This window comes from Coenobita brevimanus, chromosome 92, assembly GCF_032717465.1.
Source record: "Coenobita brevimanus isolate Jiangsu-jjx chromosome 92, ASM3271746v2, whole genome shotgun sequence".
In the NCBI taxonomy this organism is placed as follows: Eukaryota; Metazoa; Arthropoda; class Malacostraca; order Decapoda; family Coenobitidae; genus Coenobita; species Coenobita brevimanus.
In genome coordinates this window covers 7855716-7927804 of record NC_137045.1, presented here as the reverse complement: position 1 = coordinate 7927804, position 72089 = coordinate 7855716, and the positions used below count along the sequence as shown (strand labels likewise).

Here is a 72089-nt window from a genome sequence, read left to right as displayed (position 1 = left end):
GTGGTGGTGGTAAGGTGGGTTACAGGGTGGTGGTGGTGGGGGTAGGATGGGTTGCAGGGTGGTGGTGGTGGGGGTAGGGTGGGTTGCAGGGTGGTGGTGGTGTTGGTGGTGGTAGGGTGGGCTGCAGGGTAGTGGTGGTGGTGGTGGTGGTAGTAGTAGGGTGGGTTGCAGGGTGGTGGTGGTGGTGTGGTGGTAGGGTGGGTTGCAGGGTGGTGGTGGTGGTGGTGGTGGTGGTGGTAGGGTGGGTTGCAGGGTGGTGGTGGTGGTGGTAGTGGTGGTGGTAGGGTGGGTTGCAGGGTGGTGGTTGTGGTGGTGGTGGTAGGGTGGGTTGCAGGGTGGTGGTGGTGGTGGTGGTGGTAGGGTGGGTTGCAGGGTGGTGGTGGTGGTGGTGGTAGGGTGGGTTGCAGGGTGGTGGTGGTGGTGGTGGTAGGGTGGGTTGCAGGGTGGTGGTGGTGGTGGTGGTAGGGTGGGTTGCAGGGTGGTGGTGGTGGTGGTGGTGGTGGTAGGGTGGGTTGCAGGGTGGTGGTGGTGGTGGTGGTGGTGGTAGGGTGGGTTGCAGGGTGGTGGTGGTGGTGGTGGTGGTGGTGGTAGGGTGGGTTGCAGGGTGGTGGTGGTGGTGGTGGTGGTGGTGGTAGGGTGGGTTGCAGGGTGGTGGTGGTGGTGGTGGTGGTGGTAGGGTGGGTTGCAGGGTGGTGGTGGTGGTGGTGGTGGTAGGGTGGGTTGCAGGGTGGTGGTGGTGGTGGTGGTGGTGGTAGGGTGGGTTGCAGGGTGGTGGTGGTGGTGGTGGTGGTGGGGTGGGTTGCAGGGTGGTGGTGGTAGGGTGGGTTGCAGGGTGGTGGTGGTGGTGGTGGTGGTGGTAGGGTGGGTTGCAGGGTGGTGGTGGTGGTGGTAGGTGGGTTGCAGGGTGGTGGTGGTGGTGGTGGTGGTAGGGTGGGTTGCAGGGTGGTGGTGGTGGTGGTGGTAGGGTGGGTTGCAGGGTGGTGGTGGTGGTGGTAGGGTGGGTTGCAGGGTGGTGGTGGTGGTGGTGGTGGTAGGGTGGGTTGCAGGGTGGTGGTGGTGGTGGTGGTGGTAGGGTGGGTTGCAGGGTGGTGGTGGTGGTGGTAGGGTGGGTTGCAGGGTGGTGGTGGTGGTGGTAGGGTGGGTTGCAGGGTGGTGGTGGTGGTGGTGGTGGTAGGGTGGGTTGCAGGGTGGTGGTGGTGGTGGTGGTGGTAGGGTGGGTTGCAGGGTGGTGGTGGTGGTGGTGGTGGTAGGGTGGGTTGCAGGGTGGTGGTGGTGGTGGTAGGGTGGGTTGCAGGGTGGTGGTGGTGGTGGTGGTGGTAGGGTGGGTTGCAGGGTGGTGGTGGTGGTGGTAGGGTGGGTTGCAGGGTGGTGGTGGTGGTGGTGGTGGTAGGGTGGGTTGCAGGGTGGTGGTGGTGGTGGTGGTGGTAGGGTGGGTTGCAGGGTGGTGGTGGTGGTGGTGGTGGTGGTGGTAGGGTGGGTTGCAGGGTGGTGGTGGTGGTGGTGGTAGGGTGGGTTGCAGGGTAGTGGTGGTGGTGGTAGGGTGGGTTGCAGGGTAGTGGTGGTGGTGGTAGGGTGGGTTGCAGGGTAGTGGTAGTGGTGGTGGTGGTAGGGTGGGTTGCAGGGTAGTGGTAGTGGTGGTGGTGGTAGGGTGGGTTGCAGGGTGGTGGTGGTGGTGGTGGTAGGGTGGGTTGCAGGGTGGTGGTGGTGGTGGTGGTAGGGTGGGTTGCAGGGTGGTGGTGGTGGTGGTGGTGGTAGGGTGGGTTGCAGGGTGGTGGTGGTGGTGGTGGTAGGGTGGGTTGCAGGGTGGTGGTGGTAGGGTGGGTTGCAGGGTGGTGGTGGGTGGTAGTGGTGGTGGTGGTAGGGTGGGTTGCAGGGTGGTGGGGGTGGTAGTGGTGGTGGTGGTAGGGTGGGTTGCAGGGTGGTGGGGGTGGTAGTGGTGGTGGTGGTAGGGTGGGTTGCAGGGTGGTGGTCGTGGGAAGGTAAGGGGGAGGAGAAAGAGGAGGAGGAAAGAAGAGGAAGGAAGAAAAGGAGGAGATGATGATGAAAGGAGGGTGCTTAATACAATACTTAACTATATGAAATACTAAAACCAAGACACAATAAACACTGAAATCTGTTTTCACTTGTAGTAAAAATGCCAACAAGGGGTATCATTGGTTTAAGCTTCAGAAACTGCTTGGCAGTCAAATAATAACAATAATAACTTACTGGCAAACCCCTAACAGTAATTCCCCATTTAAGATACTTTCACTAAGCACAGTTTCTCTCTTAATCTGTCAGTCAAAAATACAAACACTTTTCACATAATATGCTTCTTCATTAATCTCGAAGGTGTGCTGTGAAAGATCAAGGTTAATTCATCTAAAAATATTACTAATTTAAATTTAACACTAATACATATCTTGGTACTTATCGCTGTCTTGCATATGATCCTTACTTGAGAAAAAGTCCCTCTTGCTGGGACCTGACCCTAACTTCAAGCAATGTCACCTGTACTTCAAGCAATGTTCATCTGTCAGCAATGTATGGGAATATGTGTCAATTATTAAATGAGGAATTACTTTTTGCTGGCATTATACACAAACAAAACTCACAATTTATACATATTCAGTTTGTAACAGTGTGGAAAATGTGCCTTTAGATCTCAGATGATCTTCAGAAATATTCCAGTCTTATGTATATACATACTGAGCTCCTTAAATAATCTTCAAATTATTGGTGGGCCTGTAGAACTGGTTCAGTATTTTCGTATTGTTCATATATCATTTGTAAAGGCTCCAACATGCTTGCATTGGTCTTGGTCATCTAATGGCTGCTTGATTTCTGGCAGCCTCCCTATTCAGTTCCTTATCCCTGAGTTCACACACCATACACTCATTCCAGGTCTTTTTTCAGCCTGACTCTCGCAACCCTACCCCCGATTCTCACCTTCCACACCCAATTGTTATAAAAATGTGATGCTACGCAGACACCTTCATGTGATGGCACTAATATAACCAGGCCATTTCCAATGAAAAGGGACAGATGCTCACTCACTGACCATGTAAGCCCCTGGAATCCTGACCTCATATTTTTCTCTACATAAGTGCTTCAAAATTAACAACTCCATGACTTTCCTATTCCAGACCAACACCAGTACAATACCAGCTGGTGTTCTCAGTGCCAAAAATCCCTTGTGGCTAAACACACAGACACAGGACAACCAAGGGACTTTCAATCCAGAAAAACACGAACACGTAAACAACCACCACACCCCAACAAGACCTCCACACACACTTGTTAAGACTGCCTTCTCCCCCCAGCCTCACTATGTACCTCTTCATAATTAGTTAATTTATTTTTAACAGACAGAACTAGACCAATCCCATGAAACAGTGAAATTTGGTAAAGAAACAGGAATGAGTCTCCTTGGTTACTAATTTAACTGACCCTCCAGTCTGGCCCCACTTTGTCAGAAAAAAAGAAAAGCATTAAGGCCATTCTAACCACCAAGGAAGTTGCACTAGACCTATCACGACCACTGCCCCAAATTAAGTAAAAAGTGACCTCCATCAGAATAAAATATTCAACCATTTTTGTTTTAGTTTTCCTTTTTTCCTTTTCTCCTTTTTTTTTCCTGTTCATAATTTATCCTGTACATACTCACTATCCAGCCACTACAGCCATTCAAAGCCTATAACACTACACGCACTGCCTCAACAACATCTCTCTTCCTCCCCTATCTATCACTAAACATCCCTCTTCCTCCTCTTCCCAGCACTACACTTCCCTCTTCTTCCTTTACCCAGCATTACACTTCCCTTTTCCTCCTCTATCCAGCACTACACATCCCTCTTCCTCCTCTACCTAACACTACCCTTCCCTCTTCCTTCTCTACTAGCACTACACTTCTCTCTTCTTCCTCTACCTAACATAACACCTCACACAATTTTTTTTTCCCCTACCTAAACCACCTCCATCCAAAGAGGACTGTGTTCTAAAAAGCATATTATTTCTTCATACTGTATAGTAGCTAAACAAGTATCTGTGCATACTACATGAGGAATTTTTTTTAGTGGAAAGAAGGAACACATGCCCACATGACTGTTCAAAAAAAAAAAAATCAAGATCTGTTCATTTGAGTTGTCTGGACAAACTGCCTTAAAACTGAAGATTTAGGGTGATAATTTCTGGAGCATCAAGCTTATAATATTGTCAACATCTTTATGATATTATTCACACTAATACATTTTGCGATGCAATAATCTTGTAAAAGCCTGACCTTACATTTTTTTAGTGGAATATATCTTCCAATAAATGGTAACCACTCTTTCTAAACAGTTTATCATTTCTCTCTGTACTGATATGCATCTGAAATGACATCCACAATGTGTTAATACTGTGAAATGAGATACTGCCACCAGCTAGTCCTGCCAGAGCTCCAGCAGTGGGATGTTTTCTGAAACAGGTTCATGAATAACAAACTTGGCCTTATGAATCAATTATTACATGACATTCAGTGTCAAGGCAATTTGTATGCACTAACTCCAGGCTATATAAATTCAGTGACAACACAATATACAACGTACAGACAATACACTACGCCCACAGTGTAATGCCTCCCCCCACATCACACATTTACCACAGTGTGATGGCTCCTCCCACACCACACATTTACCACAGTGTGATGGCTCCTCCCACACCACACATTTACCACAGTGTAATGCCTCCTCCCACACCACACATTTACCACAGTGTAATGCCTCCTCCCACACCATACATTTACCACAGTGTAATGCCTCCTCCCATACCACAACACACCACACACTATCACACCACACTACCACAAAATAATCACCATATGTACTACAGCAAAAGGCATCCTCCCACACCACAACACACTCACCACACGACCACAACAGACAATTCTCCAACATACATCTTTGGGGCTGCCAGGATTTCTCTAGTCAGTCAAGTGGGATTACAAACCAATATTTACTAATACATAACAAATACTCTTCAAAACAGCTTAATCTTTACCTAATAGGTTTATCATCTATTGACGAAGGAATTAAATTTATCAGCTGCTTGATGGGAAGGTGGGAGGAAAAACTGTCAATACAGGTGAAGGGAGGGGTCAGAGGCCTGTAATGATTTTTAGCACTATGACACCAGGGTCTGTCTCTCTCTCTATTTTATTTCCTGATAGAAATATTTGAGGTGGGAGCAAAGGACAAAGAATGAACAAGCATTATGGGGGGAAACTATCAGTATCATGCCTAGTGAAGGGACATCATCATCATCATCACTGTAACCAATTATTTTTCAGTCATCATCATAATCATTTTCTTTCTTTTTCAAGCAGTCATCCCCTATTCATTTTTTTTTCTTTACATATGGATAAAATGTATAGGCCCATAAAGTAAAGAGAAAACCCAAGAGAGAGAGAAAATGGCCAACTGCAAGCCCAATGAAATGGCTCATACACTCATTCACTCACCAGTCAAATCCCAAATCTTCAGCACACACACAAACACACACAACCATGGGGACATCACACATCCTTGCTCACTCCAACACTGATATTAAAACAGTCTCTCTCTCTCTCTCTCTCTCTCTCTCTCCAGAATCACAAACAACCACAGCCTAGGCTCACAGACATCAACACCAAAAAAGATCCAAAAACCATGAACAGGCAACAAAGTGAGAGAAATACCAACAGCATTGCCTAACGAATCATGACTACACATCACAGACAAAAATCACCATCATCACCAACTAAACAAACTGGAAGCATCAAAGTGTGAGAAATATCAACACCATAATTAAGCAGTGAACAGCCTTGGCAATCCTACTCTTCCTTATAAAATGATAGTAGCTAACTCTTAAAATGTATAAACAATTGGCTGTGATGTTAGAAAGCTTAAAACTTTATACTACATAGTCTGCCTAAATATTGCATACTGCCATGTGGAGAGGATGGAGAGCGAGAGACTGATGAGGAGAGTGTATGTGAGTGAGGTGGAGGGGGAGAGAGGGATGGGAAGGCCAAGGATGAGATGGAGGGATGGAGTGGAGAGGTATATGAGAGATGACGGTGTGAATTGGGAGCAGGGCAGTGAAATGGCGGGGGACAGGGTGACGTGGAGGCAATTTGTTTGTGGCCACCCCATATAAGGGATTAGGGCATCTGGCAACAGATAGATAGATAGACAAAATAATCTGCTCAACATATAATATTGCAGATTTCTGAGATGCCATGGGTTAATAGATGACCTGACAGGCAAATTAGTTCTGGTACATGCTTAGGAAAATATGGCAAATGACTGTGATATGAAGCAGTATATCACAACAGTTCAGTCCACTGGGCACCTTAGGATCTTTCCATATCTATCTATCTATAGCCCAACATCCTAATCCATACAGTTATTAAATTTCAAACACCTGAAGATGACACTGCAATAGCACGTTTCCCCCACAGTATTACAAACAAGAATAGAGAATAACATATTACAGTTCATCACATACATAACTATAGCCAGTTAATTTCCATCGGACAAAACAAGGCAACTTTTATAACTTCAGTACTAAATTGTTGGTGTGTATAGGCCTTAGTGATGAGGTACGGATGAGTCTCCTTGGTTACTAATAAAATTAACTCTCCGGTCTGACTACACTTGGCCATAATCCAAGCTAAGAGGTTATGACTCTCTGTCAGGCAAAAGCAAACTGACTATAGAACAAATCAACAGACATAAACAGGCACCAAAAATGCATACCCACATCAATATATAAACAGTCAGCCACAGGGGGGTAAAAAAAAAAAAAAAAAAAAAAAAAAAAAAAAAAAAAACTACCGTCTTTATGACATGTTCGTATATATGCAGGGAAAAATCTCAACTCATTAACCACTGACCTATATGAAGGGAAACAACTGGGGATGTTTAATGAGGGGAATAAACTCAGAATAACCGTTATTCTTGGCTATAAATGACAGTAAACAACTCCAAGATGCTCATTAACCTTTGACATAATTGGTTGTTAATTAAAGGTGCTTGTTAGTTTTAAATTCTCAGTGCTATTTAGGACAATACATTTCTCTTTTTAATGCAAAGAAGGAGAAACTGAAGGCTGCAAGAAATAATACAGAAAAGGGAGCCAATTTCATGATCAGTTAATTCTGACATTCCTGCACACATTGCATTTAAAAGACTAGAAGTCACAGGTAGAGGGAAATACAGACTGAGGAAGACAATTTCATAGTTGGCCTGTTGCCCATTAAAATCTTCCAACAAGGACTATAGGTGCATATTTTTCAGCATATTTTTTCCTGTGGCAGACTGTGCACTACATCACTAAGACATGGCAATAATAATAATGCAAAAATATTCAATACAAGAAAATTGGCATTAAAAATATAACACAACCAATATCAATACTTCAGGAAGGATAATATATGCAAAACATCTATTTTTACTATTTGGTAAAAAGGCACTATAGCTTCAGAAGTCCTTTTATTTACCAAAACTATTTTATGATTTCTTGGGTTGATAATACATGCTGTTGTGGTGGTCTCAGGCTCATTTTAACTACTGAGAATCACAGTCACTGCTAGAGAAACTACATACTGGAATTAAAGAAAGAAAGAAAGGCAATATGAGCTTTTGAATGCAAATTAATCTCCAAAATTTTCTTTACAACAAAGATTTTCCTCTAATAATCTTTTTCAGATGTGTGTGCATCCTTCAGCACTCTACTTTGGAAAATGCCATGCATCTATCCTTAACAAAATTTCACAGCTCATTTAGCCACATCTCATTCAAGAAGCTAGGTGATCAGTACACACAGATAAGCAACACAAACTTCTGACAATGTTTTACTTAGGGAGCAAATACTGTATAGGCAAAAATGCTGAAATTGATGCTATACTGGTACAGAGAAGTGGTTTGGTTCCAGCACTACTACAGAGGACCACAGCAACAGCAGACCAAATACTAAACCATAATACAGGGCTGTCCATAATATGTATCTCGTAGTGTTGGCTCAGCCTGCATGTATGGGGGATGCAGGTATTTTGATGATTTTTAGAAATGATTGTTCAACTGGGGATTAAGTTACCATCTTTTCTTTGTAAATGCTAGTTGAAACAATACTGTAATATGCTGCTAGTCATGAAGAAGTGCTATGGAAGGGATGTTGGGCCATAGTGCTATCTTATTCTGCCAGTGAGGTATGAGAAATGAATCTGCATAAGGACAAAAATCTCATGACTCCATGTGTCATGTCTGTGTGTGTCATAATTATCTCCTTGTGTCATGTTTTTGTGTGTCATGTCTCTGTCTGTCATGTCTGTGTGTGTCATGTCTCCTTGCATCATGTTTCTGTGTGTCACATTTATGTGGCTGTTCAATTTGTTTATGGGTGGAACTATAAGAGAGACAACAGGCAGGGATGTGAATATATTGGAGTGTCTACTGTGACAGGGTAAGGTGTGGAACCTTCCTGAGCTGTTGCTTGCTGATGATACTGTATTGTTAAGTGAGGATGAAAGTGAACTGAAAGGTTTGGTGAATGAGTTTGGGGGGGTATGTAGGAAATGGAATCTAAAAGAGAATGTATATATGAGTCAACTTATGGTCTTGAGGGAAAAGAAGTCACAATATACACAGTGAGAGTGGAAGGTGAGAAAATAGATAATGTGAGTGCATCCAAGTACGTAAGAAGTGTGATGAGTAAGGATGGAAGGAAGTGCCTGAAAGGGTACAGCAAGGTAGAAAGGTTGCTGGATCACTGAAAGCTGTGAAAAGGAATTGGAAAGTGAGCATGGAAGTGAAGTGAAGTGTGTGTGGAATTTTACAAACAGCCAGAAAGACAAATCAGAAAGTAAGGAAGCGTTGTGGTACCGTTAGGAGAAATACTTTAAGATGGCTTGGCCATGTAGAGTGGATGGAGAATGAGAGACTGACTAGAAGAGTGTATGTGATTGAGATGGAGGGGGAAAGAAGGATGGGGAGACTATGGCTGATATGGATGAATGGAGTGGACAGATACATGAGAGAGAAGAGTGGGAGTTGGAGAGAGGGCAGTCAAATGAAACAAGATAGCAAGATGGAGGCAACTTGCTTGTGGCCATCCCTTGTGAGATTGAGGTGTCTAGCAATAGACAGAGAAAAGTCTGAGAAGGGTAAAAATTTCTGGTTACTGAGTGAACTTATCAATTACTGAAAGGAAATGCAAGAGGGGATATTTGATTACTTTATAAAAAATACCACAAACAATAGATGCAAACAAGCAATCACTACAAAGTAAGAAAGGGTTATGGGAAACAGAAAATGATGCAGGGTTGACACTGGTATTGCTGACTAAGCCATTCACCACATCAATTATCATTATTATATTCATCAAAATGAATATAATAATCAACAACATTCATTATTATTAAAATCATCAAAGCAATCATCATCGTTATCATCCTAACCTCTTCTTCGCACCTAAGGATGGTATAAGGTATGGTCCCAAAAGCAAGAACAAAACACATAAAATCATACATGTTATATATGAACCACCCTGTATTTTTCAGCATCTGTGGCAAATAACCAGGACTTTCTGCATCTGTTTGTGATGTACAGGCATGTGCAAAAGTATGCCAACAATACTCTGCCAGCACCAACTTGTATTTCATATTTATCACTCTTCTCCAAATGATAAGCAAACAATATTCCTTCTCGTACTTCTTTCGTTGATGCCTGGAACAGACACCTTAATATGGTAATGATCAGATATTGAAGCTGTCATGTTATACTAACATCCTTCAGTTCCTTTACGATCCCCCTAAGAGAATGGTGGACTATGAAAGAATGGTAACTTTGGTCTGCAGTCCTTACCACATAAAATATTCCAAACAACACCTTCCATTCCTACGGCTGGCAGAGAAGTGTCTACATACTTTTGCTCATGCTCAGGACTGGAGTCTTGCTACATATTTCATAGCCTATGGCTGCATACAGTTGGCCAGTTGTTTGTAACCTTAGTCGCTTTACTCGAATCTGGCAAAGATGTCTTCTTTCAGAGCTAACAGCATGATGTAATGAAACTAGTTGTTTGATATGACTATTCATCAAAGTGTACATCTCGTGACTACACTGAGTGACAAGCCAAGTGGCTTCTTGCTACCCAAGATATAAGTTACCACACTAGGTGGTAACATAAAAACAGGCAGTCACATGGTGGTGTAAGACATTAAGGCATTCCAGTTGGATGTGGCCCCAAAAGGTATTATACATCAGTCAGAAGTTAGTCCCAGGTCTCTTGCAAAATGGGGGAAACAAAAAACTGATGAATGGATGGGTGGTTGTGAATGCGTGCTCCAGCATCTCACAGATGTGAAGAGAGTGTGCAGCGTCCAGCTTGCAATATCCACATTAAGGGCAAATGCCTAATCACTGAAGCATTGCATGGGTTGTAAAAAATAAAGGAACAAAAGAACCATGACAGCAACCCCTTTGGAAAGCATGCCGCCCTCTTACTGTACGGGCACAAGGTGGTTATTGCAAGCAAGGGCTGCGTGCATGTTTGCTTATATAATCATCCACCTCTGTGCCAATTATCCTTCCAACATCTGCAATGAGGTCTCCTTCTCTTGTCAAAAATTAAAACTCCAAAGCCCCACACATACTGGTGTTGGAACCGATATATATATCACAACACACAATGGCAGGTTGTGTGTGCTGTGAAAGTGACTTACCCACCCCCACAGTCATTCCCCAACCCCCAAAACCCCCACTAGTAGCAAAGAGACCTGGGGCCATGCTACATCACAGTAAAATAGCAACTAATTCAGCAAGAAAATTTTAAAGTTAATTTTCACGACGCAGACTATTCGTTCATTTACTGCCAGCGTAAACTTTAATCTCCTCAGTATGATTTGATGCTTATTTTTTACATGAGTACCGGTACTTCACGTTCTAACTTCTAGCGTAAAATTTTATTAACTTATACAGTACATTACTCTGCTGCCTTATGTATCATGGTAGTCGTTCTTACACCACACTTGTTACTAACCTTACTCAACCTTTTAACACAATTATAAAAGTACGTCCAATTTCCATCTGATGTTAAGAATACCGCAATCGCTTTTCCTGATGCACACACTTCGATGGAATGATAAAGTTAATTACAGACATGGGGGAATTGATAGGGCCAAGGTTTGTAAACAATGAGTAACACCGACATTTCAGGGTCGATTGGTGTGGGTGACTGACATGGAAAACAGAAACAATAAACATGAGTACAGTATGCTAATCCAGTAGGCTAATCTACAATATACGAACTGAAACAACTGGACAAAACATAGGCTATAAAAATCAGTCCACTGTACATCAATTACAATACAAACATCATAATAGTAATCAATCACTAATTATACGCATAATTCACAAGGGCGTCTTTTAGGTGGCATAGGAGGCTTGCTAAGAAATGATGTTAGGAAATCACCACATACACAAATAAAACAAGCCACTTTCACTGAACTAACACCAGACATTGTTCAATTAAGAGATATACTGTACTAGCAGTTAAAGGCATCAAAAATAACATTAGGAACCTTTCTATCACAAAATTCTTGCAGTATATCTATTTAACTAACACTTATTGCAATCCATCTACTATCTATGTGCATCTGTCTAATGTTAATCTATCTGTGTAACTGTCTGTCTACCTATCAACTTGAAATAATGCTGAGCTGAGGCAATAGCTTAGCAAGGAGACATGCTAATCATGAAGAAGTGCAATGGAAAGGTTTTGAAACTATCTGCTACTGGTATACCTAAGAAATTTACTTAATGTACTCCTGTTACTCTAACCTGGCATGAAATAAGCATCTCAGCAATTGTTTATCAAACAGAATGCTAGTCATGAAGAAGAGCAATGGGATGGATGTTGACCTGTAGTACTGTGTTATTCAACTACTGAGCTACATGTAAAAAGCTGATGTTGGAACAAATCCTGGGCCAAGTTAACATGCAAGAACTTGGACAATTGTGCACAGACTAATATAAATAAATAAGTTCAAAATAAAGATCACTATTATCCTTAGACCCCAATGCATCACTTTCAGTGGAATTAAATCATCTGGCGTTAGTTGGAATAAAGACAGTTGCTCTCCCACTTACGAACATCTGAGCTATGTTGACAAGATTAAAGACTTACCAGCTTGAGATTTCATTAGGCTTTGTGGTTGCCAGCCTGATAGTGCCAGGGTCTGATTCCTGGCACTGCATCATCATATCCTATCATCACCATCATTGTTGCTATTGTCACTGTCGTCATTGTTATTGGTTAGCAAGTAAAATGAGTATCCAGTTTAACTGGCCTTGTATACCCTAGTGGTGGAATGATCTAGATATGCAGCCTAACACTCCCACTGATCATAATTATCATCATCATTAGGCATTATTATCATCATCATTAGGCAGTATTACCATCATTAGGCAGTATTACCACCATCAGCCCTAACTCCTATTCCTACCCAAGGATGGGGTGAGGAATTCTCTATTAAAATTTCATAAGTAGGGAAGCAACTGTTATACTCTCTCCATCTCAACTTGGCTTAAAAGTGATTTGGAAAGGATGCAGAGCCACAGCATTGTTATCCATGTCTTACTCTGCTTTGGAGATTAGGCTGCCAAAGGACAAAATTCTCTGCTAAGTCAAGGTGGATGAACCAGAAAACTTCTAACTCACATTTCAGAAGGGTGGTAGTAGTTGCAGCTGTAGCTGCAGTAGTAGTAGTACTGGTAGAGGTGTGGATTAAGACAGACAGCCTATGGGAACCTCTTCAGGGCTGTCAGAGGTATTTCCCCCCGAGGTTAAAGGCCACTGTGAAAAAGGTAAAATACTGAGCCAGTCCCACCAGCACCACCTCCAGCATGGCAGCCCCACCTCCCACAAGGCAGCCCCACCAGCACCACCTCCAGCACAGCACCATCACCACCAACATAGCAGTAGCAGGAACAGCAGTACGAGTAGAACTGGCAGCTTCTGAAAATATGGCATGTTTTTAGGAGATAATCTCAGGTCTGTATATAATTCAACCCTTTGTCTGTGGAGGACTTCAATACAGATCTTACTTAACCCCTATTGTACTGGTGATGGAGTGGCACTAATAGGATGGGGGGGGGGACCTGCCTGATTACATTTACAATTCTCAACCCCATCCCTATCCCCCAGCAGGAGAATGGTGGATTACAGATGGGTAACTCAGCCTGCAGTCCGCTGGGTTAATGTTCTGATGTGCCTGGGGTTGCAACTACTACAATTACTGGTACAAGACCAAAGATGACCTAATCCATTTTACATCATCTGTCCAGCTCGATTCCCTATTTATAGTCCGTCAAGTACTTCCTCATTCCCAGAAAGGAAGATGGTGGACTGCAGCAGAACAAGACAATCCTAAGGCTCTGCATTATTTACGCAAATCCTCATGACTACAATTATTCCTGTGCTAATCTGTTGTTACAACTCAGCACTGAATAGGGAGATATGGCGGTTTAGACTGATAAATGTTGGGAACAGGGTTGCAGACAGAATTAATTCCTTCACAAAGAGGGCTGTTGCCTAAAATGAATAAAAGTCTGGTGGTAGCAAGTACAGACTATATGACGTCAGCAGAAGGCCCCATACAACAGGTCCATTTGGGAAAATAAAAGATATCCTAGCCCCCCCCCCCTCCAAAAAAAAAAAATCTATATCTATCTATCTATATATATATATATATATATATATATTTATATATATATCTATCTATCTATATATATATATATATATATATATCCTGCACCTTTTCCCATGCAGGATAAGGTAAGATTCAATTATTTAAAATAATAATAATAACAATAATAACAATAATAATAATAATAATAATGATGTAGTGCTGCTCTTGGGTGGCTGCCCTTTCCTCTCTTCCCTCCTTCCTCTTCTATCTTTCCCTCATTCTTTCCTCTTTCCTCTGTCTATGGGAGACTCTACATGAGTGACATGCCAAATGGTTTCCTGTACACCTGGAAACCATTTACCATGCTGGGTGGTAACCATATACCGGTAACCAAATTATGGTGTCTGAAGGTTTGGCGGGTAATTAAGGCACTCCAATCAGAATGAGCCCGTTCAGGTTTATATCCAAGGGATTTAGAGGGTAATTAAGGTGCTCCAATCGAACTGAGCCAGTGCAGGTTCATATCCAAGGGGTGGTTGGGGTTTATTGCTCATGTGATGCCACTAAGGGATGAGTAAGGCTGGTCACTCTCATCTTAAGTGGGTAGCCCCAGACTCCTATGCTCCTCATGGGGCAACACTGAATTAGATGATGAATGAATAATAATAATAATAATAATAATAATAATAATAATAACAATAATAATATTAATAAAATTCCAGTCTACAGTCCACCAGGTTTACATGCTGCATGAACCTGGGGTGACAAGGACAAAATCTACACACAGTGCACATTGGCTACAGTTTAAATATTAAACGGTAAAAAATTTTCACCATATGCTGAATTAATTTGCCTTTCAATACAAAGAATTAAAGAAATCATACTATATCACACTCCAAGGGTTGTTGTCATTGTTGCTGTTGTTCAACCCTGGCCTGTTTAGACAAGCAGACCCATCAACTGCAGGGTTGTCCTGTTCACTGAATAGGTATTCCCTTGCAGCTGATAGTGCTTTACCACAGTAAGATGCAGGGAATAATGTGAAAATTTGGTTCCTAGATGGACATCACATTTGCATCTCTCCACCCAGTTAACAAAGGCATTATAGTTCGCTCCACCGTGCCCTGTAAAATAGTTACCGGTACAGTATATGGTTACCACCCTGAGTTGTAAATGTTTTCTTGGGCTAAAAGAAATACAAGAAACCATCAGGTTTGTCACTCAGTACAGAGCCACCTGAAGTGAAATGAAGCGTACACTCCAGTCCCATCCTTCCTCTCCAACTCTTCCACTGTAAACCTAGATTCCCCAGGCCTTGCGTTCAAGGATGCACTACACATCCACTGTCATTTGTACCTTTGAGCCAATGAATATCCTCTTCCTTTACTGCCCAAGTCTCACTGCCATACACCACTACACTCCTAACACATGCCCAAGATTAATAAAATTTCCTGATGGCAACACACATAAAACATTTCACATTACAAGGTCCAATACTAGACTTATTTTACTTAGCCAAAGGTGCCTTCATGTTGTGGCACTGATGTGAGTGAGTGGTGGAGCTCTCCAGTTATTTAAACATCCCTCAACACCTTCCCTATCCCCTGTAAGGAGGTGGATGAAAAAAAAAAATTCATCCTTGGTTTGTATAAAGCCACCAATTGTGAAAGAAAAATAAAAAAAAAGAACTGACACTACAGAGGGAAGCCTTCAACTGGTGGCAACAATAAACAACATCCCTCGACCCCAAAGTCATTGAACGACTGGTACTACAACTAGTTACACTTCACACCCCTCTAGGCCCATCACAACATGGTTTTGGGCCATTACACTCCACAAACACTCTTCTTACAGACCTTACACAGAGAGTTTTTGATGGCATAAATTCAGCCAGGCCACCACACAGAACACTCCTAGTCACACTAGACATTAGCAAAGCTTTTGATGCCATCCCCCACCACAACTCACAAACAAAATATTCAACACAAACATGCACAACAACACAAAAAGATGGCTTGCAAACTATTTAACGGTCAGATGTGCACATGTAACATTTGCTGGTCAGTCTTCGAACACCAGAAACTTCACAAATGGCATCCCCCAAGGATCTGTTTTGTCCCCTACTCTCTTTAACCTATACATGCACAACATACACCCCACACACCACAAATACATATAGCTTCCTCTGCGGACAACATAGCCCTTACATGTACACACCAAAAAGCAAACACAGCCGCACACATCCTCCAACCTTACCTCAACATGCTACTGGAATGGTCTACCACAAACAGGCTCAAAATAGCCCCAGCCAAATATACTGTGACACTTCTCACAAACTGGACAGCACAACCCAGTCACATTCCACACCTCATCATAAACAACACTCCCCTACCACAAACACAAACACCCAAAATCCTTGGTGTAACATACACTACATCAGTGTCATTTAAACAACACATCATAAACATTAAAGATAAATTAACATCAGGACTCAGTGACTTGAGATCACTTGCCCATACAACATTTGGACACAACAAAGAAACCACCACCACAGTATACAAACAATATACCGTACAGTATATGTTCAGTGATGAATTATGCAAGCCCTGCTTGGGCTTCTAAGCTCACTAAAACACATCGCTCCACATGTAATGGGGTGTATAAAAGCCCGCGCTGCTTAGAGGCAAAGCGGGGGGATCCTCTCTTTGGCTCAGTGGTAACGTGCGTGCCTATGAAGCGCCTGAGATCGAATCTCGGCCAGGAGAGTGTGATCATTTTAAGTTTCACTTCAGTTATTACCGTACATTGGTTGGCAGTGGTGTGGTATGTGAAGCAAGGCTTAGGGGGCAATGATGTTGTTGAGAGCGTCTTAAGCCTTACATCCCGGGGGTGAGCTGTCCGGTGTTGTCCGCAGCACCCCCTATGGTGGCCTCCAATGAGCTTCGCTACTACATGTGTTCAAAACTGACCAAATTAATCACCAAGAGGAGAAAAGTGTGATGTAATGGGGTGTATAAAATCCCGCGCTGCTTAAAGGCAAAGCGGGAGGATCCTCTCTTTGGCTCAGTGGTAACATGTGCGCCTATGAAGCGCAAAGGGCCTGAGATCGAATCTCGGCCAGGAGAGTGTGATTAATCTGTTAAGTTTCAGTTCGGTTATTACATACAGAACAAGGCCCCCAAAATAATCACAGGCTGCACAGCCACTACATCCACAGACCACCTACACCAAGAAACCAAAGTCCTCAAAGTCAAGGATCATCTAGACCCGAGAGGCACCCAAATTCTCGCCGCAGCCTCCACAAACCCACACCATCCACTACACTACATGGCAGCACATCCACACACACCAAGGAACATCAAAACAACATCCAGCACATGATATCTTACACAAATACTGTCATCTCTCCCCCCTCAGACCAGCTTCCAGAAGCATATCCATACTCAAATCACTCGCTGCTCCATTCAGTCACTTAAAGACAACACACAGCTGCATCCACAGCCTCCTGATATCCACCCTTCTGAATCCTATCTCCCTCGTGAGGACAGGGTCCACCTGGCCAGGCTGAGATGTGGGCATCTTCCAGCCCTCTTGAGTTATCAGAAGAGGCTGGATGACTTCGTCGTTGATGCCTGTCCAGGACACAACACAGCACTCCATACTATGAAGCACATTATGGAAGACTGCATTGCACACAATCACCTAAGCCAACAACACAACATACACTCCTTGATAGCTCCGTGGGAAAGCCCAGTCTCGGCCATGGCCTTCCTTAGGGACTCAGGGCTGTTCAGCCAGACTACCTAGGGAACAACTACTACTACTATTGTACACCTGCTGGAGGTGTGCGGGTTACAAAGTTTGTCTGCTGTGCACTGGGTGGTAAGTACCCCAATCAAATTTTTTTGGCAGGAAACTTTAGTTTTTTTTTTTTTTTATAGTCTTCTTGGTTAAAAATTATTTTGGATATTCTTGTGTGTGTTTTGATGTCAAAAAATGGCAAACTGACCAGAAAACAGTGTCAAAATTAGGAGGGGTACTGCACATACAATTGTGTAGCCTATAAGAAGGGTGGTTTATGGTTTTTAATGCTTTTTGTTTATGGTTTTCCTGGTGTTTAAAATTATTCTGGATATTCCTGTGTATTTTGATGACTAAATATGGCGGAGTGACCTGAAAACAGTGCCAAAATTAGGAGGGGTACTGTAAATACAGCAGCGTGTTTTTTGGTTTTCAATGTATTTTTTTTTGCATCATATTCTTGTTTAAAATTATTCTGGATATTCCTATGTGTGTTCTGATGTCTAAATATGCCTGAATGACCGGAAAACACTGCCAAAGTAAGCAGAGGTACTGTACAAATAGGTTAGGTGTGGTATAGACAGGTTAGGGGTTGGGTATTGGTGGGGTCTGGCTATAGCAGGGAGGATATTTTCATTATCTGGATATTGCCACTTCCCTGAGATGCCTTTGGCTCCATTACGTCAGATAATTGAGGGAGTACGGCATGTCTAGGTCTTCATGTACAATTATAACCGAGGAAGGATCTTGTAAATTTCATACATTTTTCCTCACTGCCTGTTCACAGAATTATCCTGTGCACTCTGTGATATTTACATTCTTCTCGTATATAATAATGATATTTTCCTTTATGTTCTGAATGAGAACCTAAGCAGGATAAAAATTAACTAACATTTTTTTCAAAATTAACCAGAACTTAAATATCACTGTAAAAAGCTTTCATAATCTGTTAAGGAGAGCTCTCCTGCAGTCTGACTATCTTTTAACAAAAAGAAAAATGGGGCGAGGAGAAAAAAAAAAAAAAAAAAAAAAAAAACTATCTATAGCCAGACTCCATAATCCGGTATAAAGGGTGGCCATTTGTCTTTGAATTTCCTGTTTTACGACGTGGGGCACTAACCCTCCGCCAACTCACTTGCTGACACACAGGGAAGACGCATGGGTTGGTTATATGGTTACCACCCACCGCTGTACCGGTAATGATTCCTGGCGCTGTAAATGATTCCTATTTTACAGAAAAACATTAGGTTTGTCACTGTACAGCCACCTGAAAGTAAAGGTGGGAGAAACAAGAAAAAGAGGGCAGACACTGAAAAAGGATGGGATAACGGTGAAGCAAGAAGCAGCAATAAGTGAATAGCCATATCCACATACCTCAATCCGCCGGCCTACACTCTCTTCATTTTGTTTTCCTCCCACACTCTTCACATTCCTTCCTTTGTCCAGCCATCTTAACCACCTATAGAAGTTCTGTTAATCACTTCTCCAGTACCAATTTCACTACACACTCGTATTTCTGATTATTTCGCAACACGCCATTTGCTGGTCGGTACAATCTCGACTTCTCGTTTGTGTCTCCACAGATACCTGTCCTTGGTTAATAAGTACTTGCCTCCCGAATGCATAGATTCCACTCTTATTAGGCTTATCATTACACTATAAATAGAAATTAATATTCTATTAATAATAATTTACTGTATATTTTCTTGTAGCTCGTTAGCCACAAGGACATATTATATTTATGTTAACTTTAGCTTTGTTTAGCGGTACACAACTGTCTTTTCACAGTCGTTAGTTAAGATTATGTGTAACCACTCATACCATTCTGTTACTTGACAGAAGGTAGTTAACGTTAACAGGAAAGATTTGTGTAGACACTATAGTATTTGGCTTAGCTACTCCTTTAATATATCATTTCTTTCGTTTTCTACTATGATTGTTACGGAGAGAAAAAAATTTATTTAGTGGTAACTATTCTATATTGCCTAGCTATTAAGGTTGTTCGTCAATGCCAATTGGTTTACTATTACACGCTGGTGTCTTTGAGCTAAAAAGCAGTGAATCCACTCAGGAAGATTACCCTTGATGCAAAATGACTGTCTTTAGTAGAAGCCTCTCATGTGGTGGTGTCAAAGGCGCAGTAAACCTCTTTTCTACTCAAGAAATATGGCTACTAAAGTTATGACAGCACCTCTGTCCATACCCTATGTCAAGTGCTTCTATATGGCCTTGGAAAAACTATGCTGCTGTTTACACCGAAGTAACCATATAACCAAATTACGGGGTGACATGAAGCCTGCTATGGTACTGCTTTTAACTGGGGGTAGAGATCTAAGCGCAGCGTCCATCCAGAAACTAACTGCCACACTCTCCCGTGCCTCGTTGTGCTGAGGTGCTGTCGGCCACAAAGGAACATTATTTCACTGCACGGGTCAGCCTTGTAAGGGTGGTTGCTGGCCTGCAGTTGATGGGTCTGCTCAGCCAGACAGACTGGGGTTATTCAACAAGAACCTAACCGAACTGGACAACTGTAGCAATGGTCCAAGAAAGTTGTGCAGCCTGGATGTCCATGACACAACAGGTGCTTCAAGCCACCACCACATGGGAGCTGTGACTAAATGCAGGAAACTGCACTGTAGCTCATGTGAATCTACCTCCCAGTCAGTACTTTAAGCCCCCATTCATCCCTCGCACTCAAATCCTCCTTCACCCCAGAAGAGGAATATAGGACCTGGGCAGCACAAGCAATAGCTTCTTTCTATCTATCTATCTATTGCCAGACGCCTCAATCCCGTTTGGGGTGGCCACAAACAAATCGCCTCCAAGTCGCCCTGTCCCCCGCCATTTCACTCCCCTGCTCCCAACTCACACCCCCCTCTCTCATATACCTCTCCACCCCATCTCTCCATCTCATCCTCGGCCTCCCCCTCCCTCTTTCCTCCTCCACCTCACTCACATACACTCTCTTCGTCAGTCTTTGACCCTCCATCCTCTCCACATGGCCAAACCACCTCAGTGTGTTCCTCATAACGCTTCCTATCACATCCACATCAACACCACAACGCTCCTTTATATCCTCATTCGTCAGCCTGTCTCTCCATGTGACTCCACAGGCTCCTCTTAAATAACTCATTTCCACGGCTCTCACTCTTGACTTGTGTCCTTCCAACAACGTCCAAGCTTCACTTCCGTACGTTAGAGTTGGTATCACAATACTGTCATGTAGTAACTTTTTCACTTCCATGCTCACTTCCCTGTTTCTTATCACTGCTTTCAAAGAATGTGAGACTGTAAGCGAGAGGCACCCTGCAGAGCTTTAGAGATAAAGAAACAATTTTAGAGCATTTCACACCATAGCAATTCCCTGTAGAGCTCCAGTACCCTAACCCCAACACCCTCTCAGACCTACAACTCTCCTCCTCAACCCCTTGACCCTCACATCTCCTTGTCCATGGGTGGGTCAGCCTTACATGGTTGAATGATTTGGATTTGTGGTAGGTGGTGGCAACCATCATCCACTCACTTGATGTAGTACTGCCTACTTCTTCCTTAGCCTTTATCATTCTTTTTCTGTGCCTGCCCTCTTCTCTTCCTATTTCTCCCATCTTTCTTGTCACTCTTATTGCTTTTCTTTCCTTTACAGGTGGCCTTACATTGAGTAATAAGCCAAATGGTTTCCTATAAACCAAGAAACCATTTACAACGCTGGGTGGTAACCATATAACCAAACCATACGTGCTCCCTATGTGTCAACAAGTGGGTTGGTGAAGGGTTAGTGCCCCTCTCTGTAAACAAATAATTCAAAGTCAAATGGCCACCCCTTACAGGATTATGGCATCTGGGAATAGAAAACTGAAAGCCCTTCACACCTAAGCTGAAACTACTGGCGCCCACAACATCTACTATGCGGACACAGGAAACAGCCACAAAATCCTAGGCATGGAAGCCATAATGTTTGTTAGATTATAGGTAAGCATGGCCCCCATGATTCCCATTCCACAGCTATAAAACTCATACAAAATCAGTGGGGCACTGTCATCAACATGCACCAACACCATGCCTCTGCTTATGAAGTTATGCAAGTCATCCTTTTGTTATACACCATTTATCTCTAAAGCTCTGCAGGGTGCCTCTCGCTTACAGTCTCACATTCACACCTGTTTAGTATTAAAGCCTTCATAATACCAGCCAGCTTCCTTCCCTATGTCATTCTACTTTCTGCCTCATTGCACATTTAACAGTAATACAGTACTAAAAATAATCATAACAGTGCTTATCATTTGACTCAAAAGGTAAAGGAATTGGTGGAGAAAAATGCACTGAGGCACTTAACTTCAATTACTTAGGTCTTTGAGCCTGTGGTGGGTTATTCACACAGTATGCTACTTGACATGGCCACAGTCCAGTATATCCAGGTTACCATTGTTACCTTACCAAGGTGTTATCCTAGGTGCTCATTTTATCTACTAATTACACAAAGGGTGGATGAACTCCTGAGTCAAGTGATGTCTACTGGCCACATCAGGATTAAAACCCAGGCACTAACAGGTTAGCAGCTTTGCAGTTAGTGATGTTAACCTCTCCAGAATGCTGTATATTTTCATCAGTATTTTGGAGTCTCTACAAACTTTCTGGAATCACTGACAAAGAGTGGCAACCTAACCTGAAGTCACTATAATTATAGTGACTATTGGCGACCATCATGCACTCACTTGATGTAGTGCTGCCTACTTCTTCCTTAGCCTTTATCATTCTTTTTCTGTGCCTGCCCTCCTCTCTTCTTACATCTCCCATCTTTCCTGTCACTTCTTATTGCTTTTCTTTCCTTTACAGGTGGCTTTACATTAAGTGACAAGCCAAATAGTTTCCTGTAAGCCAAGAAACCATTTACAACGCTGGGTGGTACCCATATAACCAACCCATACGTGCTCCCTACATGTCAACAAGTGGGTTGGTGGAGGGTTAGTGCCCCTCCCCGTAAAACCAATAACTTAAAGTCAAATGGCCACCCCTTACGGGATTATGGCATCTGGCAAGAGATAGATAGATATATAGACTACTGTCCATCTTTAAAGTATAAATCATGTCAGCACTGACAAGCAAATGACACAGAGTTTGGTTATGTAGCATTCTCATTGTCATACTGGTAATACAAGTTAGCCTACAACAATGGTGGCTCCATAAGGAGACTCTTTCCATGCCTTGAGTTACCATGTAAATAAAGGTTATAAACCAAGATATCATAAAATTTTAATACTTTATACAATTACTGCAGAACAATACAGGTATTTTTCTGTTTACATAACAACCTACAGTATGAGCAACATTACTAATGCATGATTAGTTTAGTTACACACATGGCATTTTACCTGTGAGAACTTCATCTCATTACACCCCTGCTTAAGTGGAGTCCACATACACATGCTCATCATGATACACATTATCTCGCTCATAACATGAAACTCATCAAGAGGCACTAAGAATGGCTACGAACTACACACAAGCCACTAAATTTATATGAAAGACTTCAATACACTGTTCATATTCTTAAATTACGACAATGCAAGACAGATAACCCTTTCAATGGGAAAAAGTTCCCTCAGTTGAATCAGTTTGCCAGGCACTGACCTGATTTTGGAATTCCTGGTATGCACCAACCACTGCATTTACCTTTTCAATTATATGAATTTCTTAAACTGAAAACAATTATTTGACATGAACTTGAAGTGAAAGTACATTCAATACAGCACATACCTGTGCTTCACCATCCTGAGCAGGTGATCAGTTGATGTTACCATTATGCCCATGTCTCTTAATGTAAAGCAATTAATGCCATCAATATGTAAATAATTCCATTGGGTCAACTTGAACATCAAAAAGTTTCATTAAGCTCTTCCCATTAGTTTTTTGTTCATCTAGGCAAGCTTAACAGGAGTAAGAATTTCGCCTCTTCATTTTCAGTCACAGAGGTAATTAAAAAGCTCAAAAATACTACTTGTTTAGAGTTCTCTACAATCAAACATGCTTGATAGCTGACATGTTTCCATTTTCCTGCATAACTACATAGAGCTGACACCTAGGTCTACCTTTGGATGGCAACAGTCACCTCTACATTATATAGCAATACAGTATTTGGTAGTAACTACAATTAAATGGTGGTCATCATAATCATATATTTTTCATTACAAAATATTGAGTTTCAAGGATTTTAACCCCTAAACAACTATTTTCCTCACAAGATAATAGCAATCCCTACCTCAGCAGCATTAATGAACATACATGTGATGGAATTTCCCAACGAAAATAAAAATAATATTAGTATTAAGTGATTTCTATGAATAATGTATGTACTGTACTCCATACTGGATTTACATATATATTAAATATATTTAGTGATTACCTTACTTCTAAGCTAAAATACAACAGCACTGCCACATTGTGCTTCAAGTTAAACATTAAACAAAACCAAAATAACTGTTTTAGTCCTTAATTCCAGGGGTAATAGCTGGATTTTATGGCTATAATGCTATTGTAACCAGACACCTGGTGGTCTGATGGCAAGACAAACATCCCTTTCATATTTCAGGTCGGAGACGGGCAGTGCATTAATACACTGCTCTTTAAACACAAAAGGAGGCTCTAGGTTTTTTTGATATATCAGTGCTATCAGGGACAAAGAGTTGTCTCATATGGCTAAGCCCTGGAATTCAGTGATGTATTTTTCAGCTTATTTTGTGTCACCTCAACAATTCTGTTAAATTCTAGACAAACAATTTGTAGTTACAAGGTTAAAGACAGTCTCCATTAACCACTTCACAACTTGATTTCTCTCCTAAGCTCAGTAAACTCAGCTGAAGGTAGCAAGAGTTTAAAAATAAGACTGAGTAAAATGACAACTACAATAGCCTATCATCAACACAAAACAGAATTATTATACACCATTTCACTTGGCTAGGACTCCCTGGCAAATACTGTACTGAATCAGATAATAGCTGACAAAACAGATTAATGGTAATTGAAACTCGATGTAGTGCTGCTCTCGGGTGTCTGCGCTTTCCTCTCCTCCATCCTTCTTTCCTTCCATCCTCTTCTGTCTTTCTTTCCTTCATTCTTTCCTCATCCTTCTGCCTACGCATGACTTTACACTCCCTCTTCTGTCTTTCTTTCATTCTTTCTTTCCGCTTCTTTCTGCCTGTGGGTGACTCTACACTGGGTGACAAGCCAAATTGTTTCCTGCACACCAGGAAACCATTTACTATGCTGGGTGGTAGCCATATAACCAAATTTTGGCACTTGGTGGTTTAGTGGGTCATTATGGTGCTCCAATTGGATTGAGATGGTGGAGGTTTATATCCCAGGGGTGGTTGGGGTTTATTGCTCACGTAATGCCAGTCTGGGACGAGTGAGGCTGGTCACTCTCATCTTAAATGTCAGGACCAACTTGCCTAGCCCCGAGCTCCTACGCTCCTCATGGGGCAATGTAGGATTGGATGATGATGATGAATGAAACTTTTACTAAAATTTATGTACAGTTCAGTATCCTTGCAATCTTAATGATAGTGCAGCTCAGATTCCAAGAAAATGTGCAAATAAAAAATCTTATATCATTACATGTATGCTTGAACCAGCACCTCACCCAATATTTCGCTGGGAAAGATCTGGATGATAATTAACCCCTGCAATTTGATCAAGTATTCAATTTTATTCTTGTTATATCCCGATGATTTAACTCAGAATAGAGCACATTAGTAGTGAAAGGGTTAATGAAAGGCATTTTAAACCCCTCCTGTTCAGAAAGTCTCTCCTAAGTGAATAAAATCAATAGATTACACGACAGACAATATATAAAATGTACCATTGGTTTCAACAAGTTAAAAATATAATGACAAAACATTAAATCATTTTCAGCATGCAACAAAAACACGACATAAATTGTTCCCAATAAACTACTTCATTCTGTTAATGTTTGATACAGGTAAAAGGAATATTTTTCCTTTCTTCTGCAAAGTAATACAAATAATCAGTTACATTTTCTTCATTAGTCTTGGTTTAAGCTTTACTAAATACTGTACAGTATACCACCATTCCCAGTCACAAAATGACTGAGTCAAGGGGAGCATGTGCCCCTACCCTCTCCATCCATTTCCATGTTTCATCACCCTATGATGACCACGTTCATCAGACAAGCAAACAGCACTCCATGATGCTCTTTATATTAAAACTAAAAACATGAGAGCAATTGTACTTATGGAGGTAATCTGCATTATGCTCATTTTGAACACGGTGTGATTATCATTGTAATATTGGTTTGGTCCCATTTGCCTATTTTACCAAAGAATGTATAAAAACAATGCTGCCATTTTTTCACAAAAACTGGCCAATCTATGTAAATGTGGAAATTAAGTCAACTACAAAAAGACCTTCTTTCCACCTGGGATGCATTTTCTGAAAAACAATCGTATAACGAACTGGGTGGTGACGATTGTATAAACATGAAAACGATCCTATAATGGGAAACCAAGCATCACAGCAATTTCATAAGTGAAAAATATTAAAATAAAAAAGGTCCTAAATTCTTATTGATCGTATAAGTGAACGATCGTAAACTGATATAACAAGGGTGTGCTGTACAGTATACCTTTCATTGCTTAAAACTGTTACAGATATTATCTTGTGCTGTAGTCTGAGCAAAGGGTGCCCTTAGTGTATGTTAAACAGGACCATGTGAAGTGAAGCAAAGCACTGATATGATACTGCTCCTTTGTCTGGTTCCACTGTTTAATGCACACCAACTGTCAATCTCTGTTACAAACCTGATATTGTTTTATTTACAGGTATTTATCCATCCATCCATGATCCAGTTCTTTAATGCCTCATCAGTTAATTATTTTTATATCATACAATCAAAAGATACAGTGAGATCTGGGCAGTAAAGGAAGAGGATATTTGTAGGTTCAAATATACAGAAACAATAATGATTGGATGAATGTATAGTGCATCCTTGAATGATAGGCCTCAAGGGGTTAGGACTGTAATTAAAAATTTGAAAGGAAGTATGGAACTTGAATGTATTAGTGTTGCAAAGAGGAGGAGTAAAAGAGTTTGGGCATGGTGAGAGGATGAAAGATGAAATTTGGGTGCTGAAGGTGAGAAGTGTGAATGTCGAGGGTAAGGTCGTGAGAGGCAGACCATGAAAGACCTGGGATGAGATCATCGAGTGTGATCTCAAAGATAAGGGATTTAATATGGAGGCTGCCAGAAACTGAACACCATGGAGAGTCACTATTAGGTGACCAAGGCTGACACATGCATGTTCAAGCCTTTATAAATGAAAAATATACAGCTCATATAGCAGAATATCAACTAGCAAAATGTGGCAGTAAATATCTTGTGCTATGCTGTCTCCTTCAAGGAGTCAGGGTCCAAGGCTATGTCACTGTAGCCCTAAACCTTACAGGATACAGTTTCAACCTATGCCCCAGAGCAGCTTTTTGCATGACAGAAAAACCTCCAGTAAATCTCTGATTAAACAACTGCACATAAGGCACAGACATATTTGATACAAATACTGTACTCTACCTCTAGTAGGCTGGTAGTAAGGAAACATCCCCTGGACTATCACAATCAAATGTTCATAAAAATTTCCCTGTCAAATATGATGGATGATATTTTGTGAAACTTTCTGGGAAGAATATGGAAGGTTGGACACTGTGCTAACAAGGGTTTGTCTGAGGCCTTTGGACATGATAGTAGCTTTATAAATTATACCATGAAAGGAAAATGGAACAAAAATATAATAAGAAGCCCTAACTTGGATGATGACATTAAAGCTATAATACCTGCTTAGGACTACATCAACCTGCCACTGTAATAGTAATATCTTATACCTATTAACTGATGTATTTATATGCTGTACAATCTCTCATTAGCACCATGACAATACAATATTTAACAGTTACAGTGTGGTAGATGATTCCTAGTGACTTAACATTTTTTTTTTTTTAACAGTACTAAGTACAGTATTTTTCTTTGGAATCTTGCATGCAGCCAAATGACTGCTATAGTATTACAGTACAGTACTAGGATGCTTCAGTATACTATGAGCATTTTTTTTTACAATATCTGCAGGAGGATGAGTATAATACAACTCCTAAGACACTTATTCATCACCCCCTAACTCCAGCAAATCTTTACTACAGAAATGCTAACTACTGTATAGTATTCAGGTTCAGAAAATATATCTTGACACTGATGGAGTTATAAACCCTTAATTAAACCCTTCAGCCTGAAGTTGCATTTTTCACTTCGGCATGGCTAATGCCAAATTATTACACTATATTCAGCTCAGACTGAAGAGGTTAAAGAAAACTTCAGTTACCCTCTTCAGGTCTGAATGTCATATGGATATTTTTCCTTAAGTTAACAGGGGATAAAGAGCTAATTTTGCTTTTCTTTGTTAATTTTTTTTTTTTTTCTTATAACAGTATGAATACATTATACTCATAAATCATACTCTAATATGTGTGCAGTACAGTAATCTTATACATTACTGTATACAGTACCTGATTTCCATTATATAACAAGTGAATCCATAAGTACTATGCATTACCAGTACACACAGTAGTGAACAAAAATTAATGCTAATGAACTAAATCTATTAAAATTTTTGCATCTAATGACCTCTTCTTCAGCTGCACCGGGAAATCCCAGGATCCAAGGAAACCAACTAAAGTTGTCCTGGAATCCCAGAATGGTGAGGCCAAGGAAAAAACCTTTGCTAAAGGTGATGCAACCCCTTCCTCCTCTTGTCAAAAGGACAAGTACAAGTTTAAGCTTGCACAGTAATAATTCACAGCATGCACAATTAAAACTAATGAACAGTGATTTGAATAAAGTATGGAAATTTTTATTGAAAAAGTTACCTGGATACCCTCACATTTCCATATGAAATCCTTGATTTATCAGATATTTAAAAATATTCCTCCCATAGGTGGGGGTGCTCACCATCCATTCACTCGACGTATTGCTGCTCACGGGTGACTGTCCTTTCTTCTCCTCCTACCTTTTTTCCTACCTTCTTCCTTCTGTCTACGGGTGACTCTACACTGAATGACATGCCAAATGGTTCCCTGTACACTAGGAAACCATTTACTATGCTGGGTGGTAACCATATAACCAAATTATGGCTCGGTGGTATAGTGGGTAAGGCGCTCCAATTGGATTGAGCTGATGCAGGTTTATATCCGAGGGGTGGTTGGAGTTTATTGCTCACGTAATGCCACTCAGGGATGAATGAGGCTGGTCACTCTCAAATTAAATGTCAGGACCAATTTGCCTTGCCCTAAGCTCCTATGCTACTCATGAGGAAACATGGGATTAAATGAGGAATGAATGAATGAATAAAATATTGGTACTATTTGACTTAATGCTATGATCATTTTTTTTTCTTCTGCACAATGTATATTCCCCTAGTGGTTATTACAAAAAATAATAACACTCACTGCATCTACAAAAGACCATGCAACATAGGGTGTCATACCCTAATCAGACCATATACCTACTGCTGACATATTTTCCAGTAACATATAAAAATGCTATAACCCAATTTTCATTTACTGAGAGCCCTACAACACATCTATGGGATGAAAAACAATAATTTTCTGCTATGTCACATCTGATGTTTGATCTTTGACAACAAGGGAATATTTTGCCCATAATACAAATAGCTAGGGAAAAGGTTTGCAAACTCCTGAAGCTACATTCCATCAATCAATTATCCAATATCTTTTTGTGCCCCATCGGGATCATAGGTGCCAGAATCCAGACAGGTAGCTAAACTGAATGTGACCAATTACTGAAGCAATACTATCAGCAATACAGTACACTACTGATGAGACTTTTGCTACAGTGAATCCAGAACTAGCCATACGACAGGTTCTGGAAACAAAGAGAGTGCCTTCACCGTGACTCTGGCCTTACCACAAGATGATTACTGAACTGTATATACGACTTTTTTTTTTTTTTTACACATATGGTATTATGAACATAAAAAACAAAGAAAAAGCTTTAGGGATGCAAAAATCACTCTCTCCCCCTCTAAAAATAAAATAAATAAATAAATAAATAATAATAATCATAATAATAATAATAATAATCAGTAATTCATTCACTCATTTGTTCATCATCTAATCCTGTGTTGCCCCATGAGGAGCATAAAAGCCCTGGGCTAGACAAGTTGGTCCTGACATTTAAGATGAGAGCGACCAGCCTCACTCATCCCTGAGTGGCATTACGTGAGCAATTAACTCCAACCGCCCCTTGGGTATACACCTGCCCAGGCTCAATCTGAATGAAGCACCTTATTTACCCACTTAACCACCAGACACCATACTTTGGTTATGTGGTTACCACCCAGCACAGTAAATGGCATTCTGGTGTACAGGAAACAATTTGACTTGTCACTCACTCAGTGCAGTTGCCTGTACACAGAAGGAAAAGAAAAGAATGAAGCAAAGAAAGACAGAAGCGGAAGGAAGGAAGGAAAGAAGGAAGGAAGAGAGGAAAGGGCAGTCATCCGAGAGCCACCCTACATTAAGTAAATGGATGGTGAACACCCCCACTTACAGCCATATGTGGTGTCATGCCCACGTTTTAAAGTAACAGGCATAGTTTAATCCATCAATCAGTTCTAACAAATACAGTAGCTATTACAAATTCAAACTTTAAAACTTACACAGGTAATTTCAATGTATAGTGACCCCCTCATATCCTACTTATGCTTTTTCCATTTTGTAGCCTGACCTAAACGTAGCTCATTCACAATGTATTCGGTGTTGTCAATCAAGAATGCAGACTGATATCTGTGGAAAATTCCAGGATGTTTCAAATTTGCCATGTGGTGGCATCATTTGTAACAGTATCTGCTACATTAAACCTCTGTCATATCACAGTCTTATGTCTCTCTTTGTTCTGTATTGCAATCTTCAGATAGCATATCAGTAGGCAAGCTGGAGTCATACAGGGTTTTTAATGGGAAAATGAGGGTCAGGACAGAGATTCAATTAATACAGTACATTTACTTTATGACAATGGATTGAAGAGGCATAATTACGCAGCTTCCACAGATGCAGGGAACTTTGTTAACACATCAGCCATAAAAGTAGGAGGTGAGAGGGCACCATCTTTAGTTCTTGTTGTCCTGACAGCCTAAAACCTGGACTACTCCACAGCTTGATAAAAGATTTGCACCAGGCAGATATGATATTTCAAAATTAATAAATAAAATATACAGAAGACAGTGTACTGTTACAATTCAATGCCAATAAGTACTGTACTGTATAATGGAAGTGTGATACATTCCATGATACTATGTCTTACTCGCAGACAAAATTATGTTATTAGCTACAACAGAATATCAGAGCTGTTCTTACCATGAAAGGGTCTGGTGAAAGTACCAATAATCCCTGGCTCCTATGAATCTCCTTCAAATGAACATAGCTGTCTGGCACTGGATGGAATTGAATGTTGGAGTTGTTTTAGCAGCTGTTTTTCTGACCCCAGGCTTATCAAAAATGTGAATCTGATGGACTGTAGGCTAAAGTTGCTCTTCTCCAGCAGTCTGCCATCCTCCTTTGGGAGGACAGGGAGGAGGCTGAGTGATGCTTTTTTACATAACCAGGCAGCTGAGATGTCTGGTTTTATCAGAGCCACCACATGAAGGCATCAATCTCCAGCATCTGTCTTAACAGTATGAGGGTAAATGATACAAGTATTATCACTCAAATGAAGAAAATCATCTGGTGTTTGATGAGGCAAAATACTAGAGTTGTTACAGCCATGAGAGGGAAACACTAAGCAATACTCCTAAACTGTAAAGTGAGGTGTGATATTCCCAGCTTCCAGTCCCACAGTATAAGGAAAGTAAGTCATATGAGCCTGAAATATAACATGGAACATTAAACAGCACTGCCAACCTGGAGAGTGAGGCATGCCGTTCAGAGCGTCTCCTTGTCCCAGTCCCACGGTATACAAATCTCACCATCCAGCATGACAGCATAATAGTGAGTGATCCAGACCCGTGCCCCAGAGAGAAGTGGGGCAAAGCGATGTGCCTCATTCTCCAGGTGCCCCAGACACTCCAGCATCATGGCTGGCAACACTGCGTCATCCTTATCTAGCAGGTCCAGCCCCAGCATTTGTTGGCACCGTCTGTGTAGCACCTTCTCTTGCCCACGGATCCTGACAAGATTTACACTTTTACATTAGTAACTAGCCTATCAGCATTACCTACCCTGAATTAGGTTAAGTCAGATTGGTTCCAGGCATTCACATTTCTAAATTCCAAAGTCAGTTTTATACTTTACTTAAACATAACTTTTGCTTCCTTTCCAAGCGTGAAGCTTTACATCCACAGTTTTAAAGTAAAAACTGATCACTCCTCTCCAAGCATGTGGGGTTTACATCCACAGTTTTAAAGTAAAAACTGACCATTCAAAACTACATTGTAAAAGAGAATCAAAGAATCACCAACAATAAAATGCATCAGAAACAGTTTTTGCAGAGTACAAAATCTGTCTACAAGAGCTCATGTAGGCACCTTTGGATAGTAAGAGATGTCCTACAACATTACATGCAAGTGCAGCTGCAGCGAAGTGACAGGTACTGAAATTCCACTCTGGGATTGGTGGCATATCTCAGTCCGGTCACAGTCTGAGAAGCAGAGTGGCTAAGAACTTCACTGTGTGGCAAATAATGTGAAACTACCACATGGTTCTGGGTGAAAGCAAGAGCTTCATAAGATTTCATTGTTTGCAGTAATCCCCTCTTGCAATGCTAGGTGCACCAAGCTTTAAGGGATGTATGGAGACTGCCATCCCTCCCCCTAAGATAAGCTGTGATAGGTAGAGAATGCTACGGGGAGGAAAAGGAGACCTATGAACTCCTAAGTAGTACTGTATATACAAAAGTAACATATGAATACACAGTGAAGAATGCAGGCTGAAGAGCACCAGTATAAGCATGAAAATGCATATAAAACAACCAGTGGAAAAAGAAAGAAAAGAGCAGTATGAGGTGGGACACTTGATGAGAAGGAAACAAGTGTAGCACTGACTTGGCTTTGCCAGGCAGCTGCAAAACCAAACTGTCTTTAAGGAGAATTTTATATAATTCTGCAAGCACAATGGAGATACAGTACCTCTCTCCTCAACTTGGGATGTGATAAGATGAACTGTTATTCTCACTGCACTTGTGAGAAATGTCTTGGCACCGAAGCTTAGCCTCCTTCTAAGAGATGTGAAGTCAGTGAATGTACAGTGAAGCTGGATGATGATGATATGGAAAATGTGAATGTGTTTATGTACTTGGGTAGTGTGATGAGTAAGGATGGAAGTTTACAGGGTGAAGTGCTTGAAAGAGTACAACAAGGAAGAAAGGTTGTTGGTTCCTTGAAAGCAGTGATAAGAAACTGGGAAGTGAGCATGGAAGCGAAAAAGTTATTACATGACAGTATTGTGATACCAACTCTAATGTATGGAAATGAAGCTTGGACTTTGTTGGAGGGACGGAAGTCAAGAGTGAGAGCAGTAGAAATGAGTTATTTGAAAGGACCATGTGGAGTCACATGGAGAGACAGACTGACAAATGAGGAAGTGAAGGAGCATTGTGGCGTGGATTTGGATGTGATAGGAAGCATTAGGAGAAACACACTGAGGTGGTCTGGCCATGTGGAGAGGATGGAGAGCAAGAGACTGATGAAGAGAGTGTATGTGAGTGAGGTGGAGGGGGGGAGAGGGAGAGGGAGGCCAAGGATGAGATGGAGGGATGGAGTGGAGAGGTATATGAGAGAGAGGGGTGTTAGCTGGGAGCAGGGCAATGCAATGGCAGGCAACAGGGCAACATGGAGGCAATTTGTTTGTGGCCACCTCTTATGGGATTAAGGCGTCTGGCAATAGATAGATAGATATAGAAAAATAATCCATCCATCCATCCATCATCCAATCCTATGTCACCCCATGAGGAGCATAGGAACCCGGGGCTAGGCAAGTTGGTCCTGGCATTTAAGATGAGTGTGACCAGCCTCACTCATCCCTGAGTGGCATTATATGAGCAATAAACCCCAACCACCCTTTGGATATAAACCTACCCAGGCTCAATCCGACTGGAGTACCTTAATTACCCACTAAACCACCAGGTGCCATAATTTGGTTATATGGTTACCACCCAGCATAGTAAATGGCTTCCTGGTGTACAAGAAACAATTTGACTTGTCACTTAGTGTAGAGTTACCCATAGGCAGAAGCAAAAGGAAAGAATGAAGGAAAGACAGAAGAGGGAGTGTAAAGTCACCTGTAGGGAGAAGAGGAAACAGTGAAGGAAAGAAAGACAGAAAAGGAGGGATGGAAGAGAGGAAAGGGCAGACCCCCAAAGCAGCACTACATTGAGTGAATAATAATAATAATAATAATAATAATAATAATAACAGTAATAATAATAATAATAATATCGCTCACTCGATATATTGCTGCTTTGGGTGTCTGCCTTTTTCTCTCGTCCTTTCTTCCTCTTCTGCCATTCTTTCCTTCATTATTTCCACTTCCTTTCACCTACGGGTGACTTTACACTTCCTTGTCCGACTTTCTTTCCTTCAGTCTTTCCCCTTCCTACTGCCTATGTCACTCTACACTGAGTGACATGCCAAATGGTTTCATGTACACCAGGAAACCATTTACTATGTTGGGTGGTAACCATATAACCAAATTATGGCACCTGGTGGTTACGTGGGTAATTACAGCGCTCCAACTGGATTGAGCCTGTGTAGGTTGGGGTTTATTGCTCACGTAATGCCACTTGGAAGAATGATGCTGGTCACTTTCATCTTAAATGTCAGGACCAACTTGCCTCACCCTGGGCTCCTCTGCTCCTCATGAGGCAACAAAGGATTGAATGATGGATGGATGGATGATAATAATAATAATAATAATAATAATAATAACCATCATCATCATCACCAGCAGCAGCAGCAGCAGCAGCAACAATGGAACACCTTGTTGAGAAGTACCAAGAAACCAATATGATCTAGTATACGAACCTCTCATAACTGGTGATCATTTGCTTGGCCTGGTCCATGTTTTCTGTGATGAAGTTAACAAGCAGCCAAGGTGGACAGGATGATGGTGCCAAGATCTGACCAGTGGGAGACAGCATTAATGGACCAGCAGCTCTGTCAAGAAGGGAACATGGTATAGTGGATAATCATAATAATCTTCAAAAAAATATATGTACTGGTAACTTCATCAATTCTATATACTGTATGTAATGCATGTACAGAGGTATAATGCAATATTGCAGAGACTCATGACCTTTGAAAGAAAAGGATACATGCAGACTGGATCACAATGAAATGAGAATGTTGAGATGGATGAGTAGAGCATCACTAAATGACAGAACTGAGACTAGTGTGCTGCAAGAGATCTAGCACGAGATAAAAGAGAAATTATGCAGACAGGTAGGTTAAGATGGTTTGGACATGGTGAATGGAAGAGGGTGACTGGCCATAGGGGGTCAGGTATAAATGTGGAGGGAAGAATGCCCAGAGGTCGACTGAGTAAGACAGAATGAGGCCCTGCACAAGGACCTTTGGGATAGGGCTTTGTGAAAGAAATAGCTGAAGAACTGCCATCAGGTGAAAATACACATGCTGGCTTGGTCTTTAGGTCATCAAACATAAAATAACGTATCAACAGGGTCTTTCAGCTTTAAATGATATAGGCTACCTGCTTGCACAGAGATATGACAACAAATTAAAAGGTTGCCTTGGTCTTACCCCTTTGAGTAATAAAAGTCTATCTTTGACAAAATACTAGTAGAAAAAGATGGCTGTGTACTACAAGGGATCAATTCAAGTATATATCTATAGCCAGATGCCTTAAAGAGTTAATGCAGATAATGTCTACTGAACAATGAGGCCACTCTTCTTGCTGAATGAAAGCATCAATCATCAGTAAACAGCCTAAAATACATAAAGGCCTATTTTATATATATAGATAGATAGATAGATAATGAGATACAGAGATATCCAGCAGACCCTCACTATAATGAACTAATTAGGGGCAGGCCAGGTTCATCAAACCTCAAAGTTCATTAAATCCATGGGTACCCTCCCACCAGGTGGGTAGTCAAGCACATGTTTGAAAATAAATAAGTACAATGTCAAATGTTCATACTAAAATGAAAGCAATACCCAATGTACACTAACTTGCCTAATAATTTTGCCCTTTTCCAGCTTCTATTACATTCTTGGCATGGTACTTCTTCATTACTAGTACTGTATCTGCTATTACAACTCAGCAACCACGATGGGGAGGGGGCCATTTCAGTTCAGAAGGGCCTAGTAATATGCACCATTTAATGACCATTGTTTGGTATAGCTAAAAAACAGTTCAGTGAGCTCTGAGGCATTCACAGGAAAAGTGTGATGCATCCCATTTAATGACCATTGTTCAGTATAGCTGACAAAAGTTCGGTGGGCTCTAAGGCATTCGTTGAAATCCATTATATCAAGGTTCACTGTATCAAGGGTCTACTCTCTTCCCCCCCCCCCACACACACAGAGCATGCCCTTGTTTTCTGAAGAGGATGCATTTAAAAAAAAAATCCATTGCATAATGATTTATCATGAATCGAGTCAATTATAACATGGGTTCAATGGAGATATGTTCTTGGCCAAGGGTGACCCACCCAACAAACTTAAATACAAGTTTCCAACTTACCTTACTGGGTGTTATTTCACTTTACAGCACTTCACTTGCTGCTTGAATTCCAACACCACAATATCATTCTGACACTACACTCTCAACAGTGATGAGTGCAAAGGGTTTCTTGGAAAAAAATTTCTCTGGACTTGCACAAGGGCTTTTGTACAAGTGAATATATCGATCGTATTTCAAGCAGTGAGGCTTCATACAGGACTATAGTAATTGTATAAGTATAAATTTTATCGTATATCGAAAGGTCCTAACATTTTCATCATCGTATAAGCAATTCATTATATACCAGTTCATCGTACAATGAGGGTTTGTTATGAAGTATACACATACAGGTGCCCATGACTTGATGCACTTATTTCACAAGGTGATTCTAGGACTGATTTTGAGTGAAAATTCTTTATCAACATACGTCCAATTCTTAACCGTCACAGAGCTACAGTCTCAATCATCACAGAACCACAACTCCTTATGATCTTATTGGCGAATTATGAAGACCATATCTGTCCATAGTGTCATCAGTAACTGTAGCTCTGTAATGACCGTGAACTGGATCCATGATGGTGCAAACAAACTGTACTTACGATTCAACAACAAGCTGTAGTTCAGTCAAGGAGCTTGGCCAAGAAGATGGAAACGCATCTCTGCCCCGGTAGTCACCAAGTGCAGTCACCAACCGTCTCAGATGGCCAATGTAGTTGTCCACCAGTACATATGGCTGGTACTCCCTGCATCACGTCATATATAACACAAATTGTAATCCATTATCAGTATGCTGTATGTTTTACTTTCCAATACTAAATGATTTACAGTACTGTACAATACTATGATACAGTATATGTAATGTATTCCCGAGAAAACAGTACTGTAATACTGATGAATACAGTATACTGTACACCTAAAATGTAAACTACGAGTGACTTGGTGAATTAAGAAAGGTGACGGTGACGGGTTGAAAGGAAATGAACTTCTCTCTCTCAAGGTCACCTCATGACACCACTTATATTTTTCAAATCTGAATCTGGTACTGGTGGGGATAATTCACATAAGCTATACAGTATAAACTGTTACAGTATCATTTCTTGTCCTGCCTTCCAATATTCTAGCTTTCAATTATTCCAAACTGAATTCTTCTAAATGTACAGTGGGGGATGTGACAAAAGACATTACTGTATTATTTTCCTGGCTGCTTTTAAGGTAATCAGGGTTTGCTAGCTCTGTAAAGGGTTGCTCTGTATTCCCACATTAAAAGCTTCCTGGACAGAAAAGCAGATAAATGTAGATGACACCATTACCATTATCTCAGTTATTATCAGAAATGGACATGGGCCACTCATGTTTGCAGAACAGCTAAGAGATACACAACTAAGGTAATAATGTGGCAAGTAAGAGACTGCAATGAGGGAAGACGTAGGCAATGAATAAGAACAACGGATGAAATACCGTACTTAAATATGGCGGGCTACATTGGATCTGATTTACAATCAACAGGTCAGAGTGGAGAATGCCAACTTTGCCCTACAGTGGACTGATGAAGACTGCTAATGATGATGGTAATGATGTGGAGTTTTAGCTCCTCTCACCTTAATTTAACACCTTCAGTTTGATGTTGTCCTATGCTTTTCATTCTTGCTGCCACCAAAATCTAATTCACTTTAGCAAAGATCTCAAGCAGTGATGTTTTAACAATGACTATATCAAATCCTACCTAAGTCTATCCTAGAGTGAATAAAATCATCTGGTAATGGCAAGAATAAATGTTAATGACATCACTGAACTGAAGGGGTTATGACAGTGTTGTGACAGTTCCCCCCATTAACTACTAGAGGAGTACCAAATCAAAGTGGTGGTGATCTGGTAGTCTAACCACCTTCTTAAATAATGAAGTGAGTTGGGGGAGAGGGGAAGAGGTTTCTTCAGCTGCCATATTACACAGTCTGCCAGTCTTCTTTATTAACCAGAAAAATACAACAAAAGATTGGACATTTTTGTACTGCATTTCTATATCAGCTTTGCTGGGAAGGAGTTTACTTAACCCTTCCTGTCTGAAAATGTCTTTTTTTCTTATTATTATAGATAATGCCACAGACTTACTCAACAAAAGAGACACATCTTCTATCTGAAGTGTAATCTCTATTTTTGCCTAAAGACATCCTTTTATTTCGCTCTGGCTATTGTCAAGTAATATTATTCAGCCCAGGAGAGAGGCCCTCAGGCAGAAGGGATTACGGATTACCAGTAACACTAATTGTATGTATCTTGCTCTCACCTGTGTGTGACTTGGATGCCTCGTAAGGCAATAGAAACAGCTTTTTGCATGTCTGGAATTCTCTGAATCAAGGCATCTTGCTCAGGGAGCTTACAAATCATCTGAAACAATATGAAAGTTCAGGATATTAAGTACAGGCAGATTACTGTACACCTTGGTTGCATAAGGAAAGGAATTTACCAAATAAAGTACAGGTACACCGTTATGTGAGAAATCTTTATAAAACATGCTGCCCACTTGATCCACTGAATGTGTCACAGGTGCTAGATATGTACAAACATGCAGTAAACTTTATTCATAAAATAGTGAACAGATACTTCTTAGAAGGGAACTTTGTGCAGTCCATGAGATGTGTCTTGCTCCAGCACCTACTTAAGAAGTCTGGTCTCAATGTTGAGAGCATGTTAAACTATCATCCTGTCACAAACTTGTCATACTTTTCCATGATTATTGAGCAGACATTAGATCAACCCACACTACTAGTGGAACGAAACTGTTGCTCCTCCCGTTCAGTCGACATATAAGAAATACCACTCAACAAAAACTCCACTAACTGATTCATGATAACTTGGTTCTGAATATTTGCAGTGAGATGTCCTTTGTCTTGGTTCTGTTGGATCAGTCTGCTGCTGTTGACATATTAGATTATGAACTATTGCTAAATGACCTGCATTTTCATGGTGCCTATAATGATGCTCTTTAACTCCTTAAATCATATTTGACTGACAGTTCTCAGAGAGTAGTTGTGGACATCACTTACTCGTGTTCAGTTCTTCAAGGATCTGTTTTTGGTCCAGTTCTATTCACAGTTTACTTGAGTAGTTTACAGCCTCTAACTGATGGACATGATGTGCCCTATAATTTTTTTTGCTGCTGACACTCAGCTTTATGTTAAAATGACAAATATTAATGATACCATGAACAAACTGGAATCCCCGATGACTGATTTAAATCTGGAGAGCAAGGAGGATCTGAATGATGGTAAAACAGAAATCATCATTATTCACAGAAACAGAAGGGGTGGTGATATTGATAATACCCTGACTCTGAAGACTGATGAGTCATAACTTCTTCCAGCTAATACTGTCCTAAACTTGGGTGTCTATTTTGATTCAAAACTAATTATGTCAGAGGTTGTAATATGCACATCAGAAACCTGTACAGGTACTCTGTAAAGCAGCTGCTGAATGGATGTTGCCTCCTAACACAGGTCCATGTTGTGGTCTTGTCTCGTGTCAGTTGCTGCATTTTAACTTGATATGCCCTGACCACCTGAATAATCTATTAACCCGCCGCGTGCCAGCTATTTTTAGCCCTAGGGGTCGCCCCAGTGCCAGCCATTTTTTTACTTTTTTTTTTTTTTTTTTTGGCTAAAATGATAGATTTTGATGTGGAAACAACGAATTTCACCATTAAAATGCTCAAAGAGGCTCCGAAATGGGTTTTATTGAATCCTGCATACTCGTATACAGGTACAGCCGCTCTCTCACGCTCACCACATAGGTGAAAGAAAGCCATTTTCTATGTAAGGTATACTCAGGTATTTATGCTGGGAAGGTATAGCAATGTTCAGTACACTCTTTTCTGATTACTTATTACTTCAACATCTATCACAATTTGCATGTCTTTCTCATTGTGAAGGCATTATCTTACACTTACTTGAAGATAGATACAACCTGACTTCATTACATACAGTCCTGGCACTTACAAGACGGTATTTACAACCTGACTTCACTATGTAGTCCTTACACTTACAAGAAAATATTTGCAACTTACACTTACATGAAAATATTTGTAACTTACACTTACATGAAAATATTTACAAAATGCCTTCACTATGTAGAGCACTGGGTGAGGCACACAGGCAGAGTGAGGTAGAGTGAGTGTAAGGGGGGGAGGAAGTGTGTGTATGGCCTTGACAGCCTGGGGGATGGTAGAAGAACAGTTACCATACATGCTTGCCAATTTTTACCTGCGAATCTTGAAAAATGCGGTCACAGTGATTTTTTTATATTAAACCGTTTTAAAATGGCACTGGCACTGGCTGCGGAATTATGTCAGACCGTTTTAAAACGGCACTGGCACGTGGCGGGTTAACGATGGTTCAGTCTGTGATGAACAGAACAGCAAGGCTTATCTTTGGCCTTCCTCAAGAACCCTGACCACATCATTTCTAACTAACTGATGTGCACTGGTTGCCAGTAAAGGCTAGAAATGAATTTAAAACATCTTACAATTTTCAAGAGTCTTAAGTTTGGCAAACCAAAATATCTTGCTGTTTATTTAAACTTCAGTCAGGACATCAGGGTGTGATGTTAAGAAGTGAAGATGATTCCTTGCGCCTTGATGAGCCAGCAGCTTTTAATCAGTTGTTTTTCTATGATCAGTCTTTCTTTTGCACAGTCCCTAGGCTACATAATAAATTCCCATTATTCATGAGGTAACTGACTTCTGTTGAATCTATTGAAGGGCAGCTCAAAGCCTTTCTCTTGTCAAGATGCTATGATTTAAGGAGAGGTATTATGATGGACAATAAAGAGGATTTAATTACTGTCACTTTTTTTTTGCTATTAAAGTCTGTATTGTATACGAGTGGTCACAATTCTTGTAACTGTAAAAGTGTAAATAAGTGCTAAGCACTTACGGTATGAATTCTTTAGGAAGAACTGGCACTTCTGAGAAACAAAGACCAGATTATTACTACTATTATTATTATTATTATTATCACTAGGTGGGGGCGCTCACCATCCACTCACTGGATGTAGTGCTCTTGGGTGTCTGCCCTTTCCTCTCCTCCATCCTTCTTTCCTTCCATCCTCGTCTGTCTTTCTTTCCTTCATTCTTTCCTCGTCCTTCCGCCTATGGGTGACTTTACACTCCCTTTTCTGTCTTTCTTTCCTTTGTTTTTTCCTCTTCCTTCTGCCTGTGGGTGACTCTACACTGAGTGACAAGCCAAATGGTTTCCTGTACACCAAGAAACCATTTTCTAGGCTGGGTGGCAACCATATAACCAAATTTTGGCACCTGGTGGTTTAGTAGGTAATTACAGCGCTCCGATCGGATTGAGCAGGTGCAGGTTTATATCCATGGAGTGCCTGGGGTTTACTGCTCACATAATGCCACTCAGAAATAAGTGAGGTTGGTCACTCTCATCTTAAATGTCAGTACCAGCTTGCCTAGCCCCAGACTCTTATGCTCCTCATGGGGCAATGCAGGACTGGATGATGAATGAATGAATGAATGAATAATTATTATTATTATTACTATTATTATTATTATCATTATTACAGTACAGTATTATTATTTTTAGTATCATCAACAAGCCCAATGCGAGCCAGAAAACCATTTACAACACTGGGTGGCAACCCATATGCATTCCCTATGTGTCAACAAGTGGGTTGGCAGTAGGTTAGAGCCCCTTCCCATAAAGCAACTACAGTAACTCGAAGACAAACGGATACACCTTGTGGGATTGTGGCATCTGGCAATAGATAGATAGATAGATAGGTAGACTGCTATTATTATGAGGATCACTCAAAGTAAGAATGCATAGCTAAGCTACAAAATGCTAAGGTTAATCTGAACTGAGGCAATTAAAGAAGGAACAAATGTAATATTCTACTCAACAGAGTAGTGAACATCTGACAGGATGTAAAGGGTCCTATCAAACTCTCCTTAATAACATGGTGTCCAGTGGCAAATAATGGTTTCACCTGCCAGGTTACACAGTTTGCAAACTAAGATGATACAATCTAGGCAATATCTACTCCAAACAACATTAATCACTTGCATGTAAAAACTGTAAAGGGGACACAAAAAACTTAGAGGAAAAGAAGCCAGGCAAATTAGCGGTAAACCACTGAGACCCAAAACTTCTTGTAATTTTATTCTTTCTGTTTCTATTTCCAGATAATTTTATTTAGCAAATGAGAGAATTTTCAAATTAGATGAGTCATATGTAGTCTTAATAAACCCTTTCAATACTACAGGCTTTTCTTAAGTTGAATAAAATTGTCTGGTAACAACAAGAATGAAGAAGAGGGACATTAAGGATCAACGAGTTAAAGAAGAAAATCAAGGTTGGGATGCCTGCCCAACCCAGCCAACAGGAACTGGTTACAAAGGTAATTTCAGTTAATACCTTTCACCTTGGGATGCCAACAAGCCTCATCAGCTAACCATAATGTACGAAAATAATCAAGGAATGAGAAAAAACAAATGATTCACCTCCACTAAAGCAACTTCATAGCTCTGAAATAACTACTGTTTCTGTGGCCCCAGGATCATCTGAAATCTGAACCCAGTGGACTGTAGGTTGAACTTTCCCTTTCTGCACTTCACCACTCTTCTTTCAGGAGATTAAGGAGCTGAGCAACTCTTGTACAACTAGGCACAGTAGCTCTGACCCCACGCTATATTGGTACGGTACTTCCATGAGAAGGTATCCCTCTCCAGCAACCCTGACATAACTAAAAGAAAGAAATAAGGTAATCTCACTCTCTCTCTCTCATACGTGCATGCATAAGCAAGTACGTTCGTATCCACCCACCCACCTGCACAAATACACACACACACACACACACACACACACACTCTCTCTCTCTCTCTCTCTTTCAGCTAGCTGAAATAACATACTCTCCCAAAATTAAGGAAAAAGCCTAGATCTGAGTTTAGATATGACAAACAGTACTGGAACAACACAAACACAAATAAGCAGCTGCAGGAATAAACAAAAGATAACTACGACACCAAGAGCAAAGCATAACAAAATATAAATATCATTCATTCATCATCCAGTCGTGTTACCCCAAGAGAAGCATAGAAGCCCGTGGCTGGGCAATATGGTCCTGACAGTTAAGATAAGAGTGACCAGCCTCACTCAACCCTGAGAGTCATTAAGTGAGCAATAAACCCCAACCACCTCTTGGATATAAACCTGCACCAGCTCAATCTAGTTGGAGCACCTGAATTACTCACTAAACCACCAGGCACCAAAATTTGGTTATATGGTTACAACCCAGTGTAGTAAATGGTTACCTGGTGTACAGGAAACCATTTGGCATGTCATTCACTGCAGAGTAATCAATAAACAGAAGGAAGAAGAAAGAGTGAAAGAATGAAAGACGGAAGAGGAAAGAAGGAAAGAAGAAAGGAAAAGGCAGGCACCCGAAAGCAGCACTACATCGAATGAGTGGATGGTGGGCGCCCACACCAACCACTAAAATACAGTATAAATATATTTAAAAAAAATAATAACAATAATAATAAAAAATAAAAATAAAAATACTCGGAAAGGCTTGAACCTCTTGAATCAGATGACATTACCTCCATTTCACTTTGTTTATAAAGGCTCCAAGCTTTCATGCATCGACCTTGGTCACCTAATGGTGGCTCTCCATGTTGCTCGAGATCTGGCAGCCTCCCTATTCAGTCCCTTATCCTTGAGATTATACTCTATCATCTCATCCCAGGCCATATTTGGTCTGCCTCTTGCAACCCTACCCCTAGCATTCACAGTTCTTACTTTCTGCACCTAAATATCATCCCCCATCCTCTCCACATTCCCATACCATCTTACTGGTTGATTATTGCTATCTCCTGATTTTGCTAAGAGAAACCATTGCTAGTATGGGATTCACAACAGTCTCCAATAACCCCTTCACAACCTATTTTCCCTCTGCATGCCTAACAAAATAATCTTAAGACAGCATGAAGATACTGTATGTTTAAATGTCAAAGGACTGAAAGGAATAAACCCAGAGGCTCAAAACAGCAGAAAGAAGAGCAGAAAGGGATCATTACAACTTGTCTTAGTTTTACTGCAGCCACTCAGGCATACCAGCTGCAGGCATAAACTGCCAGGTTCTTCTTGTTCTCCTGGTGGCCCCATGTCCATCTGGAAGTGAATCTAGTTGACTGTAGGCTAAAGCTGTCTTCTCCTGCAGTCTAATATCCTTCATTTGGGGAACAGGGAGGAAAGTATGGGATATCTGTATAACCAGGCAGTGATGCCATTATCATATCAGTGCCACCATGTGACAAACATCCCTCTCCAGCACTGCCAGGTTGGGTTAGCTGGGGAGGGTACCAGAAGCCTTTTCTAAGAAAAGACTTTTCTTTTTCTTTGTGTGAGGAAGTAGGGGTATTTTTGAAACAGCAGCAAGTAATGAAAAGAAAGTTTTCTGCATCCTGGAACTTTTCAAGACAAACTGAGCAACAGATAAGCAAAAACATTTTAGAAAAAGCAAAGTGACAATTCACAAATAAAGAGGAATGATGAAGTTTATCACTCATTCAACATGTAGCACTATCTGTGACAGTATTATACCGGTATGATGTCCCTACAAAATTATACCTACACTAAACTATATTACTCATTACTGTGTGTACCATACTGGACCAGTTAACTTAATACAGTATTATAGGCTACTGTAAAGTTATTCTATATATCCAAAAGCTCACTTACCTGCAGCCACTGGTTACGGACTTCAGATGTGCTAAGGACTACGTTACCATCAAAACTCACACCTGTTTCATTCCCAAAGTGGACAGCCCGACCTGTTGGATAATACAAAAATGTTCCACACTGCCATTAGTATTACAGAGGTGTAGGTAGAGCTAGTTTAGGTTACATACAAAGATACAGAAAACCATAAGGGCAATGATAATGAAATGAATAACCCTATGAATGACTTGTAAATGGTTTGCTGGGTTACATGTTACTGGTAAAGTTGATTTTAAATAATTCTTTTACTATAACCTGCTTAATGATTTATCTTTTTTACCAACTTTGTTTTCTTTAATTTCCAATGTAAACTTGCTATAATGATCCATAACGCAGAAAAAAATTCCCCCAACTACATGGTACTCAAAACTCATCCCAATGATGCCTGAGAGTATACAAATGTCTCACTCACAATATCTGCCTCTTATAAAACTCGAGGTGAGACAAGGGGAACAGCCGATGAAAATTCAGACCAGACAAGACTGGATTTGGTGATTTGTTGTTGCTGGTTAACCCGTCTGTCTGGCTGAGCAGACCCATCAACCACAGGTATGTAACCCCCTCCCCCTCCCCTGCAGGGCCATCCCACGCAGTAAACTGATGTTCCCTTGTGGTTGACAGTTCCTTTGCTCTGGCAAGACATGGGGAAAATGTGAACATTTGGTTCCTGGGTGGGTGCTGCATTTATGTCTCTCCACCCAATTAACAAGGGTATCATAGTAGGCTCCACTCCTGCCCATGATCTCGTTATAAGACTACCACCCAGCACTGTAAATGGTTTGCTGGGTTACATTAAACAATTAGACTTGTCAATCAGTGTGGAGCCTCCTGATTTGGAGATAAGAGTAGTAAAATGTGACAGAAAGGAAAGGGAGAAATACGAAGAGAGGAAGGCAAACACAGAAATAAAATGATAAATGTGAGGGTAGAAGTGGGCAGCACTACATCATGTGAGTAAATGATGGCCCCTGCAGGACCATTCCCTTCAGTGAAATGATGTTCCCTTGCAGCTGACAGTGCCTTGCGACAGCAAGGAGCTGAGAAAAGTGCAAAGGTTTGGTTCCTGGATGAAGGCCACATTTGTGCCACTCCACCAGTTATCAGGGCAAAGGTTTAGTTACTGGATGAAGGCCAAATTTGTGCCACTCCACCCAGTTATCAGGGGCACCATAGCAGGCTCCAAATCACCCCATTATCTGTTGATATGGCTACCACCCAGCACTGTAAATGGTTTCCCGGGTTACAGGAAACCATTAGGCTTGTTACTCAGTGTACAGGTGCCTGAAATGGTGAGATGAGTACTAAAAGTGACAGTAAAGGAATGGGAGAAATAGGAAGAGGGGAGGGCAGATACAGAGAAAGAATGATAAAGGTGAAGGAAGAACAGTAGTAGGTGGCACTACATCAAGTGTGCTGATGATGTCTGCACCACCTACCATCTGGGGTTTGCCTGTAATGTTCAAAAAACTAAACTGAATATCCATACTCTAAGATGAGGCAGAATGAAACAGTGCAGGGGAAGATAATGCGAATGCCGCAACCACAAGAAATACCTAATTCACAGGCACAGACACCACCACCTTTCTATAAAAAATAAAAAAATAAAAGGGGGGGGGGTGGCATGGCAAAGTAAAATGACTAACGATGAAGTCAAAACCCGAAACACCACCCTTAACAGAATATCATAACGCAGCAAAACTTTTGGATACCAAAGAAAGAAAATAAGGCAAGTTAGTGAATGCAGAGTGGTCACAAACACCCACAGCTAGCTCCTCCTCTACCCACAGCTAGCTCCTCCTCTACCCACACTAATACCGGTACTCTAACACACTGGAAAATACACACTCAAACACCCCAAAAGCATGCCTTTAGATCTAAGTACTGTACCATCCATTGCTTCAACAATGTTAGAATATAACTGAATCACTCTACTTGTTGAGGAGAGTAACAACCTTAGCCTGGGAGATAACTAATCTGACAGCAATATGAGTGTGCTGGTCTGGTCATGCTTTCGGTACCCACGCCAGCTCACAGGAAGGTCCTGAAACACTGAATGAGGTTCCAGAATGGAAGGGGAAAGGGTGATTTTGCTTCGGTAAATCATCATTAATTAAAAAAGAAAGGATCTGCCATCATGTGTGTTGATCATTTAAAGGAACAAACAAGTTTCCTCCTGCTAAGGGTTCTCCAAGATGGAGTGGAAAATAAAGGCCAGACATTTTAGTAACCAGTAAATTCTCTACGTGTCAGTGTGTGCATATGTGTATATTTACCTTTTAAGAGATCCTTAATCTCAACGTGATGGTCAGTAAGTGCAGTGAGGCCCTGAAGACAGCCACGAAGGTGAGTCGTGCCAAGACCTCGCTGCCATGTCAGCTTGGTAAGGCTAAGTTCTGACATCAAGCTGTGACGAAGTCTCATAATATCACGTCGTACAGGCTCGCTGACAGCTAACCTCCTCTCAGCCTCCCCCATGTTTTTAACAAGCCAAGAACTGATGACAAAACAATATACTGACTCAGTATATTACATGTCATATTCATACTACCAATACCTTCTATTAATGAATCACTGCATAGATACCAGGTGCAGACATTAAAGCAAGTGTGGAGGTACTGAAACATGTCACCAATTGTTGACATGCGACTCTGATCACAGGTCACAACAGTTCATGTAAAAATCAAAAGCATGGAGAGTAAAATGGAGGCTAGTTGAACTGTACAGAATGTGTAAAAGTAATATGAGTAAGATTCACCACAGACAAAAACCGCAGGAGTTCAATCATAACTTAGGCAAAAAGTGAGCAAACTGTGACTTTTCACTTCCTCAGACCCATTGCCACAACTCTGACAGCATGCTTATGCATCCTACCAACAATGACTTACACATGACTACTAATAATGATAACAAGCAATAAATGTATACGGTAACTTGGAATGCTTGGGAATACATCTGTACAAAGAATGTACTGTATTCATTCACTAGATTTTGTTGGAGTACCCTTTCCTCATCTGCCCATGTAAATGATATGGTCTAATATTTACTATTAGATAGTATATGGTAGGTGGGGGCACTCACCATCCACTCACTTGATGTACTGCTGCTCTCAGGTGACTGCCCTTTCCTTTCTTCCTTCCTTCTGTCTTTCTTTCCTTCATTCTTTCCTCTTCCTTATGCCTACAGGTGACTCTACACCCCCTTTTCTCTCTTTTTTCCTTCATTCTTTCCTCTTCCCTCTGCCTATGGCTGACTCTACACCCCCTCTTCTCTCTTTTTTCCTTCATTCTTTCCTCTTCCCTCTGCCTATGGCTGACTCTACATTGAGTGACAAGCCAAATGGTTTCCTGTACACCAGGAAACCATTTACTATGCTGGGTGGTAACCATATAACGAAATTATGGCACCTGATGGTTTAGTGGGTAATTAAGGCACTCCAATCGGATTGAGTCTGTGCAGGTTTATATCCAAGGAGTGGTTGGGGTTTACTGCTCATGTAATGCCACTCAGGGACGAGTGAGGCTGCTTACTCTCATCTTAAATGCCAGGACCAACTTGCCTAGCCCTGGGCTCCTACACTCCTCATGGGGCAACACAGGATTAGATGATGATGATGATGATGATGCTAATAATAATCATCACCATCATCATGACCAACTCTTTTTCCTGGCCATAGAAGGGGTGAGACAGCACCCAGAAAACAAGGTAAAAACATTATAAAGGGAGAAATAACCAAGAGTATGCCCAATGAAATGGGATACACACTCATTCATTCACCATTCAAGCCCCTGGAATTCTATCTCACAGTCATAACATTCCAGACATGCTTCAAGTTACCTAACAGACTGAATTGCTCAGATGACAATCCTGTATAAAAAAAAAAAAAAAAAAAAAGAAGGGGTGGGGGAGGAAGGTGGCATGCACCAAACCCTTGCCATGTGTTCTGTACTGATTTCATCCACTCAACTTGTCACTTCCCTAGCCTCAACTTCCATACACTATTCTCTCACTCATTTACAATACCTATTCATCTTTTTCTCGGCCCACCATGTCTCCTCCAACTGTCACAATCACATATACTCTTTTCACTACACTATTTATATCCACTCTTTCCACATGGCCATATCATTTAAGCACAATTCTTCCAACTCTAAATTCTCCTGCACCCTTCACACACACACTTGCTTCACATCAGGGCAATCATAGCACCAGTTACTTTCCATCCTTGTGCTACTCTACTTTCCACTTCCTTTACACATTTACCTCTCTTCATTATCATTGCACACAGACACAGGCATTAAATTCCCCTACCAATTCAAGTCTCTCTTCATTCACCAGCACATCACACAATCTCCTTTTTCAACAACCATCACTTTACTTTTATTTACATTTACTTTCAAAACACAATGTTCATGGACATCAACAAAACTCTGCACTAGTCAACAAATCTCTTGATCACTATTAGCAAGCACAGTACGATCTGCATACCGGTACATCAAATTTTAGATAATCCACCCTTCATCATTCATTTCCATCATCATCCCTCACTGTGACACAAACTTAGATGGTACTGGTTATAAAGTGCGAATGGATGCAAATTCAGTGCTTGTTCTTATGGCTGTAACCTTATCTGGACGTGAACCCAGTGGACAAAAGGATGAAGGTGCTCTTCTGCAGTCCACCATCCTCCTTTTGGAGACAGGGAAGGAGCTGAGGATAAGGAAGGAACTAAACAGTGCACTACTTGTTATATCAATGTCACTGCATGAAGATATCTCTCTTCAGCACCAAACAAGATAGTGAAAAGGGTATACGTGCATGAGTTTGATGGTGGTAGATGTGGAAAGACAAGGTGGGTGGATATGGTTGTACTTATTGGGAAAAAAAAAAAAAAAAAAAAAAAAGCAGGAAAGCAATGTATGAGGCAGATGAACTAGGGAACTCAAAGGGGATCAAGCTGACTAGATGACCATGTATATAAGAGAGGGATGCCCTCATTGTATGGCGCTGATAACAGGCCAGCTCTGCTGCCTGGTTATACAACTCTCAACTCAATCCCTAACCCCCTTAAGGAGGATGGTGGATGGAAGAAGGATAACTTCAGTCCCACTGGAGTCTGAAGTATACAGTAAACTCCCAATTATCCGTGGTTGCAATAGGTGGTGCTGCTGGCTTGGCTCTATTAAAGCAATATCCAGCAAAATCATACAACATCCAGCATTGAAACAGGACGTAACCAGTGGTTCTATGCAATATCAGGCGCTGAGACATATCAACTGGCTCATAAATGGCAGCCAACCAGCGCTATATTACTGTACTGTATCACTATATTATTGTACTGGTATCTTAAGCTCATCTTTTACTCACGGGGAAGTTTTCAGGATACAGGGTCAAGAAGGATAATAACACAACATCCAGCTCAACATTCGGTGTTGAGCTGATGGGAGGTTACTAAGCAACATCCAGCGTTTCACCTTATTCAGTGTGGGGCTTTCATGAATTAAAATGGATAATTAAGAGTTTACTGTATTATGAATGAATTTGGAGTTCCTTGTACAACAAGTCATCATTCTAAGTTTGGGAGCTAACACTGCTGGGCTACAGGCTTGGGGGAAAAAAAAATATCCATCTGATACATTTTGATCATGTACTCCACTTGCTGTTGTCGATCAACCCCATTATGTCTGGCCAAGCAGACCCATCAACAGCAAGAAAGTAATTACCCCTGCAGTAACACTTGTGCAGTGAACCAATGTACCCTTGTGGTTGACAGTGCCACACAACAGCAAGGTGGGGGGAAAAGTGTGGAGGTTTGGTTCCTGGATGGATGCAGCATTTGTGTTGCCCCATCCAGTTAACAAAGGCACCATAGTAGGCTTCATTCCATCTTGTTTGGGGGTTATATTGTTATATTCATTCATTCAGTCATTACCACCCAGCATTATAAACAGTTTCCGGGTGTTCAGGAAACCATTAAACTTGTCAATCAGTATGGAGTAATATGAAGTAGAAAGAAGAGTAATAAAAGTGACAGGAAGGAAAGTTAGAAGCAAGAAGAAAAGAGGGCAAACTAATATAGAATGACAAAGGTGAAGGAAGAAGTACGCAGCACTACATCAAGTGAGTGGATGATGAGCACCCTCACCTACCACCACCATGTAGACCAGTAGCTACCATTAAAGTGCACTAGGAAATTCATGATTATTCAGCAGAGATACTAACTACAAGTCCTGCCTTCTCCTGTGTGTGGCAGGTTGATCACGGAAGAAGTCTGAGGTTGGGTCATAATATCGATGCCAGTTGATCTTGCGGTCTGGATGCTTGGGAGGCTCTGGCAGATTATCGACGTATTTTGTTGGAAGATCAAAATCACTCAGGATACCATGTACCGTTGCCCTTGCTGTGGTCTTGTTCAACTCCAGGCCTACCATGCTTAGCATCCCTGTACAAGATAAATACTGTACAATGCAATGAAAAGTGAAATATTATGGTACATAATTTAAGCTACTGTACAATGATGGTGATGATAGGATCAAGAAAAAATCCATTTTTTAGATGCTGTACTGTTCTGTGTTACTGATTCTCATGAAAATAAGCTGTAACCATGCAAATTAATAAACATATAAAAAACAAAATAAAATAAAAATAAAGCCTCTTTACTCATCCCTGGAGTATGAGGCTACAAAACTAAGCAAGTAAAAGTGCAATTAAGGTTAAGTCTTTATGAAACAAAATGTCAGCATTTACTCATAAATGTTGCCTCTCCAGTTGGTACAGTTTATGCTGAAAATCTTTAGGGGAAAATATTAAGTACCAGTACTTCTTTGTAGTCTGCAACAATGACAACCCCTATTATATATGTAAAATCCTGTAACTGGTTTACTATAAAAGTATCTTTTATTAAATTGCAGACAAGTTAAAAGGTGACTTTTGCATTTTCCAAAATACAGTACTATAGATTCTGGAACACAGGAATGGGGATACCCTCTAAAACAGAATACAGTACCATACTAATGATTCTCTCTGAAAATGAATAAACAGATTTTCTTCAGGACACTGTACTGATGGTCTGATGTTATATGAGTGTTTTAGAGTTTCTATAATTCTTTATGGCTTTTGAATACTGTATACAGTATTAAAACAATTCTCTTCAAAGCAAAATGCAACTAATTTACCCAACAGACTGGCATATCAATCACACCAGATGTCTGTAAAGCAGGAGATTTGAGATTTTTTTTTCTCCCTCTCTCTCTCTCTTTTTAACAATTTTCATAGAAATGGTTACTATACAGTAACACAAGTCCAAATAGAGGGTGTCCCTGGAGTTGACATACTAACTTCAGGTGATTCCTGAGGTCATTCTAACATACAAATGTTCTATGAACATATGTCTAAAATGGAACAATTATGGAGTTCAGGGCATTTAAATTTGGACAGTGTTAATGGGAGAAATCATCCATTTTCACCCCATGCTCCCATCCTCTATAATCTTCACTGCTGTTTTTGTTTGTTTATGAGTTCACAGTGTACTTGTTGATTAGTTTTAGGCTATTTTCAATAAAAGTAAACCATGAGGTGTAAAGAGTATAGCATAAGCATAAGGTGAAATTGGAAAATTTGTCCCATTGCCACTATTCAAAATCAAATGCCCTTTACTCCATAGCTGTCGCTAATCCGACACATGTTCACAGAAAAATTATATCTTACAATGGCCTGAAGTTGCTGCATCAACTCCTGGAGAACCTGTATATGCACTTCAACTTTGCTCGCAAGTGCAACAAACTGGAAAGTTTTAGGTGCCCTTGTTCATGCACTGTGATGAGTTGAAAAAGACACCTTGTTTTTGGCCACTGGAGCATGTTTTCCCTGAATAGTGCTCAGGTAGGTGTGAAACAGCCTCTACCAATCATGATACAGGTACAAAACAAAGACTGCATAACCCCGTGTCTGGTCTCTCATCAAACTAACACCTGCTTCTTACCACAGGAAAACAACAAATTTGAAATATTAGATGGTAATGTATTAAGTAGAGCATGAACACAGGGCTACCGGCAATACCTTCTGAATGGAATGCTACAGTCAATGGGTTATGGTAAAACTTTCATCACGATCCCAACCCTTTGATAAATCAAGAACAAAGAATCAAACAAAATATCTCAAAATCAAACCTTGTGCTTTTTTATTCTTGACATAGAACTGAAGAGATACAGGACTGGGTTTCTGGTCTCTGATAAGTGAATCGAGGTGACTATTGAGCACCTTAAGTGAGGCATCATTGATATGCTGGGCTCTCGGGTACTGTCCAAACAGGTCTGGGTGTACCAGGAAGTAGAAGGGTCGCAAGGCAGTGGCCACCTGGGCTGATGACAGTGTTCTGACTTGAATCTTCCACTCATTTTTCAAGAGCTGGTTCACTCTACAGGCAAGCAGACTCCTGAAATGAGAACTGTAAAAGCCATATTAATCTATTTGATATAGAGATGTCAAGTGTATACAACCAGGTACCATAATACACAGACAATGGTACATCAGTCGACAAATGAAACAGAAGCTGCCTTGGCCCAGGCATATTTGAACTACCCGGTAGGTCATTTGATAGTGGGAGGAACAGCAAAGTGGTAGCATCTTCCCCCTCACTTACCCTTACCTGATACTATTCCGCAACTCTCCCCGCTGTATTTAATCAACCAAAAACAACATGGTTTCTGCGTACCTGGGCTAAGGCAGTGTCTCTGTTGCATGTCTGCACCTGACATACATACAGTGATAGCTAATCTTTTTCTTGCAAATACTCAGTGATATTATTCAGCTCATGTGAGACTTTTCAATGGTAGGGTTACATACAGCCCTCATTAATTCAATCTATATAAGGGTGTACTGTACCAGGAAGTACAAGGGCAGCAAAGCAGTAGCAACCTAGGTCAATAACAACCGCATAGCTACCCTGAATTTTTCATACATTTTCCAAGAGCTGATTCACTCTACAGTTGACCAGAAAGCTTTTTTTCGTTGTTGTTGTTGTGATTGTGAAATACTACTTGTATATAAAAAAAAAAAAAAAAAAAAAAAAAAAAAAAAAAATTTTTTACTGAAATGGCAACAGTAACAGCCAATCCTGTATTATCCTTTGCAAAATTTGAGGGCTCTATGCTAAGATACTGTAGTCCAGAAAATTTAACGGCAGGTGACTGATCTGCATCCATAACAGCATAGCATGATCTGAAGCCCCCCAGCGGCTTCTTGAGGATTTAGACCAGCCCAATAGCAATTAACCATCACGCCAACTGTCTCTTCAGACCACACAACTACCAAGCATTTAATTCTATAACAATTATGGACAGTATAACTCCTGCTGTTTCAGATACAACTGGAGTTAACCAGAATCCTGGAATGAGAAGTACTGTTTAAAAGCTGTGTAAAATATGTTGAATGACTACACTGTCAAATACAGAACTTATTCTTGAATCTAGTGACATCTTTTGTGATATATTCTACCTACTTTCATACAATTTTATTGTTACAGGTACATTTTAAAACACAAATATTAAGGTACAGTATTGTGGTAGGTGGGGGTGCTCACCATCCACACACTCAAATGTAGTGCTGCTCTCGGTTGCCTACCCTTTCCTCTCCTCCCTCCAATCCTTCCTTCCTCTTCTGTCTTTCTTTATTTCATTCTTTCCACATCCTTCTGCCTGCAGATGGCTTTACCCTCCCTCTTTTGTCTTTCTGTCCTTCATTCTTTCCTCTTCCTTCTCCCTGTGGGTGACTCAACACTGAGTGACAAGCCAAATGGTTTCCTGTACACCAGGAAACCATTTACTACACTGGGTGGTAACCATTTAACCAAATTATGGCGCCTGGTGGCTTAGTGGGTAATTACGGCACTCCAATCGGATTGAGCCATTTAAGGTTTATATACAAGGGGAGGTTGAGGTTACTGCTCACGTAATGCCACTCAGGGATGAGTGAGACTGGTCACTCTCATCTTAAATGTCAGGACCAACTTGCCAAGCCCCAGGCTCCTACGCTCCTCATGAGGCAACGCAGGATTGGATGATGGATGGATGGATGGATGGAAGGTACAGTATAGCCTTCATTAGCCCCTTCACTACAAGACAGTCATTTTGCATCCAACAATATGATATCGCCCTGTGACAGCTTTGACAGCTGAGGAAGAAAAAAATTGAGTGTGAGAAAAGACAGTTCTGTGAAATTTTCACAGACATGTTTAGATGCCAGAAACATAATAAATATGACAGTTGGACTTATTATTGAGAATGGCAGTGGCATAAGCAAAGAGGTAATTCTCAAGCAGTATAACTCATACGCAGGGCAATATTTAGACTATTAACCAGTACACAAGCATGGGCACCACAAGAGACAGGACAGCAAAAAGTCATGCAGAGGAAAGCAGCAAGACTTTCACCTTTCTTAAGATGCTTTGACCATATGGACTGATTAACAGCACTTTGTGTTTATTCACTTCAGAAAAGTGACATGGAGGTGCTCTGTCTGTGGCCACCCTCTCTGGGATTACTGAACTCGGCTATAGACGGAAAGATGGTTGGTCTTCATCTTAACATCATCAAAATCATCACTTGAATTTTTTCCCCTATCTAAGGATGCAGTGAGGTAGGATAAAGAAACATGAAATGAGGAAGTGCAAACGTGGGAGAACTATTAACACCATACTCCGTGGAGTGCACCAATCATTCGGACATCACTCAAACCCCTGGAATCTTGGTTCCAACATCTACCCTAACAATTTGCACATATTTTTCCTAACAGATGTGCATTACCCACACTAACCAAAGAGTTGCTTCAACAACAATCACATTACAAAAAACGGGATACCTATTTCATGTGCTCCTCTGTACAATACATTCTTCATTCAACCAACTTGATCCCCTACCCTCATCAACTTCCATACTTCCCTTCCTCACTCATTTCCCAAATCTGTCTGTTATCTTGACATACCTCTACCATGCCTCCTTCTATCTTCATACTCATTCACATAACGTACTGAACCCTTTTAACCTATTTATCTTCCGTAATTTGGCTCTCTCCATATGACCATTACATCTACTCACAAATTACAGCATACAAACGTTCATTCCTTCAACACAACATTTCTTCTCAAAATATAACCTGATTATCACTGTGCAAGAATTTTTTTTGAAATCATGGAAATATGACTTTAGAGCAGTTTATCAGTCTACTGTAACTCATCAGTTTTTCATGCAATCAAAGCCTAACAGGATGTAACCTAACCATGAAGGTAACACAGACTATTAGGGCCTACTAAATTTAATATCATACATACTATTTCCTTACACTTTGAGTGTCACACAGAATTAACAAGACATTATGATGAAATTCATCGTAAACTTCCCACAGTCTACAAATAGAAGCTCTCCTAGATTTTGTTCCAATTCAGTTTTGGCAGTCCTATGGATGGGGTTTAATCACTGACGGTCTTATGAACAAGTATCCCAACGTACAATACAGAAAATTTGGCTTGTGTAACACTTCATAAAAGCAGTTTGGGTATCAACCTCGACTAATAAAGTATTAACCACTACCACAGAATTTTACGTGGACTTGTCGTTTAACAAGCAATTATGAGACGATCTTGATCAGCAGCAATGTTTGTCATCTGCAATCATGTTAAACCTTTAGTGGCCTCCCATCCTGTAATTCATGTTAAATGCATCTGCCATTTGACATTACCACTTGTTGGGAAGACTGTAGCAATGCAATGTAAGCATTTATCTGTTTCTCAGCAATCGAGACCTCCTCCTCGGCGATAAGTAATCTACAACAAACTGAATTATTTCAACCAGACTCCACTGAAGCCGTCCTTGAGTTGCGATCAGCTGTTTCATGTAAACAAACATTTTTTTCCTAGTTACGTAATGATTTATTTTTGTTGGTGAAAGTAACATTTGGAAAATAGCATGGAAAATAGTACAGCAGGCTGTTTCTCGCTGACGGTGGACCAAGAAACAACGCCAATAAAATAAAATAAAATAAAATTTAATCCCTTAACACCACCTGCGTGATGTGGCAGCACTTCAAATTTTGTGATTAGGGAGGCCGCTTCCAAGGTCTATATAGACCACAGGGCTATTCAACTACTCTACAAGTAAGGCCAGATTATGGAACCCTTATTAACAAAAGGGCCATACATTATTTTACACGTATCTTTTCCCCTCCATCTAAACACTTCTTCACAGAAAGAAACGAGAAATTCACAGACTCTAGAAGTGGGGCCAAATTATGAAACTCAGATTAACAAAAGGGCTATACATTATTTTACCTGTATTTCATACTCTAGAACCACAGTGTTGAGTCTCTACACTGAGATGAATTCCCCTAGACCACTTCATACCACGGCAGCAACTCCCCGGACCCTATTATGAGAATATATATATATATATATATATATATATATATATATATATATATATATATATATATATATATATATATATATATATATATATATATATGTGTGTGTGTGTGTGTGTGTGTGTGGTAGGTGGGGGCACTCACCATCCACTCACTCGATGGAGTGCTGCTCTCGGATGTATGTCCGTTCCTCTCCTCCATCCTTCTTTCCTTCCATCCTCTTCTGTCTTTTCTTCATTCTCTCCTCGTCCTCCTGCCTACGAGTGACTTTACATTCCCTCTGTCATTCCTTCATTCTTTCCTGTTCCCTCTGCCTTTGGGCGACTCTACACTAAGTGACAACCCAAATGGTTTTCTGTACACCAGGAAACCATATACTACGCTGGGTGGTAACCATATAACCAAATTTTGGCGCCTGGTGGTTTAGTGGGTAATTATGGCGCTCCTATCGGATTCAGCCGGTAAAGGTTTATAGCCAAGAGGTGTTGGGGTTTACTGCTCACCTAATGCCACTCAGGGATGAGTGAGGCTGGTCACTCTCATCTTAAATGTCAGGACCAACTTGCCTAGCCCCGGGCTCCTACGCTCCTCATGGGGAAACGTAGGATTGGATGATGAATGAATGAAATATACATATTTAACCCATTGGAGCCCGGTGTCCGGAATATTGGACAGGACTGAGATTTTTCAAGTCTTTATTGAGTAGGGAACCTCCGGGTAGGGACCTATGAGCTTCGCGACTATGAGCCGATAGGCGGAGGGCGGTACTCTTAGTACCCACCCAGTGCCATGTCTCGCCCAGCACCTCTGGGATCCAATGGGTTAATGACTGCCAAACCTATCAGTCTCTTTAACCCATTGGAGCCCAGTGTCCGGAATATTGGACAGGACTGGTATTTTTCAAGTCTTTACAGAGTAGGGAACCCCCGGGTAGGGCCCTATGAGCTTCGCGACTATGAGCCGATAGGCGGAGGGCGGTACGCTTAGTACCCATCCAGTGCCATGCCTCGCCCAGCACCCCTGGGATCCAATGGCATATATATATATATATATATATATATATATATATATATATATATATATATATATGTGAGCCTCAGTGGTAAAGTGTGCGATTTCGTACACTGAAGAACGAGGGTTCGCGCCTCGCCAGGATAATAAACTTTGGGAGCGTTCTTCTGGCCACGTACTGCTTGGCGGACATCAGGGGTGCTGTGGTTGAACCAGTGTCGCATACTAAAAAGTATGCTTGCTCTCAGTCGGCTTGCGCGGGCCGATTACACTTGGTTCACAGATTATACACACATCCAAAGCCACTCCAACACAACAATTACACTTACAAGCACTTCTCGCCCTACATACAATCTCTACTAGACAGCCTAAACCACTTGTTAAGAGATACATTGGCTGTATCGTCCCTACTTCGGTAGGGATAGGCCGGTCCTGCAGTGGACAGTCAAAACGGCTGATGACGATGACGATATATATATATATATATATATATATATATATATATATATATATATATATATATATATATATATATATAAAGTACTGACAATATGGATTCAACCTCATAAATCCACTGACGTCTTTTCTTTTGTTACTTTATTCTTAATTCTTTGCTGCTGCCACATGACCCTACTCAGTTCAGAAGACTTTCCGAACTGAAGGGTGTTGCGTACAGCTTCCTTAGGCTCTGCAGTACAAGAAGTCTTAGGGAAGCTGAATTTAATCGTCTAGATGTAACAAGAGTAAAATGATAAATACCTCTTCGTGGTGGATAGGCTAATATTACGTGTTTCATTCAAGACACGGAGAGAGAGAGAGAGAGAGAGAGAGAGAGAGAGAGAGAGAGAGAGAGAGAGAGAGAGTTAATTATCCTCATACTGTAATGTACTTTTCTTCTCAGTATCCTTATACCCCTTGATCCAATCCATTCCACAGTAACTCCAGGGTCGGATCCACCAATTGTTAAAAAAGGGAGCCCACAACTTCTTCCTTACCTATTTTTACCCACTGCCGACAATCATGCAATTATAATATACAGTTTAGTAACCAGAAATACCATATACTGTATCTATTATCACAGGTTAAATTACAATCATATGATAAAGCTTCCTCAACAGAGCAATTTTATACTATGGGGGGCTTTAAAAATTGTATTGCTGTTTTTAGCAACTGTACCAGAAAAAAAATATATACAAAATGTAAAAGGGGGAGTCTGATTACTTGGATTCCCTCCCCTTTATTCACAGGTCACTTATATCTGTCTCGACCATGAAATTCTCTCTCTCTCTCTCTCTCTCTCTCTCTCTCTCTCTCTCTCTCTCTCTCTCTCTCTCTCTCTCTCTCTCTCTCTCTCTCGCACTGCTTGCTACTGCTAATTTCTTTTCCCCTTCAAATTCCATTAACACTCTCAGCCGCATGACAGAGTTAAGACTCCCAGGCTTCCAGGACTCTTATAATCGTTTGGTGTTAGTTGGAATGAAATGCCAGAGTTATCCCCACCATGAGAAAGTTAATGGTGCCAGTACAACACTTTCAAGCTCACAGGACTCACTCTCAGGTGAATAAAATCGTCTGATATTAACCGGAATGGCATAGTACTGGAATTATCGTCACCATGAAAGCTATACTTTCTCCTTTCTCTTGTTTATTGCTATTCATTGCCTTCTTGTTCCTGTCTCTGTTTACTGGTTTTCCTTTTTCTCCTTTCTTTCTATTTGCTCTCTTTGTACCCGTCCTTTCTCTACTTATTTCATCTCTTCCTTTTCTCTCCACCCTCGCCCACCCCCTCCCCTGCCACTCTATCCCTTCCCCTCCTCGGTAGCATTGCCATCCCAGGCTCTGATCATATCCTGTGTATTGTGCTTCACCAGCGTTCAGTTCCGCAGCTCTCAGGCGTGATTCCTCTCTCTCTCTCTCTCTCTCTCTCTCTCTCTCTCTCTCTCTCTCTCTCTCTCTCTCCACCCCTACTTCCTCTCTATCCTTTTCAAGATGAGGACCAATCGAGGGAAAGTGGAGGAGGAAGGAGTGAAGAAGGAAGCTGGCCCTTGAGTTGTAAGGTTGAGTGGCCCTTACTCGAGTGCCACTTGAGGGATCATAATAGGAGACTAATGGGCCGTGGGTGAGTAGGGTATTGTAGGGGCGTGGAGGAGAGAGAGAGAGAGAGAGAGAGAGAGAGAGAGAGAGAGAGAGAGAGAGAGAGAGAGAGAGAGAGAGATCTAAACCTACCCCACCTCATAAGCACCCACTACACTACGAGTACACTGAGCGGTTCCTACACACCCACTGAACTCACCCCCCACCCCCTGTCCCGGTCTGCATATAGGTGGGCGTGGCTGTCGCACACTGCCGCCCACCCCACCCACCCACATTCTCTCTCTCTTTGTCCACCCCAGCTTCCGGTGGGGTCAGCAGCCGGGATAGTGATGTGGTATGCCGACCCAACCCGCCTCCTTCACATACCACCACATACCATCTCATACCACCACACACTATCGTATACTACTACCTACTATGTCATACCATCACAAACTATCTTGTATCACCACCTACCATCTCATACCACCACCTACCATCTTATTCCACCACGTACCATCTCATATCACCACAATAACGATTTTCTTTTTTACTGTATCATAAGTAGAGATAGTATATGTTAAAGAATCAGATTTTTAGTATTTGACGCCAGTATATCGTATTATGAATCTTCAGCTTTGTAGAGTGAGTGATATGCATATTATACACTTACTCTTAAAAAACATGTAAGTTTAATCGTGGTTATGCACTCCAGGTGTGTGTGTGTGTGTGTGTGTGTGTGTGTGTGTGTGTGTGTGTGTGTGTGTGTGTGTGTGTGTGTGTGTGTGTGTGTGTGTGTGTGTGTGTGTGTGCTTACAATATTTACTGTATTAACACCATGAGTTCAGAGACTTTTTCCCATTTGCTCTTACTAGGGAACTACTTTCAGCTTGATGGAGACGTTTTACGGTGAGAAAATAGATAACTTCCAAGTTTTTTCTTACAAATATTTATTGAATCTTAGTGGACATAATTATCATTTTTTTAAACAGATAACCTCTTTATGGGTCAATAGGTTTCCCGTTATCCGTACTTCCGGTGCAGCTCTATGTATCTGCATGATGCTTCTATCCACTCCCTTAAACCGGAAAAGTGTACACCTTCGGTACGATGTCTTTTATATCTTATTTTTCCCAGGTTGCTTTACTGAGATAAGGAGAGACCCCCCTCGCGGTGAAATTTAACCCTATTAGCACTGTCCCTTTAATAAAACTCCAGCTATATATACTCCCTTCAAACCAGATCATCCTATAGTCTGTTTACCTAAACTATAATGTATAATTCTCTCTCTCCATCTCTTGAATGGTGAGCTATAGCAACAAATTAACACTAAAATACTGTGTTAGTCGAGAAGATGCTCTTTGGAAATGATGCACGGCTACGATATTGTCTTTTTCTGCCACTGAGTTACGAGAAATAAGCTGTAAAAGGACGCGGAATGCGGTGGAAGGAAGGCAGAGATCTGGGAAGGTGAGGGAAAACAGGGACAAAAAGGGAGGCGGTAGCAGCAGCCAGGAATGCTAATCTACTTAAAGAAAAGCGGGCGAGGCAGTAGGGTGGTCAGGTATGTGGAACGGGAGGGACGGAAGAAACGAAGGGAAGAGGAAGGTTATTAAGGAGAAATGAGAGAAGAAAAAAGAGAGGTATGGAAGGAAGAAGAAAGGAGGGAGAAATGGGATGAAGTCAGACGACATACAGTATGTGCGCATATATATATATATATATATATATATATATATATATATATATATATATATATATAGATAGATAGATAGATAGATAGATAGATAGATAGACAGATAGATAGACAGATAGATAGATAGATAGATAGTAGGTAGGTTATATCGGTGTCACCACACGAGGGCGTTCTCTCTGTGCATCAAATAGAACATACCATCACCATGTACTGTACCTTGACTCCATAGTGTCAAGAGTTGTCCAGATAGGAGAATTATGTCCACATAAATGCTGTTCACTGGCAAAATAAGCACTGATGAAGGTCCAGATCAGGCCGAAACTGTCATATCGTCTGAATATACAGCTTTTCCGTAAGTGGATAAAATTTTTAAACAATGTCATCAACCTTACCATAATTCTTATCAATGCAAGAAATCCGATTACCAGTTTTATTGAACAGGTAACTGGATGAATAGTGGAGGAGACGGTAAAGTGGAAAGAGCAATGGGCCGCTGTCCGAGATGCTCAAGATCGATCCTAGGTGCTGGGGAACAGTTAATGGATTTGAATTTCGCTATTCAAGTCTTTCTTATATTCCACAAGAATAACAGCATTGCTCTTCAGATTCTTGTCAGCAGTACTTTAAATGTCGTTAATGTTTTATGGTTAAAGAAGCTAGGACAAGGATTCAACAGAAGAGTGTGAACTCAGCAACAAATTTACAGACCGTGATAGTGTCGGCCTTGGACAAGCTTCATAGTTCTTGTCACCTTATATGCATTGCATACTCATTGTAGGAAGAAAATACGAGTCATTACGTATCGCTATGTTTTAGCGTGAATGATAAGCTAAAAAAAACAAAATTTCCAAAAGTCACGCAGCCTTCTGTTTACCCTTAAGGTGCCTTTATCATTTGTAGGTGCGCATAAAGGAGACTGGTACGAGCAGACTGGGGTAAAGATGATTCCGTTCAAGGGTCTCGCTTCCCTCATGTGTTCTTCTGCTGTGCTGTGCTTCATGTCATATAAATGATACTGTTGCAAGGCCCAAAAAGTCTTGTTGTATGTTAAGTATGGCCACGTGCCAGGGAAGGTTGAGCATCCTAGTTTTAACACCTTCACCACGATGGAGACCCTTCACCACAATAGGTCTCTGTTAAGCTTACTATTGTACAATCGTCTGATGATGGTTAAAAGTTGTTATCGTTCTGAAGGAATTATTGGGGATTACTTCGAATCCATTTATTACGAACAGCTTACGTCATGGAGAATGCAGCCATCTGACGGAACATTAGTAATTTCTGAAAACGTCATCGTACTGGAGGGGTTACTGAGGACTGTGCTTAACACTTCAGAACAGAACGTCTCCCCCCGAGCAAAAAATGCACATTTGACGCTGACAGGGAAAAAAAAAAAAGCACCTTACTGATGGCATTAAGCTTGCCCTGTTAATAATATTTTTTAATTCTCTCGTCCTTTCATCTTCCCATCCGTCCTTCCCAGTTTTGTTTTCCTCTTCATTTTCTCGCTCCTTCTCAAGACTTCCTCACCTCGCACTCTTGTCTTCTTCTCCATCCTCCTTTTTCTTCGTTCCGTTTTCTTCTCTTTTTCTTCTCTCCATTCTTCCCTACCTCCTTCATCTTCTTTGAGCCCTCCATCTTTTCTCTTCGCCTTCCACTGCTTTCTCCTTCTCTCTGTCATCCATAGCTTTCTCTCATTTCCTCCTACTATGTATTTTTCTCTCTCCATATTCTCCCCCCCCCCTCTCTCTCTCTCTCTCTCTCATTTCCCTCCAGTCCTCCTTCTCTCCCTTCCTCCCTTCCTTCCCACACGTCATCCCCCCTCACATTCTGGCGTTGAAAAATAGAGCAGAGGGAAACGACGACCATTAAAGGAACCCTGAGAGGCGGCCAGAGTGAGTTACATTACAGACCACACACTACAGCCTGGAGGGAGGGGGAGTGGGGGAGGGGCAGGGTGAAAGGATAAAATGAGAGAGAGAGAGAGAGAGAGAGAGAGAGAGAGAGAGAGAGAGAGAGAGAGAGAGAGAGTCAAGGCCCACATTCTCGTGACAATAGGATGCCTTCTATATCTCTTCTTTTCCAGCATATTTCTGTATCTGTTGGGTTGATATATTCTTGTAAAAATGTGTGTCAACATAAAAAAGAGATAATAACTTACGAGGCTTTATAATGCTGTAATAAGGAAAATAAATCGTTAAGGAAGAGATGCTAACCCTCCTAAGCTTACGGGAATGTGGGCTCTATACGGTAAAGAATAAAGAGGATTGTAATTTGTATTAAACCACCCTTTATTACCACTAACTCCAATGTCATCGTGTGTGCCTTGTGTCCTTCTTACTCTTTTCCTAACACCCCTCCCATGACTTGGTCCTTTGCAGGAAGAATGGGAAGGAATGGGACTAAAGGAAGAAGGTGGAGAGAAAGAAGGGAAGAGCGAAATCATGGAAAAATTTACACCATATCACTGTCTGCTGCCACTGTCTTATTTCACCATCTGTGCCTTGTGTCGGTCCTGCCTCCCTCTAAACATGTATGATTTTACCACTTTGCCTCACCTTCACACAATACTACTATCATTAACCTGTGTATCACCATCTATCTCTTGTTTCTGTCCTTCCCTCCTCCTAACCCCACTGTTATTACCTTTGGAGGAAGAGTGACAAAGAACAGAGCTGCAGGAAAGAGAGAAGATCATACACCATACTATTATCTATTACCACCTTCTTCCTTTGTCTCTGATCTGTCCTACCCTCCTCCTAACCCCACTATGGCTTTACCCTTTGAAGAACGAGTAAAATCTATCCCATATCTATTGCCACGATCTTCTCTTTCGTCGTCTGTGTCTTGTGTCTATCTTACCCTCCTCCCAAACCCACCTATAATTTTACGTTTTGTATGAAAAGTGGGAAATAATAGAGCTAAATGAAAAGAAACAGAGCTAAAAAGAAAAGAATTAGAGCTGAAGGAATGCGTGTGTTGGGAGGATGATGGGGTACAAAAAAACTATAGAGTGCTAAGGAAAACATCAGCAACAGGTCCTTCCGAAGACGTCTGTTGCAGCGTAGGCAGTGACTGTTATGGGTTTTAAGGATGGAAAAGCAAAAAGGGATAGAGAGGAATTAAAAAGAACGTGAAACTGAACGAAAGAACGTATGAAGAAATAGACGGAAATCGAACAAAAGAAAGGGATGAAATACAGACAAGAAAAGACGTGAATAAAATAGAATCCAACAAAAGATGTGGGAAGGATAGAAGAAATGTGTAAAGGCAGTAAGGAAACAGAAAGTGACAACACACAGGGAGGAAGGGAAATGTAAAGGTAGCGAAGGAAGGAGGGAGGGAAAGGCGGGAGGAAACAAAGGGACTGGAGGGAAGGCTGGGAGTGAGAGACATACCACTGTGATTGATGAAGGAGGTAAATGATGCGGGAAGGAAGGAGGGAAAGGAGCCGAGGTTGGGATGGGGGGGACTTGAGGAAAGGAGGCGTGAGGGAAACTAAGGAATGATGTGATGGAGGGAAGAAAGGGAAAATGAGGAAAAAGGTGTTGGAGGAGGGAGGAAAACTGAGGAGAGAAGTGATCAAGGATGAAGGGAAAGTAGAGGAATGATGAAGAAGGGAGGGAAACTTAAGAAAAAGAGAGATGGGGAAAAGAAAGTAAGTGAGGAAAGAGTGATGAAGGAAGGAAGAGAAAGTAAAGGAATTGTCACTCGATCGTTTTTTCCGGCAATTTTTCCCTGGTAACTCCATCTTGGTAATATTCTCCTGTCAGTCTTACAGGAAATATAATAACTCAAGCTTTTGCACTCACAGTCACCAGAAAAGTCGCCAGCAAAGGAAAAAAAAAATTACCATCAAAATCAAGTTGCATGGGGAAAAAAAAATCATATGAAACTGCCTTTGGGAATGCAAATGGTTCCTATAAATGCAAATCATCCAAGTGACCAGAACTCGAATCAGAAATCTCTACATTTTCGAGGCTACATTTTCACTTTTAGGAGGCATTTACGAGATGGTACGGCTACTCCGTCTCTCTCTCTCTCTCTCTCTCTCTCTCTCACACACACACACACACACACACACACACACACACACACACACACACACGTAATCAGTTAAAACTATTGAACTTAGTACAGTCATCTTTAGCCGTCTGGGTGGAGAGCACTGTATTTACGCTGCAGGGTAGATTCAGCTATAATGATTATTGAAAATCATTATTATTATCATCATCATCACCATCACTGCCTATGATAAAAGCAACTACAGCGCCATACTGTACACAGAACTTTGCGTATATAAGTACGGAATTTCTTAAGTCGCTGTAAGTACGCTTAAAAAATATAGTTTGTTTCCTCTCAATAAATAAATAAATAAACAAACAAATAAATAAATAAAATAACGACTTCCAGTTTACGTGAGAGGAGAAATCCAACATGAATGAGGTGATGTTATGAAGGACTGAAGGCCGAAGTCTAAGTTCCATAGGCGACTTCGTTGCAAAATTTCGTTAGCGATTTATTTTGCATATTACGCCTTGACCGTCTCTTGGATGTTATTTTAATCGTTTCAATGTCAACTCGGTATCCATCAGTAACATGAAGGAGGATACTGAACTGAGGTGTGCTGTGTAGAATAAATCGCTGAGGAAGGGGCGTTGCAGTCTCCAGGGCCAATTGAAATACGGCTCTGAAGGGAATGAGGATATGGGGCAGAGACAAAGGGTAGAGAAAACAAAGGAGAAAAAGGTAATGTTATAAGATATAGGAAAGGGTCAGTTTTCATTTGAGATAATGTAGCTATAAGTTACTCCATAAAGGTCGTTTCTCTTGAATTAAATATAAATGGCTGGCAGCTGCAACAATGAAATTAATCGTACTCAGCGTGTTAATGGAGAGTTTCTAACCCCATCACAACGAGGAGGAGGGGGATACAAGGGCTCTCCAAAGCTAGATTAAGTCGTTTGGAGGTACAGTACCAGGAACAAAATACAGGAGACTTTATCGCACTGAAAAGTAAATCTGATTATAAAAAAAAAAAAAATTATGGCTAGATGGACATGTCACTGGTCTGCTAATACAAATGCAAACAACCAGGTTATCATCATCACCATCGTCATCATAATTTTATTTCTCGTGGTTAATCAGATGCGTGGTTTAAATCAATATCTAACAGTAAGAAAGAGGATGGACAAGCTAAGAGTTGGGTTCAGCAGCAGCGGTACATGACACTTGGCTTCAAAAGGTTATACTGACTTCATCCTTTTATGAAGACGGGTTTCCTAAGCAAAATAAAATCGTCTAGCGGTAATAAGAATAATGTAAGAAAGGCGTCATCTTGCTGAACGGGTTAGTGGAAACTGACTATGATCACTGAATAATGACGGGTCTCCTAATCTGAACAAAATCGTCTGGGGACAGTAATAATATACAATAAAATGTCACATCATTCAACACACTGATGGGGTTAAGACTGTGCTCTAATAAGAGGCCACAAAGGTTAAAGCAAGCCAATAGTTTCAGCCAATCATCTGCCAAACCCTCTGATAAGAGTAAAGCCCTGGCACACGGCCCCGGATACGAAGAACAAGTGCCCGTGGCGAGACATATGTGCTGCTCGTGTGCTGCCAAAGGGTTAACACACTCGTATCGCTCCCTGTTTTACTGAGAAGTGTAATGGCGGTGGAATATCCAGTAGAAAAAGTGTCGCTGTTAACCTCTATCCAGAATATTATTTATTCTTCGAGGTAGCCAGATGTCTTTCCAGTGTCCCTTCCTCCTCCCGACACACTCTTCCTCACTCCTGCCTCAGCCCTATTGTCTTTATCCCTTTCCCCTCTCTGCTCTCCCCCACCCTCATTTCTTCCCCCATGCCTCCACCCCTCCCCCCCTCAACCCCTCCTCATTACCTTTTTTTTTTCCACTCTTGCCTCAATCCTCCTTCTCCCACTTCTCTCCCCATTTACTGCCTATCATAATCCCTACTTATATAGCATCCTATCCTTCTCCTATAAGATGCAGGTAATATTATCCTCCTCACTATCCTGTTTCAAATAAATAACACTGCAAGTCTCAGGAGCCTCAACCACAAAACCTTGTTAAATTATAATAATATATTACTCTTCCCCCAAGATCTATACGCTTCAGTTAACTCAGCTGTGATGTGTTAATACTGTATTCTTGCAACCACAAGACGATTTTGCTCAGCTCTGGGAGGACCTCTTGTAATGAATGGATTAAGGCTGACTCACGCTTGAATCAGGGAAATAGCAGCTCACTTGTGTGACCTGCATTGAAATTTCTTAACCAGTTCACTTCCTTCCTACTGCAGTGTTGCCGCTGCCGCACGTTTCACAAGTTATTTCAACGATGGAATGGTATCACTCATGTGAAGCAACTGACCAACAAATGACAGCTGGCTGTTATTTTCCATTATTCTATGTAATTTTTCCTCTTAATTTTACGGGACAGGGCACCATTCAAATGGAAGAATTAAATTACTGTACATCCACATGCTATAACTCCAATTTAGTATGTCGTTGTAATAACTAAACTACTGCGCATTAACACACTGCATCTGTAGACGCCAGGAAAAGTAATATGTTCCCTTTAATATAAATCTAAGATATGACTCAACATTCTGCAATTGAATATTACTCTATTATTCTGAACACTGCCTTTCTGTGCCATGACTGGTCTCAAATGGTTCACTTACTTTACGCTATACTGCACTGCATATGTCAGAAGTAATGGTCTCTGCAACAAAAAAAATATAAGAAGTGTCAAACCTTGTGTAATTTAAATGTCACCTTACGCCGATCATGCTTTCTCTGTGCCAAGGTCAAGAAAACTGAGATCTTCCTACATAGGCACACATTTCCTGTGACCTCTTCAAGCCTGCCTAACTGGACCTCTCCATCTGACCAATAGCAGCTTTCCTTTAGCACTACGTCAGAGTTGTGTGTGACGTAGCCGTGACGTCACAAAACCGAAGTATGAAATGGGGTCTGTGGCGTTGTGAGGGACGTACTTTCACTCCAGCCCTCGCCTGTTGAGGATGTGTAGTCAGGTGTATGTCCGGGATCAGTGAAGCTTGTTTAGTGCCACCCTGTGTAACTGCATCTGCCTGAGAGCGGCCCTGCGTTACCACATCTCGGTCTTCGGTGTGGGTGAGTATCTGATCTGATCTACCAACGCGTAGAGAAATAATATATACCTTTTTTTGGTTTGTTAGTGTGTGTGAGTGGGTGTGAAGCTGCCTCTTGCTGCTCTCCACCCCCTTTATAATGTCTTCTATACTTCCACTGCGTCAAGAGGGAGACAACGACCGAGCCATGTCAAGAAATTGCCATACTATCTCAAGGATGCTACTATCTCGTTCGACATCACAACATTAATATTTAATTGGAAGTTCAGTTTTTATTAGAAAGCAGCAAGTTCCGGTGTGTGTGTGTGTGTGTGTGTGTGTGTGTGTGTGTGTGTGTGTGTGTGTGTGTGTGTGTGTGTGTGTGTGTGTGTGTGTGTGTGTGTGTGTGTGTAAGATGGTGTCTGATGTAGATATGGTGGTGGTGTAGATGAGGTGGTGGTGGTGGTGGTGTCGGTGTAATGGTGGTGTCAGGTGTAGGTGTGGTGTTGGTGGTGATGGTAATGTCTGATGTGGGTGTGGTGGTAATCGTGTAGATGTGGGTGTGGTGGTCGGGGTGTCTGGTGTAGATGTGACGGTGGTGTGGGTGTGGTGGTGTTGTCAGGTGTGGGTGTGGTGATATTGTCAGGTGTGGATATGGTGGCTATGGTGGTGGGTGGGTGGCTGTAGCAATGTCAGGGGGGAGAGAGAGAGAGAGAGAGTCTAGTGTCTATCCCCTCAGGCAGTTCCCCTCAGGCAGTCAGTGTTCCATCTTTCCGCCTCATTGGCCATCGCCCCCTGGCTCCCCCTACTCCAACACCCACACCACATGATAAACTTGGCTGTGTATTATCACACTATGTGCTTTGTGCTCTGATCTGTGTGTGTGTGTGTGTGTGTGTGTGTGTGTGTGTGTGTGTGTGTGTGTGTGTGTGTGTGTGTGTGTGTGTGTGTGTGTTTGTGTGTTTGTGTGTGTGTGTGTGTGTGTGTGTGTGTGTGTGTGTGTGTGTGTGTGTGTGTGTGTGTGTGTGTGTGTGTGAGAGAGAGAGAGAGAGAGAGAGAGAGAGAGAGAGAGAGGGAGAGAGAGAGAGAGAGAGAGACTACAAAGAAAAAATATTAACCCTTTCTTTAACTGCGTATAAGAGCTGGACTGATACTGATCGTGATGATATATCTTTAGTATTTATTTAAAAGTTCTGTTTACAAGCTCTTATTTATTATTTCCTGCCATCACGCTAAGAGGCATGGAGAGGAGGGGGAGGGCCGATGCTGACGGGGGTAGGGGAAAGGAAGGGGAGGGTTTGGGGTTCGTGGGGGTTTGGGGAGGGGGGATAAGTGACTGAGTAAAGGTTTGGGGGCACTGAGGAGGGGGAGGGTCAGCAATGGGCCTGTTTTTTGTCCCTGGCTGGCACAGACGGAGAACAATGTGAGGAAGACTACGGTTCGGGTCATTCATTGTTGCCACTGCACCTCGCACCACCACAGCCACCGCCTTGTATTAAGTAATGAACCTGAAAGAACCCCGGAGCCGTAAAAACTCCTCGACGACAACATAATAGTGAGATGTTCGCTTAACCTTCATTTCTGAGTTAGCGTCTTCCCGTCACGATGTTTTGAGGCGGATGTGTTGGTGTGATCGCGACTGACGACGCCACTCTGTAATTTTGTTCATACCAGACCTATTTATCTGGCTTAGGAGAGACTTCAAACTGGAAGGGTTAGATATAGCTTTTGTTAACCTCATCATTCTTCCCATGCTGAAAAAAATAATCTGGCAGCAATAAAAATGAACTTTAAAAAACGTTGCCAAAGTGAAGGAGGTAAGTTCTTGGGTTTAAGTTCTGGGGGTGGTAGGGATCAAACTGGTAGTCGTAGCTCCATCTCTTCCTCACTGCCACTCACCAGTCTCTACCTGTAATTCAGAAGGCACCGCTGCACCTACACCTACTGTATATCATCTCTTTAACATCGGGGACGGCTTATTGTATTTGTTCTTCTTTCCAGACAAAATTACTTGCCATTTAATAGCTTCCAGGGGTGCAAAAGTTAAAGTGCGTTCTCTAAGAGGGAATCTCTCCTAAAGGTGAATAAAATACTAAACCTATGCCTATGCTATTAAAACCCTGTCCCTACGAATGGATCTTAGCCTGCAACTCATCACCTGACCATAACAAGATAAAATATTTAACAGGTCATGATGCTGAAATGGTTCTTGGAAATCTCAACCCTATCACTACGTAAGACTTTCCTAAGCTGCAAAAAGTTTCCTGTCAGTGGCAAGAAAGAATATAAAGACGTCATCGTAGTGGGCTGCTATGCCATGCTTAATACAACACTCTGTTATCTGGCATACGGTAAGAGTCTAAGTAAAACAGTTTCTATTATGCATATATATTACACGTAAATAAATAAATAAATAAAAAAATAAATAAATAAATATTGATAGATAGATAGACAGATAGATAGTTAGACAGATAGACAGACAGATAGATAGATAGATACGAGTGTGAGTAATATACATGCATAATGTATGCTTGCAGGAGGCAATTCCTATTTATTTCTCACCTTTCGTGCCCGTATTTTTGTTAAGTTTGTACTTAGAGCCTGACCATTACATTTATAGATTGGTAGTTTGTTCCGTTCATGTGCCACACTGCTTCCAAGTCAATGGTTCTTAGATTTTCTAATGCGGGATTATATTGCTGTTAATAAACGGTTGGTATCCTCGTCCTTACCAGTCACTTTT

The 72089-nt window shown here is 41.3% G+C and overlaps 1 protein-coding gene across 1 annotated transcript; it reads right to left on the bottom strand.

Annotated features, from left to right (window-relative positions):
* Positions 1–31485: 31485 nt before the first annotated feature.
* Positions 31486–56874, bottom strand: LOC145412124 (T-cell activation inhibitor, mitochondrial-like). The gene is made up of 9 exons (XM_080282047.1): positions 56760–56874; positions 53195–53460; positions 51249–51468; positions 47303–47523; positions 44991–45082; positions 38525–38625; positions 36840–36983; positions 34581–34712; positions 31486–31729 (listed from the first exon to the last, which is right to left on the bottom strand). Exons 1-9 carry the CDS (start codon positions 56795–56797, stop codon positions 31486–31488), a joined length of 1458 nt encoding a protein of 485 aa, XP_080138173.1. The 5' UTR covers positions 56798–56874.
* Between the last annotated feature and the right edge of the window lie 15215 nt (positions 56875–72089).

Excerpts from the sequence above, each read along its gene's own strand:
- LOC145412124 (XM_080282047.1), bottom strand. The coding sequence starts at position 56,797 with ATGCTTACATTGCATTGCTACAGTCTTCCCAACAAGTG. Across the intron at positions 36,984-38,524 it reads GGCATCCAAGTCACACACAG|GGAGTACCAGCCATATGTAC; the intron begins GTGAGAGCAAGA and ends GACGTGATGCAG. Across the intron at positions 34,713-36,839 it reads CTACAGCTTGTTGTTGAATC|AGCTGCTGGTCCATTAATGC; the intron begins GTAAGTACAGTT and ends CCTTCTTGACAG.